Source organism: Haemorhous mexicanus, chromosome 4, assembly GCF_027477595.1.
Source record: "Haemorhous mexicanus isolate bHaeMex1 chromosome 4, bHaeMex1.pri, whole genome shotgun sequence".
Classification (NCBI taxonomy): Eukaryota; Metazoa; Chordata; class Aves; order Passeriformes; family Fringillidae; genus Haemorhous; species Haemorhous mexicanus.
In genome coordinates this window covers 33,680,238-33,740,255 of record NC_082344.1, presented here as the reverse complement: position 1 = coordinate 33,740,255, position 60,018 = coordinate 33,680,238, and the positions used below count along the sequence as shown (strand labels likewise).

The window sequence follows — 60,018 nt, the reverse complement described above, 5'->3', positions numbered from 1 at the left end:
CTAATCCGGCTCCGGCTGAGCTGCTCCATCGACACTTCCATCCATCACTGCCCGCACGCTGTCACCGCACTCACAGCAACTCTTTCTATAGGAACAGGACAGCGGTGCTACGGGCAGCACGCCCGGCTGGAAAGAACGGGCTCCTCTCCGCGGCTGAAGCCTTTCGCCCTCTGCCCACGCTCCCGAGCAAGCGCATCCCTCAGTCCATCCCGCATCCCTCACCCCGGCGCTCCCCGCCGGCTCAGTCCTGCAAGCTCGGGGGAAGCAGGCAAGACGGGCCCCTTGTGACTCCAAAGCGGACGGTGTGAGAGAAGTGCAGACGAATTTAAGATGTGATCACAACAGCCCTGGGTTACAGTGCTCCAGGCAGCAGCGCATGTGAGTTGTGGATGCCCGAAAGCCAAAGTACCATCTACTGATAAAACAGCAAACAAATACAAATGGTCCTAAAATATTCTATCAAGAGATTGAATCCTATGTCTAAAATAAAACCATGTTCCCAGGAAGAGTAAAGGTGAAGAACTTCACTCAATAGTCAGACCACACACCCTGACACTACTTTTTACAGAAGGCAAATTCCAAAGGTGGAAACAGAAACTCTTCCTTTCCTGAGAAAGGAGGGAGGGAGGAAGAAGAAACCTCACTTCCAATCCTGCTTAATAAACCACCAGAGCTTCTGAGCTGAGCACAGGAGAGAGAAAACACCTTGATACAACCAGGAGTGGGAAGGCATGAGCAGCAGGACAAAATCATGTCTTACAAAATCTTGAGGGTGTAGTGCCTCACCTGTGCTATTTACTCTGCTCAGGTGTTGGGAGGCGGGAACCAGAGGAAGAGCGGGAGACCAGGTGGCCTCCTCTGGACCAGGTGTGGAGCCTGGGCCCATGGTTGCAGAGGTTACACCATTCCTGCTCACAGTTCTGCAGCCAGAGATCTGACTTACTGGTCTGGCAGGACAGCCTGCTTTAGTCACCTCAATTTAAAAAAGTAATATTAGAACAAAAGGAAAATTTAAGGAATGTAATGCCAGAACCCAGTCATTTAAGCTGAAAATTCACTGAATGAAAAGAGTTCAACTGCAGTAAAAGGCAATTCCCATCAGAGCACACATCTCTGCTTGGCAGGGTTTGCAGCAGCTGGAGAGGACAGGCTCAGCTCGGAGCCAGCGTGGACATTCCTCGAGAGTGTCAGGGCAGCCCTGAGGTCATCGGCGAGGAAGCGCTTTGCCCTTGGACTGGAACCGCTTGTGCCGGAGCCAAAGGGACTTGTTTTCATTGCTGCCAGTCATGAGCACAAATGTGCTCTGGAAAAGACGGAAAGAGCAAGCCAAACAAGAGACTTGCATAATGGCATTGTATTTGAAAAGTCAGAACCCAAACAGGACAGCAGAGGACTCGGGAGCCAGTCCGGATGTGAAGTTAAACTCTTCACTTTTCCTCACCCTCTGGGTTTGTTCTCCCTGAACTTTTCCAAAACATGTTAGCAAATTAATTTTAAATTTTTAGCTGATTTTTTTTACCTAAACAGGTAACACTCAATAGGCAAATATTTTGCCCACATGGCTGAAATGACTCTGAGTTATAAACAACTGAAAACTGGTCTTTACAGTAGGAAGTATTAGGCAACTTTAATAATAGGTAGATCAAGCAGCCCCACCTATAATAAACAACAAATGCACCTCCCTAAAACAGATAGCATTTAGATGAGTTGGTATACTATAAAACCAAACCATACTGTTAATTTTTTAAGATTTCTAAGTAATGAAATGCTCAAGACAGTTTTCAGGATGACTACTTTTTTAAGACTTTTTTTTTTCTTATGAGAAGTAAAAAAAACACCCTGTCTTTTGTAAACTCTGCTTTTCTTCAGAGCACAGAGCTTCTAATTCTTTAGGCTGAACACAAATCTAATGACTGAACAGATCTAATGGAAATAAAGCAATTTACACCACCTGAAAAAAGGTGTCATCTTCATTACAATCCCTCAATTCTACAGAGTTTGGATCAAAGAAGGAGAAAGAGTTAATTGTGACACTCCTGTCACATCAAAACCAAGTTATATTGGGTCTCAAAATTAAGCACTGTTAGTTAAGCTCTCAAAACAAAACCCTGCAATTAATTACCACTATCACATAAAACTAGCACGATGCATATGCATATGCAAGAAAGGCAAATCAAAACTGAACAGGCAACACTAGTTTTTAGCATTATTTATCACTTAAGTGCTTGAATTTACAGCCCTTAGTATTCTTTAAAAGGCAGCAAGATGTATAATTATTTAATTAGCACAGTAAGACACACTATTCATTATGTAATAGGAGCACACTGCTGATAGCTGAACTGCTCCTGACTGAACCAATGGATTTGTGCTACCATGAACAGCAAGAACAGGGAAAACCTGAACTAAAAAGTTGTTTCAGGTTTACTCTGTTCTATATCTGATCTCTGCACTTAATTAAGAAATGTTATCAGACAGCCACACTGAGACCCATCTCAGTCCTACCTACCAGGAACTCTGCAAAGATTCTCCTGATCCCTCTTTCTGCTCCTCCTGGAATTTCAAATACTCTCTCTCCTCCAGTAGCTATTCTCTTGAAAACAGATTCTCATCAAGGGATGAGACTGAGTGTATTTGCTCAGAAAACAAAGTTCTGTTCACCTACAGCCATTAGAAAAACTGGAATGCTCACTTTATGCTGGGAACAAGTACTTTACAGAAATACACCACCAAGAGCAGACAGCACACAACTGTTGCTGCTCCTGCTCCCTTCTTACACTTTTTTTTGTTTTTAGAAAGGCAGCTGAAGTGTAAAAGGCAATGCTTCTGTGCCAGCAGCCTCAGCCACAGGAAACAAAAGATTGGCAAACCACAGACTGAGCTTTTCTGTCCAAGGCCACTGCAGTGCAAGCTTCATACACTGCTGCTCTGTGCCTCAGAGCAGGGACCCTGCTGGAAACAGCAACACATCACTTTCCCTTTCCACGGCTTCTCCATCAGTTTATGCCCTCCTTCTCCAAGGCAGGCACAAGCCATCCTACCTGCTACTCCTACACTACAGGGTAAGCTACTTCCTTCACGCCCTTCAAACTGTTGCCACGAGGACAAAAACATGTGAACAGTCCCATTCTCCCTGGCCATTTGGTTTCCACATAAGACTTGTGGAAATGAAGAGGAAGGATGTTGGTAAAACAGGTGCAGAGAGGTGAATAAGAGCACTGGCACAGACAGAGAACTCTGTTTTCTGTGTATCTCTGCCTTTAACACCAGAGCAACTGGAAAGATCACAAAGATGTCAAAGAGCAAAGAACAGTAAGAAATGAGAGAAATATAAACCAAGCAGCAGTCAAATCCTCTGTCTAATAAAGATATTCTAATTAAAAAACCCCTTTCATCTTGACACAGCTTAGCAACAAGCAGTTTGGTTAATTTTAGGGTGGGAGCTACCATAAAATATGGTAAGATTCACAACTAATATAAAAATTTTTGTGACTAGTACAACCCTTACACCAAGCATGCAACATGGAAAAGATAACCAGACTAAAAAAAAAAATCCCAAAGCTAAAGATAATTGCAGATGAGGAATGCTAAATAATTACAATACCTTTCACTTGTTGTAACACCACAACAAGGAACAAGAGCAGATAAGCAAAACAGAAAAAGTGAATATGCCCCCCATTCAGTTCAAAACAGAGCTGAGGCGAACATTTAGCTTTCCTTTTACATTACTTTGATCATTTTTGAAAGGACAGACAGACTAGAGATAAGGTTTCTGGGAAAACCAGTTGACTGAAGATTGAAAAAAAAAGCTGTTACTTTAATGATGTTGGTGAATTACTGTACTCTTGCCCATGTAGATCTCTTTCCAAATGAAAATACAGATACATTTTGTAACCAGAAACATTCTTTGTAAGAGGCTTGTAAAAGCATGAAGTAGGCCAAAGAGCACTTTCAGAGAAAAGAAGCTGTTTGTAGAATTCAGATGAACAAAATAACATGAGCAACAAGTTTCAAACAAGCCAGGAGTACAGATAACTTACAGTATGGTCACTGAGAATCAAAACAGCTCCCCAGGTCTCTGGTACAGCAGCTACAACAGCATATCTGAAAATGTTACTAATTGCTTTGAGTTCTTCATCCCAAGAAACATCACCCAACACTGTAAACATTAATGTAACAATTTGTTAACAGAGATGAAATCTGTCGCAGACAAGTCTCTACAAGGTGGGTATGGCCTCCTCTACAAACAACAAAAACACCCCATGCTGACAACTTTCCACCTAGATATAGCCACATCACAACCTTAAGATATTTATAATGCTTTTTTTTGAGGATCAGAAAGCCTCACAACCATGATTACTTCCTATTGGAAACACTGCAGTGTCTTCTCTTACAATCTCTTGATACAAGTTTCTAAATTTGGTTAGCTCTAAAAAGCTAATTTTAAACACAAGATACAAGCTTGAATTATTTTATAAGGATATGTATTTGAGCACTGATGAAGAAAGTTACAGTACTATAGCAGGCTACTATCAGTTTAATAACTTATTGATCAGTTGAACAGAGAGCCCTCCTCACTGAGGCTACCCATTAGAACAACTGCTTTGCTGAGCAAAATGGAAGTAATTCTTCCTTCCCCCAGTATTAAACAATACACAGGCAGGTTTTAGCAAGTAATCTCTTTGGTCCCACCTTTTCTTCCAGGTGAAGAGACTCCAGCAGTTTCAAGCCATTGCAAAAGTCTGAGGATTACACAATGCCAATTGGTCAGTTTTTCTTAAGGCAACTGCAGATTCAAGTTCACTCTTACCATTTCTGACAGACGAGTTCCTCCTGAGCAGCAGCGATCCTAGGCAGGAGACACGTGAATCTCAGGGAGAAACCAAGAGCACATGATCCTTATGTACCCTTTTCCTACAGTGTTCTGAAAGCCCAATACTTCAGTTGTGGTCAGTGGGGGTTTGCATTCTTCACCCCTGCAGTAATGCATTTCCCAGTTCAAGCCTCAGCTCACTTTCCTTGCACCGTCATACTACACGTGTGCCAGGATTCAGTGGAAGTCAATGGCTTCATAAGAATTGTAAATAAAATTTAATTTCCTTTAGAAGTTCAAGTCAAAAACCACATATATTAAAAGATTTGTTTCACTATGGATTTACTTTCCAGTTGAACTTGCCCACTGTTAAAACAGCATCACTACATAGAACTGCTTTATGAGATATTCTTGGGCAGGGGTGACAACTCACAAAAACAGGACTAAGCTTTCACTGCAGAAGCTCTCTTCTACTTTTAACCATCACAAGTCAAGAAAGTTTGACTGCAAACATATTTAATATGAATACAAAATTCACATGGGATATACATTCTAGGGAACGTAATGGAGCTATTACAAGAGATTCCGACAGAACAAAAACATAAAGAAGGCTCTGTCAGACCAAGAATTTAATGAGGAATGATTAAAAAGTTTGATTTACAGTTACATTACAGCTGTGTTAAACACTGAAAACTTTAGAATGTCAGCTGAAAGGCGTTTGAACATACAGTACATAAATCATACAATCCACACCATTGTAAATAACATATTTGAAGTATTTCATTTTACTTAACATAACATAAAGCAACATAACATGTGCAAATGAGGACTCCAATATATTGAATTTATAATGTCTATGATAAAATTGACATATAATTTTACATTTAAGGACTACAGAAATGATGAAGAAATTAAAAATGTGTCCTCCATTTTACTCCCATTACTGAAGTATGCTTTTCAATTAAACAGAAAAAACATACTGGCCCGATTTCCTCTCAAAATCATACCTGCCCATGAAGTTTAACTAAAGCTTTAACTTGCTCTAAGTGTGCAATGACACAGCATTTACACAGTCGTCTTCCCCTTGCTGGGAACTGACAAACTATTACATGAAAGGGTTCTTGGATTATGTACACTGGTGGAAAATATTATCTTATAAAAAGGCACATACCTGTGATTTAAGGCTAGTACGGTATTTGTTTCATAGAGAAAGAAACATTTTAAATGAAATTAGTACATTTAATGGTTGGCCTCACTCAGCAAACCACTTGGTGCAAAGCAAAAACGTGTGCTCAGAAGCCTCAGACTGACAGTGATTCTTGCTTTAGTGTTTTTTGTTTGTTTTTTAACCCTTTGATGGAAAGGTACATTTTTAAAAAAGGCATTTGCTGCAATTCCACTTGTCAATGAGCCATCTGCTACTGTTGCCTTATATGCAGATATCACATATAGGCCTTATAGTATTCATCTGCAAAATAGTCTTTTAACTTTCTCATTTTTTAAAAATTCATATGAAAATTACTAAAGATGTTTTCTATATTCACCTATAAAATACCAGATGTTGGTACAAATCATGTAAACCTCCATTTGCAAATATTTTGACTAGCCACCAAAATACCAGAAATCACAAGCATAATTTGTCAGTGCAAATCTATAATAGTTTTGTTTCCCCTCCCTCATCCCCTCCCCTATCCCAATTACAGAAATAACCGCCAACCTTTACATACAAAAGGAGTGCTCTATATTTGAAATTACAGAAATTATGTTTGGTTACCTTAAAGTCACCCACTTTCCTATCAAATTCAGTTTTACAGTATTATAAAAGGGGGAACAATTTAAAGCTGTCCGTTCAAGAATCACTACCAACAGTCCTTCAACCCCAACCCTTAATTATTCTCAGATTTAAAGAATTTTAGGTTAACATTGGGTCCTCTTCTATGATCTGATTACTGTTCTTCAAGCCAGGATGGGGCATCTGCTCCAGGAGTTTTCAATTTGATGTGGAACTGTTTAAGTGTCTGTTCAAGCTGCTTCTGATTGCCAGCAAAGTACGCTGCAATGGCATTGTGAAACAGAACAAGCTGATTGTGCAATACCTTCACCTGCAGGCAAGGAGAGAGACATTAAGAGGAGGCTGATGTTAACATCATCACAGGTCAGCTATAAAGAAATAGGTGCATTTGAAATGCTCAGACTTCCTATAGATTTATTTAACAAAAGCTTAAAAATACAGATACGAAATGCAAATATGAATTTCTTTAACATTAAACTGATTCAGAGTTTTCATAAAATGTGCTTAACAGTCAAAACCAACTCAGCATGCACAGAGCAAACACAATTCACTAAACAGCATAATGTTATCAAATATCAAACACTTGATTACAAGTACGTGATACCTTGAAATTAGATGCCAAACCTCTAAGATACGTGCCTGCAGGCCAAATGGACCTACCTCCCTGAAACAGTACATGGCAAGGGCATTATCTGAGTATACAGTTCACGTGTTGCCCCCCTTGCAGAGAGTTGCTGCTTTCCAGCTCATGGACACCTAAATCAAATTAAACTGCTGTTTTTCTCCCAGCAATATTTCTCGCCCATCTCCTGTAACACAAGATTATTTACAGCACTTTGCCAATATCTTGACTCTAACATTTGTGAAAAGTAGTCATGAAATACACCTGTCACAGCAGCAACCAAAACCTGGGGAGAAGAGCACAAGGGCAGCTGGAGGGCACCACTGTGTTTCTCTATGATAACAAGCTACATTCCCACTGATGAAGTCAAAGTTAAGCAAATGTAACATTTCCATCCTAGCACACCAGGAAACCTGAAATTGCGAATGGACAGCAGTATGCTCAAAGGCATCTGTCTAATATCTCCTGCAGCCAAATCCTTTTTATTCCTGAGTATACTCTCAGCCCAGCACCACCTTACTCTTGTGTCAGACCCCAAATCCCCACCATGGTGGCCCTGTACCTGTTTCCAGCCTACAAGGCTGAGCCCAGCAGCAGGCAGTCAACACAGAGGGAACAGAGGAACAAGGTGGCTGAGTGAGCCCCAAGGGAAGATGTGGGAGGTAACAGATTAAGCTTTCTCTACTCAAATTTTAGATCCCTGTCTCATGTCTCAGCACAGTCCACAATGGACAGTCTACTTCTGTCATGCTGGGAATCAAAACTGTCCTTGGGGCAGGTCTGCCCTGTGCCTACCAGTGGGCCACGCCTTTTTTAACAGGTTATTTGTTATTGGCTACTGGGCTTCTCTGAAATGCATGCAACTCAATACAGAAACACCTTATCTTCTTCATTTAATGAAAGATCTCTAATTAAACCCCACACCATTATATTTGACATGCTACGACACCTGAAGAGTGCAACATTTACTCAGAAATGTAATAAATATAATTTTAAAATTCCTTGAGAATAAAGGGCTGAGCATGTGTTTGTGTATCCCTGCAGGAATAGATAAAAATTCTGCACAAAGTTAAAATTTCTGATTGTATCACTTATTTTTTTAACTGAATAGCAGACTCAATTAAAAAATTAAGTGATAACCTCTTCTTTGCTGGCCCAAATTTACATCTAAGTTGCTTTGACAATCTGAAAATCGGAACCCCTATGTTTTCTCCCTATGTTTCCCCTAATAATTCAAGTTAATTTATGCAAATACATGCCAAAGAATAGGCTTTTTGTCTCATTAACAATGAAAAATTATACTTTATTCCACCAAAAGGCTCTCGAAGAAAATACATGAGAGGTGTGAATGGTTAGAAAGGAATTCCCCATCATACCTTTAGATGACATTTTTTCATTTACAAAAGAATTTACAGAATTTATCACATACAGACATTTTAACATCTAGGAGACACAGGACTTAGCTAACTACATTTGTTCAAACAGAGTTCAAACTATTTTTTGAATCATAAAAGATGGCCTCTTCTTCAGTTTGTGTGGGCAGACAGGTATATAAACATATGGATTTTTCATCTATAAAAAATGTTAATTACCAAAATATTACACTTTATAAGTGGAAAATGTCACAACAACATGAAGGGTTTGCTTTTAAAAGTTTAGATAGAAAGCACATTGCTTTTCTTTAGCAGATTCTTTCCCCACTGACATGCAAGACTTCAGGCAATCCAAGGTAGGAATTCTACAGAGAAGTACACTCACTGTTATAGCATATTATTAAAATGCTACAAGAGTTTTACTCATACAGTTTATAGGAACTCAAATAAAACAGCCCAAGTTCCCACTTGCGTCCATTGGTCCACTCCCAGCCCAAGTTCATCAGTCTGAGACTGTATTTGGTACTTTATTAGGGTAGCTTTTAACATAAACCTTCTGTGAACTGGCCCAAAAATCTTCTGATAATTTTAAAAATTCAGTCAGGCCCAAGGATGTGCACACACACACACACAGACACAGACACACACAGAGGCTGGAATTGACAGTGTGGAGGCAGATAATTTGGACTGAAAAAATATGGTTTGTTTTGGAGGTATTTTTTTAACTACTAAAGCTACTTCATTGTATGAGGTTCTATCCCCTAGATCATTGTGGTATAAATTTCGTGATTGTTATCAAACTGGTTTCAGAGGTTTAAAGTGTTACAACTTCTACTCTCATCCTTCAGAAGCTGATTGCTAAGTGAATCTCAAAAGTGGTGGTGGGATCTTCTTTTCCATATCTTCATTCAAGCAACTTTAAAACAAAATTTTTCTAGAAAAAGACCACTTAAACTGTCTGACACTGTACAAAGAAGCTCTACTATGAAGCAGCAGCCAGCAAAGAGGAAAAAGCTGTAACAGCTCAAAACACTCAATGTCCACAGCAAAACCACCGGCAACCACAGCTAAGGACCAGACCCCAACTATTCATTTAAAACCAAGTTCAAATTTACCCACTTTTCCCATGAAAGAACCTTACTCCATCTTGGGGAATGGCTAAGTATCTTACCCACTCCCATATCCAGTCACTGATTGCAACTTCCACAATGTATTTCACCTTAGCTCTCTGTTGGCAAAACATTCATGCAGATATGCAGTCAGTTGGATCAGAAAACAGATCTAGATTAAAATTAAGCAGACAACAATGTATCTGCTTCAACCTGGATCAGTTCCCCAATCTGATTCTCTGCACAGCTGCAAAAACACTTTCACAAACACTGGAGAGAAGGCAATGGGAAAAGGGGGGGTGAAGGGATCACATTTTTTTTGCATCAAAGACTTGAAACAATTGTCTGATTGCAGCAGTAAAGGCCAACTCTTGATCACCAAGCTGTAGCACCGATTCCAGAAAAGGAGTGTTTGAAGATTTGCCTCAACCAAAGAATGCTAATGGTATGCTGCTAAATTACAGCTAAAACACAGGTTCCAATGTATGACTAACAGCTGTCAAAAAGCCATTGTGCTTTAGAGTTGAACAACAATTAAAATCTTTGTTCCTTGTTAATTAACTACATATACCTATTTGTTCCTAATTATAAGCAGAGTAAGCACTCCGTAGTACAGTTGGCACACATCATAAAACATAAAAGAAACATTGCGGATAAGCATAAAAACCTACATGTAAACACATCTTACACAGGAGACTTTAGTGTCATATACAGACAATACTATAGGTTGGATTTGATCTTTCACACTGATGCTCTTAATATTTCAGTTCTTTCTAAATATTGTTCTCTTTGCCCACCTCCCTCTGAACATTGTATTTTCTGTGGCACAGTAAGTGCGTATTTCTTTACACCCTCCTCATTCAGCCTCTTTCAGCGATCTCAATGACCAAAAAGACAACACACCTTCGAGTCTATCCATGCATCTGCACCTCCTCACAACCATCACAATCCCTTCTCCTAGCAACCTTAATTGGAAGGTATTTAGCCTAAACAGTTTCATCATCTGGGGCTCCACTACACTGCAGACCACATTCATTTGTAGAAGCAAGCATTTAAGAATCAAACTCCTGAAGTACATTTCACAGAAGTGCAGTCATTTTCTTTCTCTACATAAAATGGTATTTGACATTTCTCAAGTGCATCCAAGAGTAAGAGGGCTTTTTACTCAAAATGACAAAACCTTCTAAAACTGTTTTCAGAAATGACAGAAATCTTTGAGCTAAGAACAGGCTATCATCCTTATTTGAAAAAAAATTACTATTTGTAAGATGCAGATTTTGAATGCAACTATTATTATAGTCATCAGCATCTGCTATAAACTTCTACAGAACTCTGCCAGCTGGAGATAGCACCAATAAAACTTGTATCAGCATTAAGAAAAATGAGTTTTAACTTCAAAATCAAATACTGTAATAAAAGTCAATAGAAATCTAGTGTATCTTGGTTTTATAGAAAGAAACTCTCAATTCCAGCTTTACTGTAAAAGCATCTCTCTAAGCTTTGAGGGCTTTTAATTGAAATATTAGCATATGAACCAAGGAGAACAGGCACAAAGAGACTGCAGCCATGTGATGCCTTTTCCCCATATAGGGAAAACCTAGGTAGGGCCATCTAGATAATGGGTTCTTTGGTGACATTAGCAGCACCACAGACCAACTGGAGCCCACCAGCCAGTTAAACTGGCTTCAGAGGTTCTTTGCAGCACCATTTACTAGGAACACACTGCTGATAGCTGAACTGCTCCTGACTGAACCAATGGATTTGTGCTACCATGAACAGCAAGAACAGGGAAAACCTGAACTAAAAAGTTGTTTCAGGTTTACTCTGTTCTATATCTGATCTCTGCACTTAATTAAGAAATGTTATCAGACAGCCACACTGAGACCCATCTCAGTTCTACCTACCAGCATTACACGGGAACTCTGCAAAGATTCTCCTGATCCCTCTTTCTGCTCCTCCTGGAATTTCAAATACTCTCTCTCCTCCAGTAGCTATTCTCTTGAAAACAGATTCTCATCAAGGGATGAGACTGAGTGTATTTGCTCAGAAAACAAAGTTCTGTTCACCTACAGCCATTAGAAAAACTGGAATGCTCACTTTATGCTGGGAACAAGTACTTTACAGAAATACACCACCAAGAGCAGACAGCACACAACTGTTGCTGCTCCTGCTCCCTTCTTACACTTTTTTTTGTTTTTAGAAAGGCAGCTGAAGTGTAAAAGGCAATGCTTCTGTGCCAGCAGCCTCAGCCACAGGAAACAAAAGATTGGCAAACCACAGACTGAGCTTTTCTGTCCAAGGCCACTGCAGTGCAAGCCTCATACACTGCTGCTCTGTGCCTCAGAGCAGGGACCCTGCTGGAAACAGCAACACATCACTTTCCCTTTCCACTGCTTCTCCATCAATTTATGCCCTCCTTCTCCAAGGCAGGCACAAGCCATCCTACCTGCTACTCCTACACTACAGGGTAAGCTACTTCCTTCACTCCCTTGAAACTGTTGCCATGATGACATAATGTCATCTTACACAATAAATAGAAAAAAAATAAAGTAGAACTTACCTCAGAAAAGCTCTCAGCAGATAATTATATTTAAGCCCATATTTAAGTGTAAAGAAAGTCCTTTCTATAGCTCATTTGGGAACAAAATTACACACACCCTTTAGTAAATATTTTTACATCTCCAGTGTCAAAACTGAGAAATGTCAGCCACTGATAAAAAGGCTTAAGCATGTGAGATTCCCTACTGTATTAATCTAAAAGGCAGGAAGGAAAAAACAATCTCTTTCAGAAACAATTTGTAGGCTGTGACTGCTAACAGGATGCTTGGTCTAATTCAAGACTGTCACTAGGAAGACAACTTCTTCAGTGTTTCCTAAACTATCTAATTTAGTTTAAAGAATTATGGAAATGTGTTTTGTACAAGATGGAAATAAAATGCTTTTGCTCTGAAGCCTTCCAATACATATAAACATAAATTGATAAGCGTGTTATATAGATAATGGAAACCATGAGGAAGCAGGGTAAGTCCTATTTTAAACTAATTTGAACTTAAGCATAATTCCTGTACAGATATAAACTGGAAGGATTAAACCATTTTAACAGAGGTACATTGTAGTGGTAGCAAGTAACTTACTGAAAGAAGAAAATAAAGGTGGGGAGAGTAGGAAGACACCTTCAGCATACCCATTTTCAATCTAGCATAGTTTTAAAACCCAGCTCTCAGGAACATTTTCTAATTTAAGAATCAGTATCAGCATTTAGATGAGACTTCAGCTTCTTCAAGAAAATTAATTTCAATATGCTTTTTTTCAATCTTTTTATTTTCCAAATTTTTCAGCAAGAACCAGAAATACAGTCAGGCCAATGCCAGTTCAGTCACCTGATGATCTGGTTCGTCACAAAGCCAACTTTGATGGCTATGTGACTCCAGACCAGGGAGTCCTAAGACAGATGCCTGTATGAAGGAACAGTGCTCAGGAGCTACGTTTTAAGCATTTATTATTTTGGAAACCAAAAAGTTTGCTTATTTTCTCAACCTTTTTCTTATCATCTGTTCATGGTTCATGTTTCCTCCCTGAGCCCCATCTTTATTCTAAGAAGCTGATGCAACTGAATATGTGATAATATATTCAAGAATACAAAATAATAATTTATTTTAATTGGCTTAACTTGTCCCTATGATTTTTTCCTTTAAATTTTCCTCCTTCCAGGCAAGGAGCATGGTTTGCTATTGTAGTCTGGGGCCAGTCATGTATTCTTTGACAGGCTGTTGTTACCTGTGTTTAAATTTTTGAAATACGTTAACCAACCCATACTGAAAATGTTAACCCACTGATAATGTTAACCCTGGATAAAGTGACAACTATTTCCTATGTAAGTTTTAATCACCTTTTCTTTACTCTGAAGACATGATCATAACCATCTCATTTACCATGAGTATGAAAAAATCAGATCTTGAAAGACCATAATTTTCACATCTAATTAGAGACAATTTTAAACTACTTATTTATCAGAGAAAGGACAGTTTTAAAGTTTTGTATAGCTGTTTTATCTTTGCCTGGTAGAATAAGAAGGGTAAGAATTCTATCATTAAGAGGGTATGGATGAAATTTTAGAGTTGAAATAAACACTTACAAAAAACCCCCCACCCTTCAAACCAACAGTTCAAGAGTCTTGTTTTAAATTAAGAAACTATAAAAGGCATTAATTATAGAAAGTAGTACTTCTCAATTCAAATTCTTAAAGAAAGCTTAATTTTGAAGAGGCCTCTTCATGGTTCTGTCTCCTTCTACGTGCATAACCTCTGTGACAATGTTGCCAAATGTATGTATTACTTTGAATACAATCAGTAATTATGTGACTCATTTAACCATAAATGTGGGAAACTGGAAAAAGTAATGTTTTTGCAAACTTGAAACCTCCTGTATCAACAAGAAACATACCGTCACAATGTTTGCCATTTGTAGATGGAGCAGCTCGATTCTAAAGCTGCTTGCTCTAAAAGTGTGTCTTCCAGTAATACAGCAAGAACTCCAAAAATTCAGCTTATTTTCCTTGCTAGCTCTACTTCTAAATGAATACATATTTCAAGATGTAACAACTTAAAATATGTCTAGAAAGCAGTAACTTGTAGAACAAAACTCCTAATCATAACATGAGAAGTAGTAGCTCACCTTATTTTCTTCCAAAAATTTCAATTTGATAGATACGTCGTTTCGCATTTTGTCATATTTCTCTTTATGCACTTGAAACAGTTGCTGTGATTGTTCAATCTTTGGCAGAGTGTTTGCATCGCGAGGGCCGAGATTCAGCTCTTCCAGGTCTGTTCGATAAGCATCGTATTCAATCCTGAGAAGAAAGAGGAGAAGGGGAAAAAAGAACCATCTAAGGGCAGTGCCTCAAAACTGACCTCAGATAGAAGTCCAAGTACAACAGAAGATGAACAAAAGAGTTAACTATAGGGGAAAAAATTCCAAAAATGAAAAAAAAAAATCCCCATGGCAAGTTTTTTCCTCCCTCCTCCTATTTATCAAGCACATTGTACAAAACTGCCTCAACAAGCACCCTCCCTTTTCTCTTCCTGTCTCAGCCACATGCTCTCAGCCCCTCTGTTTCCTACAGGCTTCAGTAGTCAGAGCTTCTCCTGAGACATCTCAACCTACTGACCCAGAAAAAGCTAGCAAATATTTTTCAGGTCATTCTTCTGCAGTTGAGTCAGTTCACTGTAGAGTTTGTGTTGAGAGTAAGAGGCCCACTAGGAGCATGACACCCACTTTAAGCAGATGTTTGAGGAACAGGTCACTTACACCAAATTCTGACCTAAAGCATTTTCAGCATGCTCCAGGCTGCTCCACATGCATTAACTGGATAGTTTCATAGCTCTTCCACAATACTTTTCTGAGAACTTGTCTGTCCTATGGAAAAATAGACTGCAAAAAGATGGTGCAGCCCCACCCAAAGCATCACTCTTCCTTCCATACTTTTTTGTAGTTGTCAAATAATGGAACCTAGCATATCCACCTTTTTAATGGGACAAACCACACTATTTTTGGCCTTTTAAACAAGCTTTCTTACAGACATTTCTTTAACTGGAAACAAATCTGGATTAAAAACTGGTTATAAAACACAATTTTCAGTTGATGTAACTGCTCAAAAAAAATTACAAACTTTTTACAGGTAAAAGGAGTAATATTCACAGGACTCCTCCTCCTGATTCTCACTGCCACTATCAGCAAGGATTTATATGTAATTTATGGCTTAATTCCAAAAAGGAAACCATTAAACTTACAGAGAGCTGACAGAAGAGGGGAATAGATGAATGCTGAAGTGCAACCGGGAACAGGAAAGAAGAGGCACAGGAATAACTGTGACCTTTTTTCACAGTGCAAAATGATGAACTGACCATGTCAGTGAAGAACCTTCATAATTTATGTGACTTACTAAAATGGCAAAATATTTGATTTCTTTAGTGAACAGAAAGGGAAAGCAATGAAGGCATTTCAGGAGGGAAGAACCATATATTGAAAATGACTGGCAAGAACAACTGCAGCAGATGTATTTTGCGTAAATTTTCCAGGGGATACCTGGATGTATGAACAAATTCTTTTTTTTTTTTTTTTAAACACATGCCAAAAATAAAGCAATACCTTATCTACACATTAATTCATGCCTTTGAAAGTTTACCTAAATATCAAAACAATAACTAACTATTTTGTTCAAAAATAAGCATTAGATCAGAACAATTAAAAAGAGGGAGGAAATTCAAAATTCAAGCAGTTTGCAATTTCGGACCTAAAAAACTCCCAAATATCACAAAAAAATTTATAAGTATAAACTACATCTTCTGTCAAATTTTAAAAAATGCACTTTATTCTGGTAAGTGAAAGAAAGTCAGAATGGAATCACTCATCAGAAAGAGCTACAAGTCCCTGACAGAAAAAAGGAACCCAGCTTTAGAACACTACACCACATCTAAAAGTAGCCTTCTCCAGGATAAGAAAGCCATTATTCACTTGCTGAGAAACTTCTTTATTTTCCCCTTTCTGACCAAGCCTGAAACGTCTGCATAAAAACCGAAGTGTGAATTGCAGGCATTGTTCATCAACAGAGGCACAAGATAAAATGTCTTTCAGTCGAAGAGATTATTTTACCTATTGCAATGCAGCTGGATAAAAGTGTTAATCTTCCACTGTCACGCTACTTTGAAAGTCACCTTAATCTAGCACGTGGGAAAAACCAGCTATAATTACTCCTACAGCTAACAAGTAAAATTTAGTCTACAAGGAAATATGTACAAAATATTTGAAGATCTGTGCAATCATCTACAGTTAAACAGAAACTCTCTTTAGATGAGAGCTGTGTTACAAGGTTTTTATCTGACAGGTTAGTCACTCAAATACAAGACCTGAGCTGACAGAGACTCTGCTTCCTGAGGATCAATTCATAAGGAAAAGAGCTAGACACAGGATAGCTACCTGGCACTTTCGTACTGTTTCACAGTCAACAATGTATCCTCAATTGTTTTATTCACCAATGTATTCACACTGGCAATAAAAAAGTTAATAGCCCCAAGAAGTGTTTCTCCATTTTTAGCTAGAAGTTTCTGTGTATCTGCATTGTAGCCAAACTCCTCCTATAAACAAAGAACAGAGAAAACAAAGCTGTAGATCAATTAAAATCATAGCATTCATCAGCAACTATATAAAAAAATGCAAACACAGATGTGGCAGGTCTTTCACTTCTGTTTGGGTATGATTATGATTAAACCAATATGATTTCAATACAATATTTAGTTAACAGTTCTTATGAAATCTCTCCAACATCAGTAAAACATTGTTTATGATCTTGTTACAACACATGATGTTAAATCCTATTTTATAATGTGATTTTTCTGCACTCTGATATCTTGTACGTTACTTAAAAGTAAGTGCTAGCAATCTTCACACTGTCATTCAGCAGGGTTTCAATCCAGCATCTCTCATGGTTGTCTAGGTAATACTTTAATACGAACAGAGATATCACTACATTAAATACAGTAATGTAACTAAATTCACAAGGGCACACAGCATTAATTAGCTATCAAGTTTTATTCTTACATTCTGGAAAGGAGCACTGCAAAAAACCCCAAAATCTATCATGGTTTAATAGGCTGTAAATAATTGAGGAGCAGAGCATTATAATGAATAGCAAATAAAAGTTTTAATGCAGCTCATCCATAAATTTCAAAGAGACAAGGGCAAAATTATTTCCAAGGCATTTTAGTCACATTTAGACATATGTTTGTCCATGTCTCCTTGTTAACAGCAGAGTAAGCTGAGCAAGGCTGCAAAGATTTTCCTAATGCATGGATGCCAAATGAATCCAATTATTATATCTATGTCATCCATATAGCATCTCCATATTCTACAGATGGGAGTTCTCAGAAAAGAGTACAGTCCCTGGTTGTAATGACTATAAACCACACTAGGTTCATATTTGGAACTTTGGTCTTTTTAGGCTTGCACACTGCCAACAACTGACTCAGAAGTGCTGTATTCTCCCAGTTTCTTTTCATCTGTCTAGAAATGATCACCAGAGCCAAATGATATTTCATGTTAACAAGTTCACAACAGTAAGGGTAAAAGGTAATGGGCAATGGTAAAGGAAGAATCCTCTAGAAAAGAAGGTGCAGTGGAAGTGAGCAATTAAGGAGAAGAAAAAAGGAAGAGAAATCAGGGCAAGTTTTTACGAGCTAAGCCCTGTAAACACTGCTAAAGATCTGTCATCTTTGCTTTGTACAGCTGCTTGGGCAGCAAAAGCAGTTGGCTAAATTGCTACAGATTTTGCTGGGAAAAAAACCAAAACAAGTATTTTCCAGCTGGCTTTGCTCTAACATTGCCAGCTACACAGCTAACATGAGTGCTAGCACAGAGAAGAAATAGCAGCAAGCTGGCAGAGACAACAGCAGTAGAACTGCCCCTTGCAGCAGCTTAGTCCCATCTATTCTTCCTCCTGCAGGCCAGACTGCAATTAGTTTTCCAGCTGGTCCTCTCTCTCAGATCATCCCAGACCCAAATGAAAACACTATCAGTTCAAAGGGGGAGGTAAGAAGGATGGATCTGCAGTTGCCTGCAGTACTAAGGAACATGCTAACCAACAATCATGTCCCCTCCAATGGCTCACAGTTTCATACAAACTTTTCAGCTTTGTCCATGACCTCTGCAGATACCTCTTACGAAACACACAGGAAATCCTTTCTACACCCGGAGTTTACATTCAGTTCATACTCTATGCTCAGGTCAATTAAAATTGGGCTTCATCTGCCTATATAATTAGAGGCACATGAGCTTGGAACCAGCAGTTATCTTTGTATCCAAAAGAGAAACAGCAACCCATTCACATGAAGTAATACCTCACCAGATACCACATTAAAAATTTGTTTTTTAAAAAAGAAAGAAGCATTCTTTCTAAAGAAAATGAAAAAGCATTACCTTGAGACTTGTAGAGCTTTCTAATTTTATTTAAGCTTGTATACTGTCATCACATTAAACATTAAAGACTAACTGTTCAGAAATGTTACTTTTAGTCCTGCACAAGTTTTAGAGGTAAAACCTCAAAAATCCAAAAGCAGGCCTGGCTACAGATGATAATACATTACAGATTAAACAGAGGGAAAACACAAAAAGGAAAGAGACAAACCCCAGGCAAGTCTCCAAGAAGCAAAGGTTAGATAACTCTTATAATAGCAGCAGAAACCTTTATTTGATTTTCATCAACAACCCCATTCAAGAATATATACAAGAGAGGAATGACAGAAACAAAGTCCAGGACCAATACAAGATGCTGAAAGAACCTGGAAGATCAGTATTCCCATTAGAAGTTACAAGCTAATCATGGGAAAAACCCCAAGATTCATTAAATGAGCATGATGCCAGATTCCATCCAAGTTTTGGAAGAAACATCCAGTTTCAGCACATACTTCACGACAATCACTAAGATCTGCCACAAACCACATGCCCATATTTGTGTCAAGAATAAACTGATTATTAAAAGCTTCTTTTAGCAGATAATTTAATTTCTTAGCTGTTAGAAACGCTCTACATTAACAGATTTTCATCTGTCAGACTAATATTAAAAATTCCTCCACATTAGTGTAGGAGTTTCACATTTTTTCAGCTAGCTATCACTTGAAGTTCCTCTGTGCAAGCATGAACTCCACCTACTCCCTTAAAACTCAATGGAAAAAGACAATTATGAAAAGACAGATGTTTTTAAAATCACAAAGATAATTTGAGCTGTTTCAGCAGCTATGTTTCAGGGAATTATTAAACCAATTTAATATTGGTTTTCCAAAGGATCAAATTGTTTTAACTTTGTAAATGCAGAACACACAATATAGAAGCAAGCCAGCTACCATACTCTGTAAGCAACATGCATCTTGTCTCTCTTTACAGCACACAGCTCTACCACTGGCAAAAGAAAGTGCCAGTGTTACATAAACTTCTAAACCATGGAATCATAACCCAGATATCTGAAGATTGCCTCTCTTGTTCAGCAACTCCAGACAACATAAGAATACAGATTAGTCTTATTAGTAGGAAAATTCTGATTAAAAAAGGACTGAGATCAAATCTCAATGCTTAAATATGCTACAGAAAAATAATTTACTCACATTCAATGTGCACAAGTGAAGTAATGTGCCCTAATCTACTTATTCCCAGGCACATTCCCCAAAGACATCTTGTAATTGAAATGATGTAACACTCTGGAACACTTTGATGACATTTCATTAGGTGCAAAATTAATACTAAAATGCATCTTCTCTACAAAGCAAAATTGTCAGTTCTTGAGTTCAATCATCAACTAGAGGCTAAGAAACAATAAAGAACTACAATAATTTCAATAATTTCCTACAGTTTTAAGTGAATCACAGAAGCTTTCAACACAAAGAGTATCTTATATATTGTAAACTACAATGTTTATAAAAAGTAGCTGCTAACTAGCAGACACTCTGCATGAGTAAATTAGGCTTATCTTCATCTCTGTCACTGTATTTTTTTACCACTTAAAAGTCTTACATGAAGTTCCAATGATTTCAAACTCAGGTCAGCAAATGCATCTCCAAGTTGCCTTTGGGTATGTACCATCTGGAAGAGCTGTGTGGACAGTGTCTGTGCCAGTCTCAAGATATTTTCATATTTTTTTTTGTTGTCTCTCAATATATCTATCTGAGCTTCTAGTTCCAGGTCGACTGTTCTTGAGCCACGACCCAGTTTTTCAGAGATGATCTGACGTGTACACTGCAGAAAAAAAATTAAATTATAAAGATTCAAGTATATTCAAGACAACACAGCATACACCCATTTTCAGCTTCAAGGGACATATAATTACACACAATTCTTTCACAACCACCCCTCCCAATATAAGTTTGCACAACAAACTGAAAAAACAACACAGTCTTTAGAAGTTTATCAGGACTCAGCAAGAACAGCTGGACAAGTCTCAACTCCTACTAAGATGAATATTCAAGTTAGCAAATCAAGAGCATAACTAATTGTTTCTCAAGTAAAATAACACTTATCTTTTTATAGGTTTGGTGAATCTCATTAAGTTAAAAGAAGCATTTTAGCCCACTGCATTTAAGTCAGTTTATAGGACCATTACTATTCTGTAAAAAAATGTCTAGTTAGTAATCTTTTGGGCTTTGTCTACCAAGTATCTGATCAGAACATCCATGTTAAATTTTCCAAAAATGTTAATTTTGAGGGTTTTTTTCAGGGGCCAAGTACAAAGGTGGTGGTTTTCAGCATGTATTTTTAAAGCTGATTAGGAAACTGAGAACTCCTACTGAGAAATACGCAAAAGTATTAAAATGCACTTATTATTTACACATCTATAAAATGGAGACGATTTACTCAGAAAGACTGTATCTTTTCTGTCATAAGTCAAACTCTTAGTAGGCTTGCAGCTCATTAACACACTGAGCAGGAAATGTGCTCTTATGCAGCTGTAGACACTCTCACCCAGCCTATGGCTGTGACAGAGCAGGCTGCTACCACATTCCACAGATCTGTGACACCTTCTCTGCCAGAGATTCGAGCCCAGCTTGGCAGTGAGCCTCCCAAGATGCACACTGGGGTTTCCCTTGACTGAGACACAGGAGAAGCCATTTGCAAGGCAGATGTGTAGCAAAGCTATACAGTTTCTCTAAGGAAAGCAGAATTATTTACTGCTCTAGTAAGTTACTTGAAGTTAATCTGTGGTCCCAAGGTGTGAACAGATAAGCAATTTAGACATATAAAAAATTACTGCTAGAAACAAAAGGTACAGGGAAATTAAGTTAGTAGTCAAAGCCACAACTACGCTGAAAGGACTCAACCTAAGCACAAAGCTGCTATTTTTAATTTTACTTTTGTGAAATAATGCCCAAACTTATCTTGTAACATACTCCCCAAATACTCCAGAGCACTGGATTTCCCAGGGTTTCCCAATTCAAGGACTTTAGTTTAATACCATCTTAACTTGTGTCCAAAGGAGATGCATGTTCAACCTGCTAGAACTTCCATGTCCCTTCTTAATGTAATAGAGGAACACAGGAGAGACTCAAGAATGACCAAGGAGATCAAGCTGGTCACGACTCATAAGGTTTAGGTCACAAGATACAGACTATTTGGGCTACTTTGTCAGATTCAAGTAGTTGACAAGAAAAAGCACAACAAATCTAGGTGATGTTTGTCTACTAAGCATCAGAAATTCAGGACATATAACAGAGAATACAACTTTACTACCAAAGACTCAACAAGAAATTGCAAAATACAGCTTAGCTCTGAGTGTGCTCAGAGCATGAATAAGCCTTTCATTAGGAACTATGGAAGCGATGGTCAAATTTTGGCTATTTTCCAAAAGAGCTGATGCAAACACACACAAACCCTCGTGGAAATGCAAGAGAAAAATCTGAATCATGGAAAGCAAAATTTTTGAAAGCAAGGATAAATTACAAATAAAGGAATTATTTTCAGCCAAGGGGTATTTGCTTCATAGGTCACAGCAAAATACCTAAAAAAGCCCAGCAGTGACAAGTGAAGAAACACCAGTAATTGGAAATATTTATACTGGATACTTTAACTCAGATGTAGCAAAAGATAAAGAAAATGCCCCAACCTATTTTGATTTACTCCAGTTCTAAGTAGACTAGTACAAGCATACAAATTGCTCTATATACTCACTAGCAAAGAAAATTACATGCATTAATTCCATTGTGCTTTGTTATAAGAGTATTTATAAAGGAAACTGTCATAGAAAAGACCATGCAATTCAAAAAGAAGTCTTCCAATGCAAAGCTTAAGAAAAACAACTCAGAGTATAATTCAAAAATACAAAACCAAAATACATTTCAGGGAAATATATTTTAACTTGTATATGCCAAAGATGAAGAGAGGCATTACTGGACATGTCTCAGAAATAAATGTTTTACTAGTAGCGCAGTGTTAGAGAGGTTTGTAAAACAGGTTTGCCTTTTTTTCCCCCTCAAAGTTTAAGTTGTATGAAAGACAAAAAGACAAGCTTGCTGGAACTGCTCAAAGTCAAGAAGAATCTTCACTTTCTTGGGCCTAAATGTTTTTGCTAAACCGAAAACCACTTTTTCATCCAAAGGGGAAGGCACAGGCAGAAAAAAGAACAAAAAAAGATCTTGCCACTAGACTACGGAAAGAAGGACAATTTCTCTTCATACTAACTCATGATTCCTAGGGAGCATTTGACTGGAGAATGTGAAGGGCAATGGTAGTTGCAAAGGCATTTACAGATGGGAATGACTTCAGAACACACCAATAATTTAGATTTCTCTACCCCTGATACTGATACCATGGTATAGGAACTACTTATGTCAGATTCCTAAAGAACTTCCTAACAGCAAATTTCATCGCTAACTCCCCTTGTGGATTAATGTCTGGTACATTGATACCAGGGATTTTAAATTCAGAGGGATTCAAGTGCTGACATTTACTCCCGTCCTTTATTTCTGCATCTTCAAACCTCTGAACAGTTAGCTATTATGAGAAAAGGAGGACACTTCTAGCCATGATCTTCCTGATGGGAACCAAAGCAAGCAAGTGTGTTCACAAATTTAAATACTGTCCTTAACCATATTAAATATGCTTTTTGTACGAAGCCTACGACACAAATGTATGGCATCTCCAAGTATAGTTGCACAATACTCTATCAACTCAAAATGAATTTGCAAGTTCTCTGAATGATCTTATACCTCAAAAAAAGAGTGAACAGCAAGTCAATATGGAACTCTAGAAAGATCATAACTGACCCATCTCCTTAGCACATTTGGGAATAGATAAAAGCAAACACGTTGTTTTCTAAAAATGTTAGTCTTTGTTTGCTATGTCATTACTGGTGTGATTCTGGATTTCAGCAAGGGGGAGGCTTAAGCCATAAAAGAGAACTAAAAATCTGAACTTTGCAGACACTACAGCTAAAGAAATAATGTTCTAAACAAAGATCCAAGATCCCTTTTCCCAACATTTTGCACTAATCCTCTGGCTGTTGTTTCATGTCAGCAAGTTTGAGACATTGTGAGTTTCTGTGGGTTTGTTTTCTAAATCAAGGTACCAAAAATACAGAATAAGGTCAAGTCCTGTCCTATTTAGTTGAGGTATAGGAGATTTGATCTCAAGAGTCAATGTTTTAAAGAGACAAGAGAATTTTAGAGAACAGCTTCAGCTGAATAGCACATATTCTGATTGCACAACAGCGCACCCCAAAGTAGCTGACAGACAAAACTGCACAATGGGTCAGGTTGGAAAGGACCACAGTGAGTGGATCCCCTGGTTCAACATCTCTGCTCAAGCAAGTTCATCCCAGAGCACATTGCATGGGATTGTATCTAGAGGGTTTTTGAGTATCTCAAAAATACTGAGTGAGGGAGACTCCATAACCTCTCTGGGCAACCTGTTACAGTGCTTGGTCACCTGCACAGTAAAGAAGTTCTTCCTCATGTTCAGGTAGAACTTCCTGTGCATCAGGTTCTGCCCACTGCCTCTTGTCCTGCTGCTTGGCACCACTAGGAAGAACCCAGATCCATCCCCTTGACAGTCTCCCCTGAGATACTTTATAGGTATTCATGAGGTCCCCTCTAAGTCGTCTCTTCTCCAAGCTGAACAGGCCCAGCTCCTTCAACCTTTCCTCCTATGAAAGCTGCTCCAGTCCCTTCACCATCTTTGCTGCTCTCCACTGGACCAGCTGCAGGAGATCCATGTCTCTCTTGTCCTGAGGAGCCCAGGACTGGCCACAGCACTCCAAATGTGCCTCACCAGGGCTGAATACCAGGGCAGGATCATCAAGGCTGAATAGTGGGGCAGGATCATCTCCCTCAACCTGCTAGCAACGTTCCTCCTAAGGCACCCCAGGATACCATTGGGCTGCAACTTCTGTAGTTGCTACAATATTTAGATGACAAGAAAAGTAGCAAATCTAAAAGCCATTTAATTAGACATTAAAAAAAAAAATAATTCTGATTCTAACAGAAAGACACCATAAGCATCTACTAGGGATAGAACGTCTCCATCCCTGCTTCTCATCCTCACTGAGCAGGACGTTATCTGGACTTAAAGAACACCAGAGGGATTCAGACTTTTCTTGCCACAGATTGTTAATTTCTTCATGGTTTGATGCAGACCTCACTGATGTACCTGCCCACAACTCTATTATTAAAGCTGTAGGCATAACAAGAAGCTATTTTTCAAAACTGGTCTTTCTTTAAACTTTTTGACAGGAATGCATTCCCTGACAATTGTTCCTTACCTTATAGCTTTTTAATGAGCATCACTTCTAGCAAACTGGTGTGATTTAAGCACCTTTTTATTATTCTGACATTACTCTTTTAATTTCATCAAATCTCAACTGATCATGAAGTAGAAGCATATAAAACACACACAAATTGAAACAACTGTTACCACACTAGGAAAAAACAATCAGGCAAGATGAAACAAAACCATCAGAATAGCAATTAACAAGTTTTAAATTGCTAGATAACCCTGATTTTTTCACATCAACTAAAATTTTATTTTATCAGTAGTCAACTCAAAAAGAGCAATAAATATTTAATTCCAAGCTTTAGTGCTGAAATCTCTACATTCGGAATGACGAAGGGAACATTAGAAATGGAACATACTTTACCTTGCTAAATCAGTAATACCTGTTAAAGATTTTTTACATTGCACCAAGGATTTAACAAAGAATGTTACACTTGGAAGAAAACTAAGCCTTTCCTATACATTCTTGCTTATGCTCACTGCCACAATAGCTTGCTTTCATACAGCTCTATTCCTATCCAGTAGCAAACTCACTTATAGAATACATACATACACACACACATAGCTGCATACCTTGTAAGTGTTTAGGCTCCACTTTCTCACCAATTCCAGTTTCTCCATCGCTGGATTCTTTACTTCGTCTGCTAACACAACAGGTCCACTCTTCTGCTGGGCTCTGCCCCCTGTGTCAGACACAAAGCAAATCTTCAAGGCCTTGGGTTGGGGCTTTTTGTTTGTTTTAAGGGATTAATAGCAGGTATGGAAGATTTGTGCAATTGCACATCCAAAAGCAGAGCAAGGTGACAGGAGGAACTTAAGATGAATAAGAGATTTTTTAAATCAGTTCCAGAAAGAAAGACTTACTTTAAAACTGATATAAAATGTATATATATCTCACTATTTCATGAATAGGCTGAATTAAGCATAGTGAAAGCTTAAAACAGCTTTTGAGACATGTTTATTCTTATTATTTTTGAGACATTTATATCTATGTTTAAAAACTCCAACACTCTTTGAACACTCTTTTGCATTTAATCAATCTATAAGTCTGTTTACAACCTTAAGTCCATTAAACAACAATTACTGGCATATTGTTTTCATGAAGTACAGAGTTTTTTAATCTTCTCCGATGAAAGTCATTCTTTCCAGAAGATGCGTTCATCCAATACTTAATTATTTCAGTTTTATTAGCTCATTGTATTAGAAACAATTAATTCTACAAACCAGCCAAGAGATTTAAAGCAACTAATTAAAATACCTAAAGCAAATCACCACACACAAACTGCCGCTACTCAGCATTTTCATTTTCAAGCTAGTATGGGATATCATGTGGATTCCATGTTTCAATTTTGCAAAATTCCTAGTGTCCTAAATATTAAAAACTGCTAAGTATCGCCACTTTTTAAGCAATATTTTTATTTATCATGTCCACATTCATTTTAATTACTCGTGACTCTGATCCCTACTGCTACTTACAGTCACCTTAGTCTTGCCAAGTTATTTATGCAAGCAAGAGTTTGGAAAAAAGTCTACATAGATGCCTCAAGATTTTCCTTTAGCATCAAGTTCTGCTGTGTTCTTTACATCTTCAACATGCTGTGCAAACATTAAGTAATTAACCCTCTCAAAACCCTTATGAGGTAACTGACTTAAGTTTTCTCCTTTTATGCAGGAGGAAGCAGAACTAAGATGTTAAGTAATTTGCCCACAGGCACAAAATGAGTCAAGTGGCAAAGCTGAGTTGGGGTGTTGTGAATTCCTAATGGCTGCCCCCATAGTCTGCTGGAATATATGATCATTTAGGCAAAAAATACTAAAAGTTTCAGCTTCAACCTAAAGAAAATATTCTGATCACTCCTATTTTACCTACTGTTAGTTATCATTAATATTAGTTACAATTTTAATTTTACAGAGTATAAGCAGCTTAGAGAGAGGAAAGCAGAGGTTAATTTGTAAACTGTTGAAGTCAGAAGTAAGAGCCACCAAAATTCCACAGAAATTTCATTTCCAACTAATAGTACATCAAATAATTAGAAACATGGAAGGGTTAGTACAGTCTCAGCAGAGACAAGGGCGTTATCCATTCAGTGCTTTAATACCTGTGGGAATAATTAAATCACAACCTTGTCCAGCCAGTCTGCTAGCTGCTGCACTGCTAGGAGATATAACAGATGATTTGGGTGATGCTGAGGAACCTGAAAACGGGAGATTTAACAATGAAAATACATCATCTTCTCTTTGAAGTGAATGTGCATTCTCACAGAGACACATCTTCAAAACAAAGAAACATTTGCTTCAGCAACTATAGAAGTATTCACAGAAAAGTTGTTGGAATTTCTAATGGAAATGTTTTTTTTTAAGAGGTGCATCTCTCCATGTGAACTACTCCAAGTTTTCTTGATTTAATCTTTTTCTCTAGGTCATGATGACCATTCTTTTTTTCTGTAAGAACAATCAAAATACAACTGAAGGGCTCATCAGTGAAGCACAGACCATAAACAGAAAATTCCATGGAAGACTGTTATATAACCATCCACAGCTGAAACACTCTTTTGCAAGTCTAGATAGAACTCACTCTGCACTGTCACTGAATGGTACTTAAAGCATTAAAGGGTGAAGTCAGCCCTGAAATCTCTGCCAATTTCAGATACACTTTACAGACATCGGCTCTTAAGTCTGTGTAAACATACAGCAATAAGTTATCCTGAAGATCATACAAGTTATTAGCCATTAAAGTGTGTAAACTCATTCCCAAATGAAAGATTTTACAGCACTTGTTTTTTCCCTTAAAAACAAACAAACAAAAAACCAAACAAAAAGCCCCAAACCAAAACAAAAAGCAACCAGCTTTACATGACCTGCACTGTGTGTGTTCTCTAAGCTGTTCTAGGATTATGCTCATTAGGCTTTTCAGAGCTTTGCCACTCTTTTGTAACAGATAAATCTGAAGCAGCATCCTTATGGAATTTTCAGGATTTAAAAAAGAAGTAAGCTTTTCCTCTATAATGATGAATGACCGCCATACTGGGGAGGAATTTTATTTGCTTTTGCTGAGAAATTCCAATGTACTTCAGGGCTAACAGTGTGCTGAGGGGAAAGAAAATTAAACCTAAACTTTGCAGTTTTGACAAAATTTAGTTATCAGTAACATCAAAAACATCACTCAAAGTAATTGGATCAACAATCAGCTTTAAAACATTCCACAGAGCACTGCTAACATGGGGTAAATAAATCCAGTGATTTGGATCCAACTGCAGGGAAAAGATGAGACAAAGACAGCTCACTTGCTGTGTCCTTCTCCAGATATACATTGCATAAGAGCTGCAACTGAATTCATCCAGGCATAGAAGTCTGACTGCAAGATCTTGCCTAAATCATTTCAGCAAGCGAGCCAAGACAAGCAGTTAAAAAAATCCTTATCATTTGACAGATTATTAACACAGCCTTATGCATGCTTCATCATTCAACATCCCACAAATCCTAAAAGCCCTTCCCCTCCAGTACTGTCTACTTTGCATTCAGAAGTGAAGCCCTAATAAGGACATTCAAACAGAAGACAGAATTTTTAGAAATAAGGCAATCATTCAACTTTTGTCCATGGTTTCAAAGGAAGCCCCAGCTTTTACCACTTCTCTCTCTCTCTGATTTTGTTAGAACATCAAGAAAAATCCCAAGAAAATACCCTTGGAGAAAATCTGTGATACCCAAAGTGTCCAAAGCTCATAATTTGTGTACAGAAATTTCCACAGAACATTTGCATTTCAAACACATTACTGTAGCTTGAAACATCTTCAGACACTTTTTCCTTAAAGGCTAATACACTTAACAGCTGCAACAGTTATCCTCGTAATAGAATACAAAAAGGCAGGAATGGTGAGCAGTTTGCCATCTGCTCCAGTTTTTAGCTAGATATTTTGCTATTTTCAAAGGCATAAAGAAACACAGCATTCACTTTGTAATATATGTAAAGTACAACATGTAAATCAACTGTTTTCATAAGCAAAGAACTTAACCAAACAGGAAATGAAGCAAAATGTAAATTAAATTTATGACTACAAAGAGCTTATTTTCATAGCTGCACAACTGAGATAACTTCAAATCTTTCAAATTCAGAAACTGTCAAAGGTACATAATTCATTGAATACCATTTGCCCATACAATATCATGGTATTCTATTGCTTTTAGACAGGAAATAGTGACACTATTGGCTTGTCTATCACTTTGCATTTCTCATTGTTTAATATCACTAGGATTCTCTAAGGCATACATAAATACTCCAAGGAGAATCCCACTTTTTAACCTACTCTCAGTAAGTGAGGTGTTTATAACAAATAAATAACTCTCCAGTTACACTTCAAATCAGAACAGTAACCTGCAAAATCTGAAGAAAACTTCAACACAATGTAACAGTAAAATGTTCAAGGTGGCCAAGGCCTTCCCATCCCATAAGTGTAGGCCAATTTAACACTAAGTAGTTTCTGCCAGTCCCTTGATGGATAGTACAAGTGTAGCATGTATTCTCTTATTTTCACAACCCAGCTACAAGAGAAGATAAACTGGTTGTCACTAATGAAGATCTCAAATATGTACATTCATCCAAACTGCCCAAAGCAGCTACAGAACATTGCATTTCTGACAATGTAAGAATATGCCTAAAGATTTTAAATTGAGAAATAAAAAAAAAAATGCACTTACCTTTATTTGGAAACTGCCCTGCCTCAACAACTCCCTCTTTGGCACCATCAAAGCCATGAGATGTTATTTTGGTTTCAGAAAGTCCAAGTCCAACTGGTAATGAACATTTCAAGTCCTGGAAAATATATGAATAAAAATAGAAAGTTAAAAACAAAACAAACAAAAAAAGGGATTTAAGTGACTCTAAAGTATTATAATACAGTTTCAGCAGCTTTCAGACAAGCCTTTAGCCTAGAAAGGCCTTGCTGGTGTCACTGCTTTCTACTGGTATGCACAAATACAACATAAATAAATGAGAAACACTGTAAGTATAGCCTGAGTATTTATTCTAGATATTTTTGTTATATTATATTATATTGTTTATATATAATAAATATTATATTATATTTATGTTATATTATATTATATTTTGTTATATGACCAAGTAGAATGCCATGTCTTAGAGAAGCAGTTACAAAAAATGTGGCCAGAAGCATCATGTTATGTGGTCTGAAGCTGGTCCAAGCAACCATGTCAGTTTAATAAAGTATCCAGTTAAAAACTGACAGGGGTGCAGAATGATATAAGATTGTCAAGCAGAAAACACCTTACAAAACAAAAATATGGAAGCAACTATCATAACGCTGAAGATTTAAAAAAATCACTAAGCAAGGAATAGCCTTAAAATTCATAGCATCCTTATTTTTTACAAATAGCACATTAAATCGTTTTAATATTTTACATAGAAGTGACATCCAGAAAGGCATCACTTAAACAGCTTCCTTCTGAGCACCTATTATGCATCATAAGTGCTCAGAGCACAAAGCTACCACTTAGTTTTGCTTGCTTTTGAAAGTCCTTAATTTAAAATTGCCTGAGATCACTTTGTTTAACTTCTGAGGGCTTGATCAACTATTCTAACCAGCTCTCAAGTAATCGAAGTCTTCACTGAAACCCAGCATAGGCCTAAGAAACACTCCACACACCACAGCTCACACACCATCCTACTGCCCATTTTCGCTGTCTTATCTACCTCTGCAAAAAGCTCCCCACAGGTTTCCTGGACTATATTGCCAGTGATCTAACTGAAGTTTAAGCCTCTGGTGTTATGGAATTAGACATAGTACTTTAAAAAAGTTCAGGTTTTAAAGCAATTAAAAAAATTAATTCATGGAAGTAAAAAGTGAGTGAAAAAGTACTATGAGAATAAAAGCAAAAAGGTAAAATACAGTTACAAAAAATAAAAGCATCAAGAAATCAGAAACTGTCAGTGTCTGGAGTCAGGTACTACTTTGCATCCCCTCTGCTTCCATACAGAGGTAAAAAAGTGGGAAAGTATCAAGGACCACTAGAGAAAAGCTATACATAACTTTAAGACATCTGTGTCTAGACACAGGTAGTAACTATTTATGATCCATACAATGCTTCTGATTACAAAGAAATCACAACCTTTAAAATCTAATCCATGTTTGACCTATAACTGTAGTCACTCAATCCACAAACCAGAAGCAAGGTAGTGCATAAGAATGATACTGATACTGCCTAGAGGCTCAGATTGTCAAGAAGTAGTTTTAGATCACATCGCCCCAGATTTATTTAGATGTCTTCAGTTCAGGACAAACCCCTGGGAAGAAGAAAAAAGGAAGAACTACAAACATCTTAATTCCAGCAAATTAATTTTTCCATGTGAATTCCAGAAATTTCGCCAACATCAAAAACCCAGCATGTTACTGCAAAGAGTTCCTTATGTGAACAGGCTATAATAGATGATGCCATATTTGTGCACCTGAAGCATCATACAAAAAAAAAAAAAAAAAAAGGAAAAGAAACAGCATGAAAAACAAATAGTAGTCACATGCAGAACCTGATCTCCCAAATTAAGCATGTCAGAACTTCAGATACATACTGTTTTCAGTCTTAACAACCGACTTAACATTGGTGCTTCCATTTAAGTACTTGCAGTTGGGGGTAGGCTGGAAGGCCTTTGCTTCAACTTAGTTTAGCTAATAGAGACCATTTAACTCAAAATGTAGCAAGTCACTAGAAGCTGAGAAAGTAGAAAGACTTGAAAAAGGACAACCAGATTGCAGAGAAGATGCACTGATTTCAAAAAAAGGATGTGGCATGAATTATTTTTTTTCCTGAAGGCACCCTGGCGTGTTGTGTAGTTTTCAGAAATATCTAAACCTGAAGCCAAACAACTGTAGACAGCCAACCTGCTTAAGCACGTTCACAATAGGAATCTAAGCAATCATCTGTATTTAAGGTTAAAATGCAGAACATCTGCTTTGTAAAGACAAAAGTTTGTATCCAAACCTAAGCAACTGCACTACTTCCATACACTCAATGTAATTCTAATCTGAAGTTAAAGACAAGCTGAACAAACTACAGAATTAAATAAATCAAAATACTACAATGCATCTATCTCTTGAACAAAAACTTGATATTTGGAATATGAAAATTTTAAAGATCTACAATTGTGCATATACCATGCATATACCAGACTTTTTAACATGAATCTATATACATATATATATATGTATACAAACACATATTTGTTCAAAGAGATCTACTTTTTTCCCATTGTCAAAAAGGCAAAGTTTAATTTAAAGAAAGGCAAAGTTCAATTCAAACCCCTTTTTAAACACCTATAAACCAGTTCAAATATATCTTTGTGAAGAATGATATCCTTACATATGAACTTAAAAGAAAATTTTACTCTCTGTTGATTTACACATGACCAGAATTGAGAAAAAGTCAGTGATTATCAAAACAATATCTTTTCATTGTTTACAAACATGCAAGTTACTGTTCAGGGGAGACACACTGCTGCATGTAAACTAAAAGTTTTAATGCCATTCTTGCAACTGATTGTGCTTGCTCTTTTTTTTCTTTACACAAGTGTAGATAAACAAAAAAGCTACCAAAAATCTGTAAACAAACCAACAAAACAGTTTATCCCTTCAATAACTTACAAAAGGGATAATTTAGAAACACTGCACAGAATGTCACACTTAAGGGAAGCTATAAGTGAACTTAATGTTTGAATGGTAAGAAGGCAACATAAATAGCTTTTATTTTTGTTCCCACTAAATGTAAGTTTGGCTCTTACAAGATAGGAAGTGAGGACAGATTCCCCTACTACCCTGTGATGATTATATATTTATAATGTATTGCTCTTCCAGCTAAGTTTAAGATTTCCCCTCTTCTTTGTAAAAGGTAAATTCAAGTCTTTAGAATTCATCAAGATTTATTGATACATGGCAAGCCCACAAATCTATTACGGGATCACCATCAACAAAAAAGAAATAGTAAAAAGCTTCATTAATAATTTTCATTTGTATGATGCTGAAACCATGTTTATGCAATTACCACCGAGCAGAAGCATTTTAATTTTCTAAGTTCACTGAGACCCAGAGCTAGAGGTATAAAAAAAAACCACCACTCAGAAGATTCCCAAGCTAAAAGGTTGCATTACCTACTCCATTCTCAGACATTTAACAAGAAGCAAAAGCATGAAATATAGCTAAACAGAATAAGTGCACTAGCTTAATTAGGTCTAGCCAAGACAGTTCAAACCTGTATGTTACAGAACACTTAAGCCACTTTAACCATTTGTTAAAATCCCATTTTAATGATTTCAAATCACTGTATTAAACTAAATATATTTTAGTCAGGTGAGCCTTATTTACACAACTCTATTATACAGAAAATAGAGTTGTTTGATGAACCAGTATGGATTTTTGACATAGCAGTCCTGTTGAGACAGCAGACGCAGCAAAGAAGTCATTCAGAATGCATGTTCATGAAGGAATGTTGGCTGAATTACCAGACTATTTCCAAAATTATACTTCCCAATCACGCTATCCATAATAATCTAAAATGAAGAGGGGAAAGACAAGAACTGTATTGTTCCTCCAACAGTAGAAACCAACCCAGCCAAAACTTAATTTATAGAAACTTACTTAACTAAGGAGCAACTAAGGAAACAACACTGGATTAATTTTTTAGTTACACCACTCCATTAGTAATGTATCACTAAGCGTTAACTTCTGCTTAGTACCAACAGAAGGTTTGACAGATAGTTTTACTTGCCTTTAATACCTTGAATTAAGGCATTCTTAAAACCTCACACCAATGGCTAGTTCAACAGTGGAACAACTAATATCAGACCAATCATATGCTTCCTTGTTTTTAATGGTGGATGACATTTAAAATAAAACTACTCAAGCTGACTTCAGGAAAAATTTACAGCATATCTATCTGATTGTAAAGTTCACAGTTTAAAGTGTGATTACAAGCCCTATGGAACAAAAGGTTATGCAGATAGACATAATGCCTATCCAGTAAGATACATGGGCTCTGAACCTTAACTTCTTATCAAAATCACGTGCAAGTAGAGCTCCTCTTGCCCCATTACATCACTCAGTTCCTATTTTCCATTAATATTTTTGGTTTTTCAGACTGTATGAAGAACATGTGACTTTTTTATCTCCTCAAACCAGTTTTTTAGAACTGACACAGTTCTAGAAATATATATTAAATCAGTTCTACATTAATTAAACTAAAACTACCCTAACTAAAAATCTAACCATGTCAGTCAACATAGCAAAACCTAAGAGATTAACTCAGACATTGCAGGCAGAATGTGAGTGACAAGGCTAGCACTTTTTTCAGAAGGCAAAAAACAAAAGAGAATTGACCTTATCTATTTGTACAGCATAGCAATAAAATTACAGAACAAGATCATGAACACATGCAGATTCACAGATTCATCAGATCCCAGACCTTATTTCATAATTCTAGTAAGACAAATTGAAGACTCACAACAAAGTTCATTATCTTTTTGCATCCTGAAGTTTATTACTGATTTTATAGGCATGTTTAACTATGGTTTTGTTCCCATGAAAGTACAGTAAGAACCATGAGAAGAGGCAATATCAAAAATTAAATGAAACAAATTCATGCTCAAACTGACAAGAATATCATGTAGATTTTGTGCAATACTTTAAACATAACAAATCACTTGTAGCTGCTTGACTATCTTTACAGGCAGATCAAACTGTCTTCTGAAAAATTCAGTTTATTCCTACACAGCTCTCACACTATATGGCATGTTCTTGTATATAGGAATAACAGCAATAATATACTTCCCTCACTCCTTCCTACTGTCCTCAGCTCCCAATACCCTCAGTCACACTAAAACACCACTATGCTACTCACATCATTCCAACAGCATGGAGGAAAACTGGGCTCTGGAAGTCAGGGATAAGTGAAGTAAAGCAAGTGAATAATATAAACTAGCCAGACTTTTTGTATGTTGGGCTTCCTTATACAAAGTAAAAAGAAAAACTTTTGATAGGAAATGCTGAAACATTCTGTCTAACAAATACTCAAACATTAGCAAACAGTTCCATACATCAAGTTCTTAAAGCCCAAGTGAGATCCAACAGAGTTTGGGGAGTTAAAAAGCACTATGTCAAGCTTTTCTATACTGAAAGAATGTTAGATATTTGATCCAGTGACGACTGAAGCTACAGCTTTTTTCAGTAAAAGAGTTTCCATCCTTCATATGGGCAGGACAAAACTTGTCTGAATTCCACAGGCATGTCTTATTAGAGAATTAGAATGTAGCAGCATATTTCTGACTGAGATTTTACAGTTAGGAAAACACTTAAGTTACCTTTTAAATATGCATTATACCAAGAAGATGCACCAATTAGTGCTATGTCACATTCCCACAAAAGTGGAACTAGCATACTTCCTTCTGAAGTGACATTATGACAATCTATGCTGTCTGATGTTCTGCAAAACTAATGGCATCTTTCTTTAAGGAAGGAGCAACCCTACTTGTCATTGCCAGGTAAATAAATTTGCTCTGCACTGCCTCACAAAATGAAATACTTCTCATGCTTGAATGCATATTAAAACTGCATTTGGTGAAACACAAATGTGCATTTTCATGCCTGAGCAGCTTATGGACGAGGTCTCATGGAAGTGCCAAACAGAACACGACTCTAGAGGGAAGTGCAGATTTGCGAGTAAAGAATTCTAAAGAAAAGGTTGTACAAATACCTCTTCACCCAAAAACATGCAAAAAGCTGCTCAAGTCTTGGTGGCAAAATAGCTGCAGAAGGCTAAAAAATACAGAACAAGTAGTATTTGGTTCTTTACATCTGAATTGTACAGCATCTAGATGACTATTTCCCTCATCATACAAATAAGGAAGCAGGAAATTAAAATAACTTTGTTCCCCAACTTTTATAAGAAGGTGCAATCGAAATCAGCACACTGGAGTGCTCTAAACTCTGCTGTGGTCACATACTCTTACTGAGCACTGTGGCAACAGTACAAATTAGAGTGGTCAGGGTTTCTTGCCCCTTTCTTAAGTGACTTCATAAAAAACAGTACTTGGCTTATCATTTCCATAAATTGTAGGAAAAAAGACCCCAAAAATTTTGTGGTGCAATGCATATTGCTTTAGGTTAAAGCAAAAAATTACCTGGCAAGGAAAAAAAGAGAAAGCATGGCATTAAGCATTAGAAATAACAAACACGAAACAAGATGAATAGAAGCTAAATATTAGAATTTGAGACTAACAGATTAGTAAACAGACCTAGATGTTAATTCCAAGAAGTTTATTTTCTTTGTTTTGTTTATAAGAAGCCTTGATTATCACATATTCTGACTTCAGGTCACACAAGCAGGTGTGAACTTGTACAAGACAGTTCAAAAAAATAATTGAAGTGCACTTCTTCACTGATCTCAGAATAAGCACTGCAAAAATAATTTCAGCAAGTTCAAATATGCTTGCAGAGTACAGGTTTTCCTGCAAATTGACCAAAGATTTGACCCATTTTTGTCAAAGTAGAAGTTTCAAAATATAGTTGACTCCAAGCCAGCAGAACAATTAGCATGCAGGGAAAATCTACTCCAAATTTCACATATGGCCATAGACAAAAACCACCTTAGTATTCCAGCTTTACATTTTGCCTGAGTAGAGGCCCTAACGCAGTCACCAAGAATGCAAGTTCCATTTGCTGTACGTAAGCGCTGCATGCACTGCACTGCAGGAGAATCACTATGTAAGGAAAAGCTAACTTAGACAGCAGTCAAGTCAACAGCAGCAGCAATATCACCAAGCTTCAAATTACTCATTCTGTTTCCCTGCTTTGAGGTGAACCCAAAATGCTTACCACTTCAAGATGCATTTCCCAAGCTGGTCTCCCTAAACATACATCTCATAGAAATGTAGTTTTAACTTTATTTCATTAAACACTCTACTAATTTTTACATTATGTCACTGGTAGATCTTAGTTGAACAACAAACCTTATGAAGGTTCCTCCCTCTAATCAGCATTTTAGTAAAACAGAAAAAAATGTTGAAGTTCTGCTGAGTATTTCTTTTAAAAATAATTCTGCACTGCAAGTCGATATGGAACTGTTAAAACTTAAGAGCTTTTCTTAAAACCTAAGCCTCAGCAGATACCAAATAAACGTGGACAATTCCAAACGAAAATCCAAATAAAAGGAGCCCGACCCCAAATTCCACAGGCTGTGCCCCAGCGCCCTCTGCTGGACGCCCGGGCACGAGCAAAACTGATCGTTCACTTGCACCGAGCGGAGGGGGAAGAACTCAGCTTCTACCACCACGAACGTGCCTTTCACACAAAAAATATCATTGCAATAGGCAATCGCACCGTGTTAGGTCAACTCTTACAATTATCTATGAGCTTCAAAGGCGTTTTTTCAGTAAACCTCCAGAAAACTACATCAAGTGAAGACTGCTACGCATTGAATTGTAACTTCAGCATTTCTGATAATGGTACCATAATAGACAGCAAAGAAAATTCTGACCCTGTTAAAGCTGTGTTCATGAGAATCTTCCAGCTGTCCATTGCTTGTCACAGGAATTTCTGCCGCTGAATTTTTTGGAGATTCTTGAGCCATTGCACTTCCCTGTAAAAAGAAACAGGTTAGAGTTTCTCTTCCATTTCCAATAAATAATCCGTATGAAAATATTTGATTTATGGGTTTCATAACAGTTGATTTTATTTCAAACTCCAACTGGAAATACTCTGGTCTACTCAGTCTGTATATGTTTATTTAATCACATCATTGAATCACAGTAATACTCCAGAACAGCTCAGTCAGAAGTTATTTAAAGTTTCCAGATCTAAGAGAAAAGGAAAACGAAAATTTAACCCATTGGCATTGGGCGAGTAAGACACAAATGAGGCGTGGGCTCAGACAAATGTTTTACATGCACACTTGAGCCTTAGAGTAGTTTCTGTATCTCAAATTATAATGAGCTTGGCTAAAAATTGTACAAGGAATCAATAAACAATAAATACTAGAGAAGAGCAATATGTTTAATCATGTGTTACAAGAAAAGCAATGATTCCAAGCTTTAAAACAGTTTCAGCTGCTTCTTATTTTACCATAATATAGTGCCACCTTCTGACTAAACTGTTGGTATACAACTCTCATGAAATCAACAGCAGCAAACATGAAGTGAAATGCAGAAGCACCAAAAGAGCTCACAAGTACCAAGAGAATTCAGGACTCAAAGTTAGTTTAAAATGCAGCTGCATCAGGAACAGTAGCAGCAGCTGTGTTTCAAGTACAGTGCTTTCAAGTACAACCTAAGGTGTAGCCTTGAAGAGACATTCCCAGAAGAACTGCACATCATTTACAAGCACCTGAAGAGAGAATGGCAGCTTAACACTCCAAAATTAAGAGGAAGCAAAAATTGCATCCCTTTCAAAAAGCTACTCCTAACTCTGCAAGGCAGCTTCATCAGTCATCTAAAGTGTAAACAGAAGAAAAATCAACACACAACCGAGGCAGTGTTTGTTCACTTACATAAAAGTTGTCTGAAGTCCTCAAACCAGCCCGCACACCTGTGCTAGACTGGCAAGACAAGATGTACCATCAACAGGTACTTGAGAATAGGTACCCTTATACCCTTAAAGCTCCTAAATCATCAAACTGAACCAGCTCTTTTCAGCCCAAGGGTCAGGAAGAGGCCCAGCCTGAGAACAGGATCTGAAGTATCAGCTTCTCCACACGTGAAACTTTACAGAGTATGAATATAACACAAAGATTTTACTGGTACTTACTGAGCATCACTTGCATCATTCTTAACTGGAACATCTTCTGTCATACCCCATTACTAATATTTCTTTCCCTTTCACATATCACCACTTCATTTACATTTGTGAGCCTGATTTCCTTTATTAGTCTTGAGGCTTCTGAAGACTTTTTCTAACTAGTCACTGTCTGTAGGCTCCAATAAATGTGCTCCTACCGAAGCACACCAAGAGGTCTAAGCTTATTTTATGAGTACTTTTAAAACAGTAATTTGTTTCATTTCAAAGAATATAGACTATCTCAAGTTGTAAGGGACCTATAAGGATCATCAATTCCAACTCCCTGCTCCTCACAGAGACTTGCTATACAACATCATTAGACTAGATGCCCTAGTTACCTGCCACATCACATTTTGATTTGGGAAATCCGTCCAATAGCTCAAGTTTCTTAAACTTGCTGTAGATCTCATATGTGCTTAATTAAGCTCTAAGACTGCTAGGAACTACACTTCTACTTGATATGGTCAAGTGAGGTATTTTTCAAAATGCTTGGCCTGTCACAGCTACTTGCATTACACAGAAGCATTAGCATCGGCCGTTCAGTTCACAGCTACTTTTGTTCCTCTTTCCTAAAATTATCAGATAACACAGTGTGAAGGGAAAGTCCTCTTCTGTCAAGGGGCACTTTGCTAGGGATCTCAAACAAAACTGCATCTCTAATTAAAGGAAAAACATCTTGACTTAGGTGCTTCTCAATGAAAATCTCAAATAATTTTGCAAATATTGACATTGATGTATTTTTATGCTTTTATTCAGAGATATACATGCTCAAAGCATAAGCACATATCTCTAATAAATACATATATTAGGAAACAAAAACTCATCAGCTTCTCTGGACAACTAGAAGCAATTCACCTATTTTTTTGGCAATCCTACTTGAGTCAGACCTATGAATCTAGTTCAGAGAAAGCAAAAAATTTCTTGCTAGCGTCAGTTCCAAGCTACGTTTGAACTACAACAGTTTCCTATTGCTGAAGGGGACATTTCACCACTCTACATTTCACAGTCTCTACTGTGAACCACACAGTGCCACTCCTCCCCAACACTCACCTGACTACAGGCACCACATACAACTCATTAGCCTGGCAATAGACCTTCTCACCAGGTTAATTTTCCAGCTTCAGTGAGATGAAGCACCAAAGCCTTGAAATGAGCAGCTGAAAAGGGGAAGTGGGATAAACTGCTAATTTAACTCAGACATCACAAGAAACTATCATCTCCATTCTAGTTAACAGTTTAAGCTTGCACTGCTACCAAGAACCAGTCCTTGCCCTTTTTCCCAACTCTTTCCCCCACCTGCTGTCACCATCCCTTCACCTCCTTCCTGAGCCAGAACAATGTATTTGCACAGCAAACAAGATTCCGGAAACACTGCAGATCAAAAGAAAGTGACCTGTGCTCACAAAGAGGATGGGTAATTTTTCCACTCCCATCAAGTCTCCAAAGCAGGCACACCTCCAACACTTGCACCTATGAAACACAGCAGGCAGTAATGCAGTGAAGAAGCCACTGAGAATGAAGGACTGCCCACAGCATCAGCAGTGCAGCATCTCAAAATACTTACTCTGACTGTAGGCTACTGTCAAATCCAACAGCCATTTCTATTTACCTCTGGATGTGTGTTCCTGTAACTCCGCACAACCAGGGTAAGGTTATTGATCTGAGAGAAAACTAAACCACCAAAAAACCACATTAGCATTTCTGCTGAAATAGAGAGTATGATTGCTGAATCGAGTGTCTCTTTGGCAAGTGTAGCCCACAGCTGACTTAAACCAAGCATACAAAGAAATTGATTCCTCAGAAGAAAATGTATCATATGTATAGACAACCTAAAATAAATCAAAATAAGTTCCTAAATTTGTATTGATGTATTAGACATGAGTGACATAAGCACTAGAGGAAAACACTGCATTTCATATGCATGTTTTATTTTGAAAAAAATAGAATTGCCCTTCGGTAACAATCTATGTTTTCTTTGTACATCTGTGTTTACAAATATCAGATCTGGAAATATGCTAAAGAAAATCACTATTCTGTTTTTACTGAAAGTTTAAAAACAATTCACTGTCACTGAAACTCTAATAGTGAAAAAGTCAGCATTACTTGTTTTCATTTTTACTCCAGAACAGTTAAATCTGTCACAGACTTCTCCACAGAGAAGGTGAAAACTGTATTTGCTCTCAGAGAAAAAAAGATTCGGTCCTTCTGCAGTAGATAAAATACCTTGTTATAGTGAGGTTACACAAAGATTGATGCCTTTGAATACCAACCCTTTCTTCCTGCAATACTCACACATTTCAGATTCTACCATGCCTAAATCTATTCAACTTACAAAACAAATACTGCAGCACAGCAACAGGCTACTGGCTGAAGTAATCCTTTGCTATGAATTAACTGGACTGTTCTTAATGGTGTCTCAAAACCAACCCCACCCATTCAAGATGCTGTGCATGAACTCATATCCCCATACTAACAACACTGTGCTATGTAAAGCAGAATTTTTTGGAATCTGAAACTTGTTAGGATTGGTTGATTTTACACTAATATAACTATCACTCAATCACCTCACAGCCAGACTGGACCTCTTCTGCAGATGGATGAGACTCATCAAGTGTTGTGGATTCACTGCTGTGTTCTGACATACCTGAAAACCAAACAGGTTTGGCATGCATTAATTGAAGTGAAAGGAGCTGGATGTTGTAACCTCACAGAAACCAAAGCAGGCTTTCAGAAAACATTTCTTTTACAAGTTCTGCTAAAGCAAAGTGAAACCTCCTTCTTTTGATAGTGACCAGGCCTTCAGCTCCCCAAAAATCTAAGAGGGATTAGGAATACAGTTTGTTGTAAGCTTCCACTGCCAAAGCAACCTTTCCCCATAGACTAAGCTTGCAACATAAAACCCTGGAAGTCAAACAAGGTTCTTCAGGTGACATATATCCTGCCACTTGCAACAGTACACTGACTGTATCCTACCATTGCAAAGATCACCATTTTGCTAAGGCATAAGATTTATCCAAACATTGCAAGATTACACTAATGCTAAGCCACTGAAACATATTAAGCTGCTAAGTCTGCTGTGTTTACTAGAACAGAATCCCTTTCATTTTAGCCTCAAAAAGATCTCAGCTACAGAAGCAAAGAAAGTTGTTAACATTAAGCACATGAGAAAGAAATCAACTCTGTGAATATAGTGATCATGAAAGATGAATTACATACACAATTTTATCTTAAGTAAGGAAAGTATCTAAATTTGATTCCAAATAGCTGGTAGCTACAGGTGACGCCACAACTCACTCAGCTGTTTGAGAGGAGGAGACAACCAATCATCAAAAATTAATTAATCTGCCAGTATTGCAAACAATCACACATGACTTCAGTTCATTAAGTCCTGCACCATTTCATACATGTTCAGACACATACCAGATAAAGAAAATTTATAAAGAGATTACTATTTGTGTTTATATTGTATTTCAAATTCCTGAACTATAAAACATTCTAACTAAAGCAAATAATTAATAAGGTAAGCAGCTCACATAGCAAGGGAAATAAAATAAGGACACAAAGGCTGAGAAACTGAATCACCTAGATCATCTAGATCATATTACACTAGATAACCTATCACTCTATTTTGGAAAACTAAATACGTAAAATAAGAATTTTTTTCCAGAAAAACAGTTTATTCATGGCCACCACTGAATGAAGTTGGATTTTTCTAGGATCAGTATAAAACTCCCTTTGAAGTAATTAAGAAATAAGTTTAACACCCTTATATAGCTTTCTTAATTTTTAAAATTTCTTTTGAACATGGAAGACTGTACAGCACAGATGCTGTTTGCCCACATGATCCTGTTCAAACTCTGAAAACAACCTCTGTGCTTAACAGCTTATTTCTGAGTAGCTAAAACAATTACATGATAGAATAGGACAGTAAGTGTTATTTCCCTGCTCTACTTGTTAAACAAAAAGCTAAATTCATCTTGTGGTAGAGCCTTCTTTAAGACAATCTGTTCTTCAGTTCTACCACATCAGTGTTCCTGGAGTCATATTTGTTCATCGTATACAAGCCTATGTACCACAGTAACACTGTTCTAAACTATTAAATGCTACAGGCAAAAACATTTTTGATTGATTTAATAACTTTTGATAGATTTAAGAACCTAGGGACAAGAACCATCTCACAAATCCATGTAGAAGACACTGCATAAAGGCAAATAATTAATTTTTTAAAACCCAAATGAATTCACCATTTATGTTAGAACACCCCTCCATGATCACTTTTTTGTAGTGTTCTTTTCCTACCAGTAGTGCTAACAGTTTCAACACAGCTCTGCAGGATCACAGTGATCAATTTTAAAACACGAGAAGGTGAAAAAATGTAGATTAAAGGTGGCTTTCATTAAAAGTTCAACTGCACATTCAAATTTAACTACAGAATTTCCTGATTACTGCTTCTACAGAAAAAAAATGGGGATGTAAGCATCAAACACTGGATGCAAGGAAGAAAACTTTCTACATCTTCACCAAGATTCATAAGTGAAGACACATATGTGAAATCATGGTAATCACAACAACTACACACATCTATCATTTAAAGCTCCACTACAGAAATGCACACAGACTTCAGCATCTCTGTAGTTCTTGCAGGTGCTATACAGAGGGCTGTTCTTTGTAAGAAGCTGTTAGTCCCCAGAAGAGCATAGACTGTGTTATCAAGGGCTTGGTTTGTTTCTTCACTAAAGCAGCCACAACTTTAGAACACATTAGGTGACTGGTGTACCAGGACATTTGCTATTACCATCTGCTGCAACAGAACAACTCAAAGAGATTCTGCTTGGAAAAAACATGGTCGATTCATATTTGGTTCCACAAGAACCAAAACTCTGTCCACATCACCCCTGCCCTTCTGGGTTCTCTTTTACCCCACTATACCAATTCTGCAAATCCACACAAATACTGCACCACAGCAGAAAAGAAGACACAGATCAGACTAAGAATCATTCCCCTCAAAGTGCAGCTTAAATGCATACTGGATTACAGCCTCAGTAATTTCAAGGTTTGCTCCTCATAAATAAAACCACAGGATTTTTGAGTCCTGGGGATTTAAATATCACTTCTTCAACTGGCAAAATAAAAAGCAAAACAAAGCAAGAATTTACAAACAACATAGTAAGCTTCCTCTAGGATGGAAACATAAAGAGACATTTAACCATTTATAATTAATGGTTATAAGAGCATACTTATGTACTTTTCATTAAAAAGACAAATTCATATTTGCTTATTTATGAAAATATGAAGTAAATGTCATCAACAATAAATTAATTGTGAATAAGAAGTATATTCCTCACATACTTACATCACTTAGGCAAATGATTGATGGTCTCAGAAGTGAGAACCATGGGATTCTCAACAATCAGATTGGCTTTTCTAAACAAGATGCACTGGTTCCTTCACTTACTTTTCTCCTAAATTAATTGCCAATAAGGCAACAGCAAGACATCTTCTGTCGAAAATGAAGTTTATTACACACTTTTATTGTTGTCTTACTACTTAACTGCATAAAGTTAAGTAAGAATGTAAATTTTTGTAACACTGAAGAAAATCCCAGTGCTGGTAGAAAAATGACCATTTTATTAACGATTTCAATTACTAACTAAGAACAATTTCACTAATTCTTGTCAAGATAGAGATCAACCACTAAAAAAAAAAAAAAAGTACTATAAAGAACTGTATTAAACACTTCCTGCCACAATCACACCATAGTTCCTTCTTAATGCTCTTGAATTCCCTGGCTGCTCCACTTGCAAGATCTAATTATGTTTGGGAGTTAGAAGACATGATGGAGAAGAAGACTGGAGAACAGGGCTGCTGCTGACTTTCACACTCTCCATGCTACGTCAACCTGGCCCTAAACAATTTAATGCTCTGCTCATCTCCAGATTAGCTAAGCCACAGGCTGCCCAAATCAAAAAAAAGGAGCTGATCAAGCTACTGCCTCAGCTTCCAGTTTTTCCAATCTAACACTCTTCTGCGTTTCTTATTCCTGACATTTTAACTGTGTGCGTACACATGCACACACACACATACACACATAAACATACACACGATTCAGAAAGTTTTGGAGTTGCACTGATCAAATGACTTCCTTCTCCAGCCCTGCAAAAAGAACCCTTATCTTCTCTAGAGAATCAACTCTTAAGTAACAGAGTCACTGCAAAGTGATAACTCCTTGCTACCTTTTCCACCAAGCATAAAAAGCACACCTGAGAAATGGAAACTACATCCCGGGCTGGATGTTCACAATGATCCCCTCCAAAGACTTTCATGCAATTAAAGGCTATTAGCGGATTTTGGTTAAAAATAACCTATTAGAGAGGTACTATAAGAAACTCTGGAAGAACTGCCTCTCCTTTGGAGACAATTACACATGCAACACCTGCTTGTCGCACAACACCAAAGCGCTTCCATGCTTTAAGAACAGTAAGCAAAACACAAATTGGCACACTTAAAACAGTAATTGCCAGGGTGTGGAATAACTCCCAGGGGCACAAAATTTACACAGCATCTACAGCTTTCTTCCTCTACCAACACACAGCTTCCCTCTCCATCTCGTGGAACCCGCCTGCTCCCGAGCAGGGCGCTGCCCTCCCTGTCCAGCCGCCCAGCACCCCCGCAGCGGGCCGGACGAGCCGGGCCGACCCCGACCCGCTGGGCACTGCCGGTGCCGCCGCGGAGCCCGGCGAAGGGCGGCCGTCCCCGCGGGGTGACACGTCGGACGGGACGGAGCGGGAGGCGCGGCCCGGCCCTCCCCGAACCCGGGCCCAGCGGCTGCCCCGGCCCGGCCCGGCCCGTCCCTCACCTGCCGGCGGCGCCGCTGCGGCCCCGGCGCGTCGTGCTGCGGGGGACGGGAGGGCAGGACGGAAGGAGGAAAGGGGGGACGGAGGAGACCAGGCGGGGCGGCGCCGGCGGCCCCTCTCAAGCTTTATTTTCTTCCTTCTCCGGTGGCAGCAGGAGCCGGAAGCGCCGGGCCGGAAAGGGATGACGGCGGCGGCCTCTCTAGGCCGTCATGTCTATGGTCGCAGCCATGGCAACCACCGCCGGCACCGCCCGGGAGGCTGCCCCAGCCCTGCCGGGGGCCGTGCCCGTGAGGTCGGGCCGCCGGCTGGGAAAGCGGCCGGAGCGGCAGGGAAGGAGCCTGGCCGGCTGTGGGCGCGGATGAGCGCGCCTAGGAGACGCTGCTCGGTGCCATGGCAGAGGCTCTGCCCGAACCCACAGTGAGAAGGAAAAAAAGCATAACTATCGAGGAGAAAATCGACATCATAAGCGCTGTGGAGAGCGGCAAGAAAAAGGCGGACATTGCAGCCAAGTATGGCATCAAGAGGAACTCCCTCTCTTCGATTATGAAGAATAAGGAAAAAGTTTTGGAAGCCTTTGAAACTTTGCGGTTTGATCCTAAAAGGAAAAGGCTGAGGACTGCTTTTTATGCCGACCTGGAGGAAGCCTTGATGAAGTGGTACAGAATTGCTCAGTGCTTGAATGTGCCGGTCAATGGCCCTATGTTGCGCCTCAAGGCGAATGATTTTGCCCAGAAGCTTGGACACAGTGATTTTAAATGCAGCAATGGCTGGCTCGATCGTTTCAAGTCGAGGTACGGTTTAGTTTTCAGAGCTCAGCCTGTAGAAGCAGCTGCTACTCCTGCAGTGGGTGCTCCAACTCTTTGGTACCAAAATGTGCTTCCTTGTTATTTAAATGATTATCAGCCAAAAAATGTGTTTTACATACAGGAGACTGGGTTGTTGTATCAGATGTTACCACATAACACGTTTACATTTAAAGGGGAAGCTTTTTCTGTAGGCAAAGAAAGCAAAGAGAGCATCACTGTAGTGGTGGGTACAAATATGGATGGCTCTGAGAAACTCCCACTGCTCGTTATAGGAAAAAGCAAAAGTCCACACTTTTTCAAAGAAGTGAAATCGCTGCCAGTGGATTATGAAGCAAATGATAGGGCGTGCATGACTTCAAAAATCTTTGAACAGTGGATGCACAAACTCGATCACAGATTCCAAGCACAGCAGCGCCGAGTGGTTATTCTTGTTGATTCTCTCCCAGCTCACACAGAAGTAAAGAACCTGAAGTCTGTCAAATTGGTGTTCTTTCCTCCAGACTCTTCTTCATGTATAGCTGTGAAAGAAAGGATTATCAAAATTCTGAAGGTAAAATACAGGCGCTGTCTTATCAAGAGATTTGTTGACTGTGTAGAAAGTAATAAAGAGTTTATGCTGACCCTTCTTGATGCAATTGAGATGCTGTACCTGTGCTGGAGGGAAGTAACACCAGAGACTATTGCAGAAAGTTGCAATGGAGCAACTTTCAAATTAGAAACTGAGACAAATGATAATGACAATGAAGTTGAAAGTGATTTGGATTTGATTGCACATGCACGGGCAGCTGGAGTAGACTTTCCAGAAGGCTTGTCTCTGGAAGAATATGCAGCTATAGATGATGGCTTGGTAACTTATGAAATGCCCACAAATAATGAAAGGATGTGTGCCAAAGAAAGTGCATCAGATAAAGCTGAGACATTTGTTGGTGATGAAGATAAGGATGAAGGTGATCAACTTCAGGGAGCTGAACAGCTTTTACCATCCAAAAATGAGGCTTTGAGTGCTTTAGATACCCTTCGAAAGTTTCTCGGAAGTCAGGACACAGATGATTCTCTTTATGATTCCCTAGCTGACTTGGAGAATTTTATTCAACATGTAGCATGTGAATAAATATTTTAGCAAAGTGGGAAAGCATGTAATTGGGGAAAAAACAAATTATATAGTCAAAGATGTTTTAAAAACAAGCATTGCTGAAACGTTCTCTGGTATGTTTTGCTCAGGTGCCTAGATGAACATAACAAAACAATGAAAAAAGGGCTGTGAACTGAAATTTTCCACAAAATCAGGAGCAAATAACATATGTTTGAGGTGAAGAGAGGGAGTAAGCTGAACCTTTAAAATGCTAACTGTAATAAGTACAGTGGAGGTAAAAGGAATTCTTTGAGCAGTTTGGTGAACTCAGGATAAACTGTTGACCACTTGGAATTCTTTCTTCAAGAAGACACTAGCACTATTACACATCAATAATTTCACTGGTGTTTTTGGAGTTTTGACAGTGGAGTAGTAAATATTTATCACCTTGGTGCTTTTGATACAGAAACACACAAATGAATAACACAGAAAATACATGTTTAAATTCTGAGAAGTAAGGTATTTTAAAAAGAAATATTTTTTGCCCTTTATCAAGAATTCTGGCCATCTTTACTCTTGCAGCAGATGATGAACAGCAGAAAGTTACCACAACTTTGAATGTGTTGTTTTGTTTTCTTAAAACTTCTCATGTGTGGGTACACTCAAATGCCATAATCATTTATCCAAGAGTCAAAAGGACAAACAAACCTTTACTTCAAAAAGTAAGGCCATTCTCTCCTTTTCAGCCTCTTTGGTGCATAGATTTGATGTAGGTTTTTTTGTGCAACTCCCTTAATTTCTACAGGAAATTCAGAAAAAAATCCCAGTATCTGGAGTAAAAATCTCACTGAGCTCTTGTTTTATTTTCAGTACTTGGAGGCTTTGCTGTAGGATTCAATCAACTAATGTAGGTAATCACTACAAGTCCCATGAGAAAGGGTGCTGTTTGCATGATTGCAGTGTGAAGTTGTGTAAATCACAGTCATTTACATGTCTTTGAGTGTGCATTTCAAACAAGGTAATGATACCAGAGCCAAAACCCATAGTGTATATGAACTTCTGGCTCTTCTCAAAACCTGTTTTAAATCTTTTCCATATCTATCAATATAATTTTTTTTCAAAAGTTGGAGATAATCATTTTTCTAATTTAGAGGCCCTTTAGGAAGACTGCATAATAAAAAAATCTATTATGCTGCCTAAAATTAAACCATGAGAAAAAAAATCTCATGCATATGTGAATCTTCAGTTTTAAATAAATAGTTTGGCTATAGCTTTGTTTACCTTTTTTTTCTGGGGTAGGACAGTTTATCCATTTTCATTATTGTGAATTCATTTCAGAAAATGTATCAGATTGTTGGAAGACAGTGAAAATATTAGGGTTGGTGAGAAAAAGCTTCTGGCTGTATGAAAGTTTTGCTAGAACCCCTTCCAAAAAACCGCCCCAAACTTCTGGTTTCTTGTTGTGAAATATATTCTGGCAATTCCATCCAAAGGATATTCTGATTAATTAAGAAATTTCTGTTGAAATCCCAATAAATAAAGTTCTACATGGAGATTTAAAGAATCGGTCAAAAAGGTACTCCACTGAATTATCTGTTCTAGGTATTTATTATTTTAAAATACTGATGCAAAAGCTTTTAAAATAACAATCTGTGTCCCATTCTTCTTGCCTATATACTTTAGAACGAGCTTATGAAAAGTACTTTCGATTCTGACTAAGCTTATTTGAAGTTCACCTGAATCCCACAGACATCTGTAGATAATTTTCCTATAGTAACCTTTTGATTTAAAATCTATTTCTTTGCAACAGCTTCTTCTGCTAAAGGCAAGTTTAGGGAAAAGTTTCTTTTTTCTGTATAGAAAATGTGTAATTTCTTAAGATTTGACTCCATGTGGCCCTCACTCTCCTGGGTTCCAGATAAAGGAACTCTCTGTTGCCTTCTGAGAGAATTCAGAGTGTGAGAGTGTTGGATCTGAATGAGAAAGACTCATGTATGTAAGCAGCAAATCTTGGTTAAACAAGGGTGCACTCTACAAGAGGTGTAACTTTTGCAAGAAGAGGCTTGTAAAATCAGGAGATGGGAAATAACATTGTTAGCTGGAAAGGAAGGAAGTGAATTACTGAGTGTTTTCATACTCTCTTAGGAAAGCAACAGGAAGGATTTACTAATTTGGCCTGGACTTTGAAGGTGAATTGTGAAATTTGCTTTAAAAAAAGCATACGGCCTGTCAAAATCCTGTATCTTTAGAGAATTTATGACTTCTTCCTAGACTCCTAGTTTATTCTGAGAAACCAAACTAAAATGCACTCACTGAAACTGGTTCTGTAAGTCAGACATTTTAAATTCTAACACTATAGCTTTCAAAGTTATTTAGAAGCCCAAATATTTCTCCTCTCTTGGATTTTGGTCACATTTATAATGAGTGAAAATGAAATTCTGAAGTTGTTACTTTTTCGTGTGTTTGTCATGGGGAGATGCAGACTCCCAGATCTGAAATACAAACAGTGGAAAAGGAAGCAGTGTGTTGTGTAAATGTTTGTCAGTTCAGCCTGTGCACACAGTTTGAGCTGGAGTTTTCTTTACATTGTCTGGGTAAACCACCAGGACACTGGTTTTTTACATCTTGGGATGGTATCTTTTGGAGGGAGAGGAAGAATATAGCTTCATATTTAAAATGAAGAACCTTTTCTACAAAAGGCAGGTAACTAAGGCTGTTGTTTGCTTTAATACTTTAATATTAGTATGGACAATAAGGTGCTTTTTCTCTATAGCTTTTCTGCTTCATGTTATGGTTAGATGGTGATTATGTTCTTCAGCATCAAGACAGTGAGGTTGCTTTCGGTAACCCAAAAGTGACTTCTAGAAGTGGGAACTGAAAATATGAAGTTTTAAAAATATAACTGATGTCTAGACAAGGTCAAAATAGAAAAAAATATTTGGAAAGTATATTTGATAAAATAAAAAACATACTCAGATTCATTATTGAGATAAGTAATACGTAAAATAAATATGCTCTTCAAAAATGCATGGTTTTTGAAAACTGCAAAAAATATTACACTGTGATTTTGTTGTGTGTTTGTTACTGTGTGTGCAGTTCTGGATACCTTTCAGATCTATAAAACTACGTCTTCCTTTAAAACTGCCACCAAAAGGAAGATTGCTCTCCTTTGGTAAAAGGAAGTAATGACTTTTTTCCACCCTTTGGCAAAAATGGAAGAGAGGAGGCAATCAGGGATTTATAAGAGAGCCATCCATGTGTGCCTGTATATCCAAGATTTGTGACATTTTGATAGCTAAGCAATCATGGAAGTAAATGAGTTGATGGTCTCACATTATTACTCAAATCTTGAGAATAATACCCTCAAACACACAGAGTCTTAGATGATTTTAAATTTTATGTGCAATATTTTTGTAAACTTAATTTAAATTGTAACATGAGAATATTAGTAAAATACCTCCAAGTTTTTTTGGTGGCTGTTTGTTGAAGTGTGGTAGAGTAGTGAAGTAGAGTAATATTGGCCAGTATACTCAAGACTTACCTGAAATGTGTGGTGACTGGGCAACCATGGAATGTAATGACAGTGTTTTGTGTTATTTTATTCCTTTAATATCAATAAAAGCTGGTGCTTCTTATTTTTGGGAGGCATTTGTTAAATGAAGGGTTTGCAAAGATCTCATTGAGAATTGAATGCTTCTGTGGCCAGAGAAGAGTTTTTATATTTATACAAGTCAATATTTGTATCTAAATGTTTTAATATGTCTGTTTTGGGGGACCCTTCCTTGAAAATCAGAACAAAGCCTAGTCAATTAATAAGCAAACAAATCTAACTGAAATTTTTGCAGCGGGATGAGTGACAGCATATTTCTGTCAATACATCCTTAAACAACAGAAAAAAAAATCTTTGCAACAGATGAAAATATAAAAACTTGATGTCTGACAGCCTGATTTTATACACAGCCTTTAGGCTGGTAAAGCAGTGTGGTACAGACATGTGGTTCCCTTTTCCTGGTACAACTACACATCATTGGTTTATAGAAACAGGAATTCAGGTGTAGCTAATTTCCTTTCTTGGTGGCTCAGTTACTCTACTTGAGCTGAATTTTCTCCTCTCAAATGTAGCTGTTTAACTGCATTGGTCTGGTTAAAACCACACAATCTCTGGGTTAAGGCAGAGTGGGGAAGCCAATAGTGTCTTGTCAACTTATTCATAGCTGTGTCACCTCTCTTCTTTGAGCAGAATGGAAAAATGTAAACTGCAAATTAGTGCTATCAGTAAAGTGAACAAATAGCACACTGAATTACCAAATTTGTTGAGTAAGAATGTGCCGTGTTTTTGACAATTTTTAAAATGGCTTTTTGTGTTTTACAATATTTCAGCTGAATGTCACGTTCTTCCTAAGCTTTCATGTCTTGCTACCTCTGCCACAACATTCCAGCCTTGAGCATGAAGTGCCCCAAGGGGAACAGGTCGCTCCCATCAACACATAGGTAGCTACAATCCATGTGAGTTGTCAGCCTGCCCACAGGTAGTGGCCGTGTCACTGGGGAGGTGAGTTCCAGAGCTGGTTTGCATCCTCCTGCCCTTCCACACCTGTGTTGCTCTATGTGCTGTGCCAGCACTTGGCTGTAATCACCAAGGTAGTGACTCATCTGTCTGAGAAAGTTGTGGTCTGACGGGATAGTGCAACCTCACCCCAAATGCCAAATGAAACAATTCATGGTTTATGGCTTGAAGACTGTGGGACACAGGATTGCTGAGGAGGGCATCAGTAGCAAGGCTGAAGGAGAAGTTCTTGCTCTGGAGAAGTTCTTACAAAACACTCACTATTCAAGAACTACTTTAACATGTGGTAACTAGCTGTTGGATTTCTCATCTGAAGTCAGCCACTTCTCTTGAGAGATGTGCTCTGTATCATGCATACAAGGAGACAACCTAATGAAAACACTGCTTTTCTTTTAGCGGCGTTGGTGCCTCCTATTTCTCACCTGTATAAATGATACAATATGATACTTTGCTATTCAAAATTTTATTTCTTTCCCCTTCTACCTTTTATTCATCCATTTTCCCTATCATTTTATATTCATTGATATCCTGACAATTCTAATGTTAATGTTAGGATTGTTGGCCCAACCTTCTGGCAAACTGCTTTCCTCCTTACACTCCCTATTTCTAATATTATCTTTTGCAGATCATATTTTTGAACTGTCTCATGTATCAACTAGTATCAACCTCTTGGTACATATCCTCGTGATCATAGGCCCTAATTTCTCCATTGCTGTATTTAGTGGCTTTACCAAATCCTTTCTTCATTTAGCTGAAAACATTTAGTATGTCATTATTTCTTTTTGTCTTTTCCTTTTGTAGCAGAGAGTGAGCAGTGCTTTTTCCATCAGTTCCCCAGAATGTCCAAGAGAACTGGTAACAAAACACATAATCTCTCTCCCCTTTCAGGTGTCTCCATTTTCTCTTTCTGTCAGTGGTCCCTTCTGACCTGCTGTTTTGAAATTCTCAATTTGACATTTAGTATCTTTGTTTAAACTGCTCCTATTTCTCTTTCATCTCTTACCCCTACCTGCCTGTATAGTACCCTTCCCATATTCCACTTTTACATTTCCAGTTCTAAATATCATATTGCTACTCTCAGCTCTTTGGCTTTTCTTCCCTCCTCTTTTACTGACCCCGTCTAATATTTAAACTGCATTTCAAACTCCCTTGTCCTCCTTTCTATGATTTCATGTCCAGTACTCTCCTCCAAAAACAAATAGTTAATTCTTTCTGGAGACAACCAGTTTTTTTACTTTCTATCTTACTTGGCGTGTCTCCATGATATTTGTACATCAAATATTATGTAACGATTAGAAGTGTGTCATCTTTCCTAACTTTATGTCTTTGCATTTTTTCCCCCATCCTTTATGCTTAGTCATTTCAAGTCTTGCCTTTGTTTGAAACTTTCTTTTGCAGTCCTGATCACCAGCATGAATTTTATTCTCTTTTTAAACCTTTTAAAAAATAAACCCACAAACAAAACCTGCACAGAGTTTGGGACTGTTTGTTGACATAGCTAACTGTGTTACAATGTTGCATTAAAAAGTCAGATTGAAAGCCAGCTCAAATATTAGCTAATATCTATCTAGGTTTTTTATTTGAACCTACATATTTTTTTGTTTATTTTTGCTTTTTGCCATTTCAATAGCTGTTTGTGAGACTTCAGATATTTGTCATGTGTAGTGAGCCCATATGGCCTGAGATCATAGAGAAAGGCAGGTAGAACATAAAAAAGGAGGAGTTAAAAGGCTGGGTCCTGGTCTATTGAGATTCCCCTGCAGGAACTCAAGGAGAATTTGTCAGTCAGGTTAAGCAGAACTTTTTATTAAAAATCAACATCGAGGGTCCTCTGTAAGTCCATATCTATATATAATTAAGCTCACAGAAATTGTTATGAGAGGTAACAACACAAGTTCTCTAAATTCTGGATAGCAAGAAATGGCCACCCACAATTCAGCTCCACTTCAAAACTGACACAAATTTGTGTCTGAGTTTTCTTCCCCAGAGCTAATGACACACGATCTGTGTAAACTGTCACTGCCCTGCCCAGGGCTCATCAATGTTCAGTAAGCAAATAGACATTTGCCTAGAGACAAAGCAAGGCTGAAATAGCATTTCTGTGTAAGGACAGTTTCTGCAGTCTAGACATTTCAGAAAGAGTCAGATGAGCTTGAAAATTGTCATGGCTTTTCAGAAGTTAACCAAGAGACACTTGGTAATATGAACTTGGGATCTGAATTAGAGATACTTATTATGTGCTGCCACTAACAACTGCTAAACTATTTTTGAAAAGGTGGCACAATGGATATCAGTTTTACTGCTCTGAGAAAAGGTGGTTCTGAGTGTTACATGTATACTCAACACATGGCAAAGGCAAACAAAATTTGAATTACGATTCAAGTTCTAGTAGACAAACTCTTAATTCCCTGTGAGAGCTGAGGGTGACCAAAGTCAGTGCATTATACACTGAGCATCTGCAGAGAAGCAGGAGCAGATGTGGCAAATGCTACAGACATGCAACGGCAGGACAGAAATACAAGTACAGGCAGACAGAGCTACAGGCTCTTGGCTCTGCTTGTTGAATGAATACAAAGAGCCCTCCAATCCCTATCAGGAGGCTTCCCCTACATGTCCTGTTACCAACCCAATCTTTTCAAAAGGCAACAGAAATTCTGTTAGGAACAAAAAGAAATTTAGAATTTGATAATTTATTGCCAAATTGGCGATGTTTTTCTTCATACTCTTTCACCGTGTAAAGTTGGCAACAGAAATCCAAATAGAAAAGGTAAAGCTGAAGTAAACATGTAATAAAACTTGTAGTTTTTTGTGTCCCATCCTCTACTGGCCTTCACTCATCCCGTGTAGATTTAGGTGCCCTAAATCATACAGCACCTTTGGAGCATAAAGGATTAGGAAGAAATTTTGCAAAGTGTGGAAAACAGCCCATGGGATCCAGCCAGCAGCAGCATTATTCACACCCAGCCATAAGGCACATGTGCAACTCCAAACCTGCATTCCTTGTGAAATGTCTGCATTTGCAGTGATGATCTGTTGAGGACTAATACTGGGATGGCAGAGAGCATCCTGGACAATGAGATTATATGAAACTTATATTAATGAAAGCTTCCTAAGGAATTATTTGGAATGGGGATTAGGTAGCTTTATGAATTTAAAACTTCCTTCAGATTTCTTTATCCTCTCATCTCACAGGGGTTGAACCCAGTAACTTGCACTGGTGCAGCCTCACAAAGGAGATAATTTTGAAAAGCGTTCTTTGGGGAGAGCTCTGCTAGTGTTCAGAGGCATATTGACCTGCAAGGATTAGGAAGAAATTTTGTGACATGTGAAAAACAGCCCATGGGATCCAGCCAGCAGGAGGTTTAACTGCTGCTCTGCCTCCCAAGTGGGCTGAGCCAGCTTCTTATTAGGATGCTGACTCCTCAGGCAAGGCACATATTTGTGAGATTACATCCTCCAAAAGCAGTAATGCAGGTACTGGTTTGCTTTTAATCATTCATCCTCCTCTCTTCTTCCTGTCTGCCATTCCAGGTCCTCAGAGATTAAAAATTCCCTGTCAGCTGCCTGCCTGATCCGATCAGTCCCCCGGTTTGGAAACCTGGGATGGTTCTGTGCAATCCGTCCTCCTGATTTACAGGCTTTAAATATTGCACCTATATTTGGCAGGCTTTTATTTTGTTTTGGTTTGCTTTGGTTTTGTTTTTTTGTCGAGTATCAGATATTTGCATTCTCTAAAAGCATTTCCACCTCTAATGGGAAAAGAGTAAGTTGTGAACCTCAAATGAACTCCATGTTTCTCTCTGTGTGGAGATAAAAGTATAAGAATTTAAACCATGCTGAGATCTGCCCTTACTTACATTTGAGAAGGGTGTAGACTCAGGTTAGGTGTGGATTGACCTTTGCAGACATGGTAGAAGACATAAAGCTTCGCAATTCAGTACTCAAAACCAAAATGGTTTACGAGAGGAATTATATGTTCACTTCCAGGAAGCTTCTATTTCCTATAGGATCATATCTACAATTCTTTCCATCCAGGGTTTCATTAGCAGCCATTAGTTAGGACAGACCTCTTTCATTCTTGCTGCCTCTGCCTGTGAATGGCTGAATGCCAGGTCTCACAGAATTTTAGTATTGCTTGCCTCACGTTTAGGATACACCTAAGTATAAAACCTGTACCTTCTGGCAGAAGATCAAGCCTCAGAGAGCAGGATGTAGGCAAAGGAGCAGCCTGTCAGATCCATGATCTTCTCACTTCAGACCATACTTGGTGCACCTACACTTTGGCACAGGGGTGTGACTGTGGAGTGGACAGACGCATAGAAGAGAAACCACAGGAGTTAAGGGGTGTCAGTCTGTGTACTGCTATTAGGATGTGTAATTGGGCTGCTAGTATATATACTGAAGTATATTTTACTGTCACAGCTCTCTACAGCAGCCAAAAAAATATTTAATAAAGGTGTGCCATCCTGTACTGCCATCACAGACACTGGTCAACACATGGATCCACCTGGAAATGTGCTGCAGTACATCCAACCCAGCTCTTAGAAAAGGATTTCTCCCCACACCAGACTCAATCAGAAATTTATGATCTTTTTTTCTTTCAGGTGGTCTTGCAGCACTACAGTCAGCTAGACTGAACTGAAAATTAGATTTAACACAGGGTGTTGAGAAGCAATGCTTTCTGCCACAAATGCCCTCAGCATATCCCTCCCTGGGTTGAGGCTGATGGCATTTTGGACACATATCACCAGAAAATTCTATCACCTGTATGAAGACTTGGTCAGAGATTAAATCCACCATGTTGAGATGGGGTTTTCAGAGAAATAAGAATTGTAGGCAAGACACAACCCACATTTCCATCTGAAAATGAGGGTGCAGATACATGGTTTTCCAGGTTTCAAAATGGTTTCTGATTTCAGATTCTAGACAAAAGTGTAAAATTTCTGAAACAGCTTCCTTGGCAAAGGCTGTTGAAAACTTTTTGAGTTAGCAATATGTGGGTTTAGTATAATCACCCTGACAAAGGGATGTATCACATATTAGCATCTGTGAGGGTCAAACCAGTATTAACAATGTAATGCCATTAGAAAGTGCTTTAGCTGAATATTTAAAAAAAAAAAAAAAGTGTTTCAAAAATATGTTTATTTTCTAATTATCAACTGTGTTTCATTGCTTCAGTCCTAGTTTCCACTTGCATAGAGGAGCAGACAAAGTGCCTTCAGGACCACTAATATTTTGATTCAGGGGCCTGAAGTTAAACAGGCACAGGCTCAAAACACAGGCTGAGAGGCTTCCAAACAGCCTTAATTTAGCCTCTCACTTGCACACACATTATAAATACAGTCTGTCTGCAGACTATCACACTTTTTTTCCTTCAATATCTGTCTGATTTAAAGCTGGATACTGGTTCTTTATTTCTACTGGGACTATTTATATGCTTAAATATGTCCTCAGACTCTGCAGAGCTGGACTATGACAGGACTGGAGGCTGCTTCCATGATTTTAAATGTTGGTTCATAACACTACATTAGAACTGAGCACTTGGGTTAGGTCCTTTAAAGGGATTTAAATTACAAACTATGGAAAATAAATTTTTCAAATAATCTAGGAATAAAATTTGCCCCAGATCAGATATCCATACTCTCAAATGTAGTTAGTGATTATTTGCATTTTTAGGTATCTGAGAAGCTTTAAAAGGGCTTGTCTTTAATGTTTCTTTAGAGTCTGGACTCCATATAAACTATTTGTGAGTAAAGTTCAGTAATTGCAGTGAAAATATGCAAAGGAAAAACTTGACAACATTTAATTCAAGAACAGAAAAAGTGACCTAGATGGGAGGATCAAATGAGAGCTGCCACAGCCTAAAAAAGTATCAAGCAACATTTAAGCAGCATTATTTTAGGACATCAAAGATTATCTTCAGATGCTTTAGGTGTGGCTGGAAAAATCTTAGTACTCACATTACAATTTGGATGTGCTGGTGTGTTTTTTTATGGCCTAGTATTCCTGAAGGAATGTGCTTTTCAGATTTTATTCTCTTCTTATGAATTGCTCACAGCTGAGAAATTCCTTCAGACATCCAGCTGAAGCACCCTAAAAATGAAAGTGAGGAGGATTTTAAAATATCTACTTTACTTTCCCTCAAGTACCTTGTCTCTCTACTCTTCATTTTACTAAATCCCCAGTGATTGCACCCGGAACAGATTTCTGTTTGGTTTTCAATCCTTTATTTAATCAATCTCACATCTTGTTATCTCTTTTAGAGAAATATTTCAATTTCTACAGAGCACTGTGGGTTTTTTCAAGCCAGATCTTAAGCTAGCATTGACTTGTAAGTGACAACTACTGAGCAGGCACCTCCGTGTAAGACACGCAGCGCTGACGTTTCATCTGAAGATAATTCACTGGCTGACAGCTTTTCTCCCATTTAAGTTGCTGACCATGCATCTATCAAGTGAGCTGGCACATGAAAGCCTGTGACCAGACAAGGCTCTGATCCTTGCATGGGACACCTGGGATGTGTTTCTTCTCTCACTCCCAGAAGCAGCCACAGAGGATTTCTATTCTTTGAATTTTTTTTTCTAAATTGCACGGGTACTCCTTTTAGCCATGACAGTTGTATTGTCTGCCATGTGTCTGTCTGTGCTGGGAGGCCTGCTGCTCTCCTGTGCCTGCACAGCCATTTCTGTACAAAACAGCTTTATTCCCAATACCAGAGACCCAGGAGTCAGCTCCTGTTCTTAACAGGATTTTGAACACACTCCCATCCCTCTGTGAGGCATCTCAAGCAAATAAATTCTTCCTAGCTTATTACATGGCTCATCTTTTGGGATCCACTTCTGGCCAGATGTGTTTGTCAACCCCTGACTGAGAGTGGAAGGAGATCCCCTCCTGACAGCTGAGTTGCAGTGCCCAATGACCTGTTCCTTTAACTAGGACTTGGATTGTTTACATCAGCTGTATACTTAATACAGGTTTGGGGTACTGCAACCCCGCAGAAAATTTATATTTCCATTTATGTAATTTCAGTCTCTAATTCCAGCTTAAACCCTAATACAACATGTGCATAAATATTTCCAAAGAATGAAACAAACCTTTAAGAAATAAATCCCTATGCTGTTCCACAAAGAAGTGAAAGCCTGATTTACTCATAAATAAAAGGTCAGGAAGGTGACCCAAGCCTTTCTAAAAGCTTATGGTTTTTATTTCAGTTTCATTCCAGCACTGGCCTCAGAATAACAAAATATAAAAGATTAATAAATTGTAAATTTCTCTCACAGTAGTGGTGTGTTACAATGAATAAAAGTTCCTGAAAATTTGATTCTCAGAACTGCATTGCTCAGGCCTTGGCTTCTTGTCTGAGATGCTCATGCCTTCATGTCTCATGAGGATGCTCTGCACAGTTTTGGAAATAAGAGGAGCACAGCATCCTGGCCCAAAAACCTGGGTTTTCCCTGTAAAAACAGATCGTTTTGGGGGCAGAAAAGGGTACAACCCCTGTTGGTGCCCAGGAGCGCTCTGAAGTTACAAAGTTAGGAGAAAGCACAAATTATTTAGCTACCAAAAGGAATATGAAGCTGGTAGTGTTGAGGTAAGTGCAGGGTTTAAAACAAACAAACCCTAAAGTTGTACTTTGGAGTGTTCATCCCACCTTTATCCAGCCTGCATTGAGACAAAGATAGACTCATGGAGTCTCACCTAGACTTCAAGGATAGGAGTCTAGGAAGGTTGTTGTGTGAAGGATTTTATGAGTGAGTCCCCACTAGGCTATAGGAAAGCTCTGCTGAGGACTACCTACATCAGCTAGTAATTGTGTCTCTCCTGTGGTCAAATAACAAGATGACTTTGCTGACCAGACATTGTCCTTTTGGAAGTGCAGTTTCA

General features: G+C 38.1%; 2 protein-coding genes across 5 annotated transcripts; one reads left to right on the top strand and one right to left on the bottom strand.

Annotated features, from left to right (window-relative positions):
• Positions 1-5,309: 5,309 nt before the first annotated feature.
• Positions 5,310-45,832, bottom strand: ARFIP1 (ADP ribosylation factor interacting protein 1). Of its 4 annotated transcripts, none has more exons than XM_059844388.1 (10): positions 45,692-45,825; positions 41,400-41,479; positions 37,541-37,642; positions 29,705-29,819; positions 27,109-27,204; positions 25,583-25,692; positions 20,264-20,485; positions 16,682-16,839; positions 14,381-14,555; positions 5,310-6,912 (listed from the first exon to the last, which is right to left on the bottom strand). In XM_059844388.1, the coding sequence occupies exons 2-10, from the start codon at positions 41,475-41,477 to the stop codon at positions 6,757-6,759; spliced, it is 1,212 nt and encodes a 403-aa protein (XP_059700371.1). In that variant the 5' UTR covers positions 41,478-41,479; positions 45,692-45,825; the 3' UTR covers positions 5,310-6,756. The 4 variants fall into 4 exon arrangements, with proteins under 4 accessions (XP_059700371.1, XP_059700372.1, XP_059700373.1 ...); XM_059844389.1 differs by having other exon boundaries at positions 27,133-27,204; XM_059844390.1 differs by lacking the exon at positions 41,400-41,479 and having other exon boundaries at positions 45,692-45,832.
• A 237-nt stretch (positions 45,833-46,069) lies between these two features.
• Positions 46,070-51,202, top strand: TIGD4 (tigger transposable element derived 4). The gene has a single exon (XM_059844387.1). The coding sequence runs from the start codon at positions 46,080-46,082 to the stop codon at positions 47,604-47,606; it is 1,527 nt and encodes a 508-aa protein (XP_059700370.1). The 5' UTR covers positions 46,070-46,079; the 3' UTR covers positions 47,607-51,202.
• The last annotated feature ends 8,816 nt before the right edge of the window (positions 51,203-60,018 follow it).

Coding starts and splice junctions, on each gene's coding strand:
- ARFIP1 (XM_059844388.1), bottom strand. CDS start 41,477: ATGTCAGAACACAGCAGTGAATCCACAACACTTGATGAGTCTCATCCA. Junction 25,693..27,108: donor TGATTTAATTATTCCCACAG/GTATTAAAGCAC, acceptor TGTCTGACACAG/GGGGCAGAGCCCAGCAGAAG. Junction 6,913..14,380: donor AATTTTTGGAAGAAAATAAG/GTGAGCTACTAC, acceptor CCTTGCCTGCAG/GTGAAGGTATTGCACAATCA.
- TIGD4 (XM_059844387.1), top strand. CDS start 46,080: ATGGCAGAGGCTCTGCCCGAACCCACAGTGAGAAGGAAAAAAAGCATA.